Source organism: Lactuca saligna, chromosome 5 (genome assembly GCF_052625555.1).
Source record: "Lactuca saligna cultivar CGN05327 chromosome 5, ASM5262555v1, whole genome shotgun sequence".
Lineage (NCBI taxonomy): Eukaryota > Viridiplantae > Streptophyta > Magnoliopsida > Asterales > Asteraceae > Lactuca > Lactuca saligna.
In genome coordinates, this window is record NC_136421.1 from 99,664,373 (window position 1) to 99,736,461 (window position 72,089).

General features: G+C 38.1%; 1 protein-coding gene and 2 long non-coding RNA genes across 6 annotated transcripts; all 3 read left to right on the plus strand.

Moving 5' to 3' along the window:
* The first annotated feature begins 7,768 nt into the window (after window positions 1-7,768).
* LOC145048870 (ATP-dependent zinc metalloprotease FTSH 4, mitochondrial-like) lies at window positions 7,769-12,755 on the plus strand. The gene is made up of 7 exons (XM_078997495.1): window positions 7,769-8,007; window positions 8,936-9,023; window positions 9,335-9,604; window positions 10,443-10,670; window positions 10,802-10,926; window positions 11,088-11,564; window positions 11,636-12,755. Exons 1-7 carry the CDS (start codon window positions 7,981-7,983, stop codon window positions 12,527-12,529), a joined length of 2,109 nt encoding a protein of 702 aa, XP_078853621.1. The 5' UTR covers window positions 7,769-7,980; the 3' UTR covers window positions 12,530-12,755.
* Window positions 12,756-14,930: 2,175 nt separating this feature from the next.
* LOC145045802 (uncharacterized) lies at window positions 14,931-17,225 on the plus strand. The gene is made up of 3 exons (XR_013681886.1): window positions 14,931-15,967; window positions 16,080-16,118; window positions 16,860-17,225. It is a non-coding gene; the product is annotated as an uncharacterized LOC145045802 (long non-coding RNA).
* A 1,398-nt stretch (window positions 17,226-18,623) lies between these two features.
* Window positions 18,624-22,448, plus strand: LOC144997221 (uncharacterized). 4 transcript variants are annotated; one of them, XR_013659744.1, is made up of 5 exons: window positions 18,625-19,152; window positions 19,450-19,718; window positions 20,018-20,302; window positions 20,474-21,116; window positions 21,191-22,448. It is a non-coding gene; the product is annotated as an uncharacterized LOC144997221 (long non-coding RNA). The 4 variants fall into 4 exon arrangements; XR_013659742.1 differs by having other exon boundaries at window positions 18,624-19,227; window positions 20,018-21,116; XR_013659741.1 differs by having other exon boundaries at window positions 20,018-21,116.
* The last annotated feature ends 49,641 nt before the right edge of the window (window positions 22,449-72,089 follow it).

Genomic DNA, 72,089 nt, shown 5'->3' on the forward strand with positions numbered 1-72,089 from the left:
TTTGTAAATCAAAGGCTTGCAATCCCACACACTATTTAACTATAATAGGTATAGTTAAGATTATTGCTCGTTACCTCTATTACTATGATACTCACTATAATTACTACTATTACAAGTTAATGCACGTTAAAGAGATGACTCTATATACTACACTAAAAGGTTACTATGTGACATCCCCATTTTCACGGCCAGAAAAGACCGATTTTGTTTATGCTTTATAAAAATCAAAGTTCTTTTAATAAAAATGTTGCAGAATTCGTTCCCAGAAAAACACGATAAATACGTTATTAAAACATTTTCGAAGAAAAGTATTTTATTCATTTTAAAACGCTTGGGATGTCATCGTTAATACAGGAACATAAGCATAAACAGAACTTACATTTATTTACACTAGTGATCTACATCTCTTTAATCTCTCATTGTAATGTGACTTCATATCAACACCTGTGATATAAATAAACTGAGTAGGTCAGGTTGGGAAATTGGTGAGTACATAGGATTTTCAACCCACAATAATATAATTATTATGTTTAAACAATCAAACAATCAACCCAATTACCCATCCCCATTATCTTCTTTACTCTTAAGGATTTATCCTAGGAGTCATCTATTCTGCATTCGTTTATTCCGAAGTCCCTTACTTCCAGGGTTATAGGACTGGCACTAAGTCCATAGCTGCCAATGTTCGTTCATAAAGCACTAATTCCATAGCTGCTATAGTCTATTCATCGGGTACTAAATCCATAGCTACCAGTGTTTATCTAATAGGTACTAAGTCCATAGCTACCAATTCCTTAACATGTACTAAATCCATAGCTACCGGTGTTTATCCAATAGGCACTAAGTCCATAACTGCTGATGTTTATTAGTTAGGCACTAAGTCTATAGCTACCAATGTTTACTCACATCATCTTTTATCTCTCATCATTCATCTACCCATATCATACCCAACATATTCGTGTATATAAAATATGTATACAGTTTAAATCATCTAAAACATGTATAAAAACGTTCATCCAACATAGACAACAAGTATACAGATAATATGCACACATAGCATGTAGTTTATATAAAATACTTCATATCTATATGTAAGATGAAAGTAACTATGCACTCACCTGAGAAGGTGGTGACTCGGTACTCGGATAGCGCTTCGTTTACTTTAAAATAATTTCCTTCGACGAAACCTAGTATTATCACCACTAGATTTTAGTCTAATATTTACCGTGACTAATTATTAGTCTAGCTATTATTACTATTATATAAGCATTAAAAAAATACTTATATAACCCATAATAATAGCCCAAGTATTTATTATAAGTTCCTAATAACGTTACTATAATTAAATAAAAGCTATATTAAAAATAGCGTAGGCGTAGCTCACTTACAGCGGGTTTTATAGAAAACCAGGCTTTGCTTGGAGCAGCGTTTTCAAGCCGAAAAGCTCTTCTTCTCAGAGCCGTCGAGCACTCTGGGCTTCCGCCTCGTGCTAGGGAGGTTCCCTAGGCTTTTCGGGGGATTTCGGGGTTAGAGAGAGGTTCTAGAGAGAGAGTAAAGAGAAGAAAGAATGAGAAAGGTGTGAAGAAAATGAGGGTGAGAGAGGTTCTATTTATAGGGTGAAAATGGTTGAACTTGGTGCCACATGTCACCATCTAGTGGCAAGACTTGGGGAGAAAGCAATGGCCAAGATTGTGCCACATCACCCATTTTTGCATAGCACACTTCCGACTTCTAAAATCCATAAGTTTCACATACGACCTCCGTTTTTGACTTTATTTATATCCACACGTAGGTAAAAATAATATCTACAACTTTCATTTTGACTCCATCGGCTAATTCTCGACCGATCTTAAATTAAACAGTACGAGGCGTTTAAACTGTTAAATAACCGCGAAGAATTCGTAACTCCTTCATACGGACTCTGTTTTTGTCTGTCTTTTTACTGTTAAGTTCCTATTAATGAGATATTCAACTCTTATTTAAGTCACGTAAGCCAAAAACACGCTCGAACTAAAATTCGAGTTTCGGGCCGTGCACTGCTAAGCCGCATCTTAGAAAAATCATAACTTCTTCATACGAAGTCAGATTTGGGCGTTCTTTTTATGGATTTTCTCGGTTTAACATATTATATGACTTTCGTTTAGATCACTAAGGCTAAAAAGTCCTCCATCGTAAAATCACTATTTACGCTTCCCGGTGCCGTGCCGATTCCGTCGCGAAACTTCGACGAGTCATAACTTCTTCGTTATAACTCGGATATCGACGCTCTTTATATGTACGGAAACCTTGTGACATATTCTAAAACTTGGTTAAGATTATTTATTCTAAATAATCTTTTGTCGAAAAGTCGTTTTTGACCCCTATTACCTCTAAGTTGACTAGCCCGGCTATACGGGCGTTACATACTACAATATAATGCAAGAGAATACACTAATCCAAAATATAACACACTATCCCTCCATACGGACTCTACTGCGTAAATACAATGTAACCAAAGCTTCCCGGAAGGAAAGAAACACTACATGTATAGATCTATACAGGACAGAAGCTATTACATCCCGACTATTAACTACAGTTTAAGTCGACTAGGCCCACGGATGGCACTACATCGCTACACTATGTATGACCGGGAAGGTCATTGGACCCTCTATTATCACTCAGTTTGGTTACACGAGAAATCACATCCATATCCAAGTTAACATACTAAGACTTAAAGTCTAAGCTAACTTCCCGAAGTAAATAAAAATATATTGAAGTTTGCAACACTACTACAGCCAACCGACAATACTTTTCCTCATTTACGTTACTTGAATGAAACTTATTACCTTATTTTCATAACTGAAAGCTTCAATGTAAATACTTTTACACACTCGAAGGATTTAACTTACAAATGCTCAGTTTTGGAAAATATAGGATTTTCTAGGGATTTCTTCTATTCTCAAACAGTAAATACAACTTTTATATTACATGTTTGTAAACACTTTTATACAAACGACACTAAATTCTTATGAACTCACCAGCTTTATGCTAATACTCGTTTTCAAAATAACTTGTATCCTCAAGTCAAAGATAGACAGGTATTGGTGCAACTTTTGAGAAGATGGAGCGTATACAAGACTCATCTTTTATTTTTGTTATACTTTTGGTGTCTATTAACTGTACAGAACACGTTTCTATTTAAAATCACTATATTAATACAATGGTTGTTGTCGCTTGTTTTTACTATTATGCAATTATTATGATACTGTACATGACGTCCTCCACCCCAGAACGTATTCCGCCGTTCTCGATTTTGGGGTGTGACATACATGGTGATACTTGTGGTCATTAAATGTGACTAAGTCCATACATGACGATGTACTTGTGGTTACAAAAAGGCCCAAGACCATACAAGATGATAAAAGCGTTTGCACTAAAAAGAAACATGTATTGCATAATAATGAAATTGTTATAAAGTTAATGAAATTAATATACTTGTAGTCACGTAGAGTGACTGGGTTCATACGAGATGATGAAAGTGAATGAAGTAAAAGGAACATGTATTAAATAATGGAATTGCTTAAATGTTATGAAAGTAATACTTGTTATATGTTATAAATGTTTTGGGTCTAAAATCATATTACTCGTGAGACATTATTGTCTTACATATGTTTTTATTTAAATGTCAGGTATTCCAAGTTCAAGTATCAAGATCTAGAAGATTGTGATTGTAGTGATAACAATGATCCTTGAAGGATGGAAACTGAACATACTTTCTACATGCATGTATATTCACTAATTTACTATGATTTTGTTTGAATCATTTGTAATGACCACTTTATCTATTGTAAATTAATACAAACTATTTTGTAAAGAAAATTTTAGGACCTTATTTTTGATAAATGTGTTTTAATGGTAGAAAATGTTTAAAACCATGTGAGAGAGAGGGGGAGATAGAGATAGAGAGATAGATAGATAGATAGAGGATCGAAATAATATATTTTTTTGAACTATTATAATTTTTAAGGTTGTTTTTTGAACATAAATTGTTTATTACATATTTAAGGCATTGTCATGCCATATAATTACTACACAACTTTGTAACTTATAATAGTATTTCCTAAATGATATAATTAACATCCACATAATTACCACATCACAATTTAAGTGATAATAGTATTTTCTAAAATAGACACATGAGTAAGTTAATTGATAGAATGAACATCCGAAATAAAATGGAAATAAAATTAAATAACGTTTTAGGTAAATTACACGAATGGTCCTTGTGGTTTGGGATAATATGTATGATTGGTCCTTAAATATTTTTTAAACTTGGATGGTCCCAATTGTTTGGTTTTATTGCATCTTTGGTCCTTACCACTCTTAAAAAGACTATTTTACCTTTTATCGTATTTTTTTTATCATTTTATTTACATATTAACTTATTATTATTAAAATTGATAACTAGTGGTCCCACCTCTCCACCTCCCCAACCACTCCACCCAATCACCTTACCCATAACCCTCTTTTTCCAGTCAACCTCCGGTGAACGATCACCCATTCGTCTTCTATGGTAAGACTGCTAACAAACCACCACCACACCTTTCGTTTGAAGAAAATCGCAAGGAATCATTGGAAAAGCATACCAAGAACCATATTACCATATTTGAAGCAAATCTGAAGGAAAATCACACCGAAAATCAAAACCATATCAAATCAAAAAATAAACCGGCACTAGATATATAGCAAAGTTAAAGGAAATTAAGCCAGATGCCATCTATGAAGCAAATTGTCACACCCCAAACCAGAATGGCAGAAACATTCGGGGGTGGATGACTTCACGTAGTACCATAACAATTGAATATTGTAAAGAAAGTACACAACCATCATATATATATATAATAAAAACGTATATTGTTGTGTTATACATATTTCCAAAAGAATATTACAATATGATGATGTAAATGTTTAATAATAAACGTCCTTAGCGTTCCTTCTTCAAAAGCTGGTGGTTACCTGTATTACTGATTCCCTGAGAAATACAAGTGGTTTCGAAAAAGTGTCAACAATTAAGTTGGTGAGTTCATAAGTGTTTTGTATTGAAAAGTGTGTCCTTTTGGTAGTAAATCAATGAACGAGGTTTTCAGACAGTCCAATATTTTCTATAAATAGTTTGATAAGTTCTCAAAGTTGGAGTGCGTTAGTGTTTTTCGTACTTGAATGATAAAGATAAACTTTGTGCTCAAAATAATGTAGAAAACTGAATGCATATGTGAATCTCGTAAATGAAACTTGTTTTTATACTTTCATGTGAGTTTTATAACCATACTATTGACACTGACTGCCTGTAACAACATTCTTCAGGTGTTGTAGTGTTATGACATTTGTCACCCCAGACCTGCCGGTCTAACTATAGCTAACAATTTAGGTGCGGGGTTGTCAATCCCGTATAGATCTATACACAAGTATCACACTCTCCCTCCAATAGATTATGGTATATAATACAGGACTTGAAATGCATACATAAGAGTACGTTGAAGTTTGAATATCTCACATCGCTTAGTATAAATAGATTTACGATAAGAAAAACTTTACTTCATTTTGTTTGAAAGTATTTCGTTTTTCGAGATGTATACATAAGAATGTATGAATAACTTGCTAACTATACCCATTATAGTTTTTCTGAAAGTATGTTCTATTTGATGAAAATAACTTGATGATATACTAGCCCTTTATACGTAAAGTAATATGTTAGTATCGATAATCAATAAGATAGATGTTATATTTATGTTTATAAAATGATACTTTTACTTGTATTGTACTTGTATTTCCCCCCTAAAACATGAAAAGACTTGAAAGGTAGGGGTATGAACTCACCAACTTAATTGTTTGGTTTGAAGAGTGTGGGGCTAGAGTCGAGCAGAACTTCAACTGCGGAAAGTTGCATCTTCGAGCTCTTCGGGGATCTCGGTAGCGTAGAACCTTCGTCGGGGGCTCGGGTGCGGAAATCGATGGTGTCGGGGACGACCTCTGGTGCTTGAAAGTGTGTGGGAGTAAGTGAGATTTAGTGAGAGGTGTGCTAAAATCTGGAGCTTATGCCTTCTATTTATAGGGCTGGGCGTACCACCAGAGTACGCTGCACGTACTTCGGTTACGCTGGGCGTAACTTTGCGTCATGGCTTAAGACTCGAGTCTAGATAGGCGTAGAGCTGCAGCCGATGGGACTCGACCCTGCTCCTGAGTACGCTGGGCGTACCCCTACATTACGTTGGGTGTAATCCCGGCTCCCGTCTTCTAAATTCCGTAACTTTAGCGTACGGGCTCCGTTTTTCGCGTTCTTTATATCCACGCATAGGTGAGATTATGATCTACAACTTTCATTTAGACTCCGTCGGCTAGTTTTGACTTTATTTTTAATGATATGTTTTTAATAGGCCGGGACTGCTAAAGTTCGTTAAAAATTTATAGCTTCTTTATTCGACGTCGGTTTTCGTTTGTCGTTTTATCATTTTACTCCTATTGTGGAGGCCTTCAACTTTCGTTTAAGTTGCGATAGCTAAATAACGCTCGATCTTCAATTCGAGTTTTTAGCCCTCTACTACTGTTACGAAACTTAGAAAATTCGTAACTTTTTCATACGAGGTCCAATTTGGACGATCTTTTTATGTATGTTTACAGGTTAACGAACTCTACAACTTTTGTTTAGATACTTAAGGATAAAATGCATTTTATTGTAATTTCACTTTTTACGTTAAATAGTGTTTTAACGGTGTGTCGTAAATATTCGAGTGGTTATAATTTCTTCAATATAACCCGGTTTTGAATGTTCTTTATGTTTTTGGAAACCTTGGCACGATATCTAACATTTGATGCATCCCAATTTAGATATTTGAACACTTTATTTTTTTGAGGTTAATTTCATTGATTCCAAATAGTTTTCGTTGTATTTGACTCTTGAGTGTTACATCGCTTTCGGAAAAATATAGGGTTGTCACACAAATCGTCGGAGTAACCAAAGAGTCCGATGAGGAGACCTTTTACTTCAGCTTCATGGGAGAAACCATATCGTTGGGAGGTCATAGCTTTTCGCCGGAGATGGCAACAATAACAAGAGCTTTTTGTTGGGGAAGGCACATGTTCTAAGGACGAGCATTGTTCAGGTGGTGGTTTAAGTGGTTCAAGGAGGCCTAAATGGTGATAGAGAAAAAGGTTGATCGAAACAGTGGTGTTAGCTCCGACAAAAATAGCTAAGGGGTGGCACATGTCGATACATCATCAACTCTGGAATACCGCATGGGGTTTGACCTTTCTTTGCCGAACCTTCAAAATTACATCCACAAGGACTTTATAAACAATAAACACATAATCGTTTACGCAACCCCAAAAGTTGATTAACAAAAAACCCACTGCACCTTCAATGGCTTCAACGTATTCATGCTTTACATCCAGAAATTAACGAAAATAGAAAACCAGAAGGAGGAGAGAAAGAGAAATATAATGTAGATGTTGAGTGTAAAGGTGATTAGGTGAGAATATGCCCATAATTATTAACTTATTAAGTTTTATGAATAAATTAATAGATATAAATATAAAAAATAAAAACAGAAAATAGTAAGGGTAAATTTGGTTTTTCATTTTGATTAGGGACCATACTCGAAAAAATATAAAACTATAGGGATGATCCGAATTAAAAAAGTTGTTAGGAACCTAATACAGACAACCTCAAACCATAGGGACCATCCTGTAAATTACCCAAATGTTCTTTACGAAACCAATGACGTGTGCACTCATGGAATCAAGAACCAACACCGTCAATAGGAAATTACATAGATAGAAAATCCAAGAAATTTCCCCTTCTGGGCGGGCCATCTGTATCTTTCTCGCACTAATACCGATTACTTCCTCGCTGAACTCTCGGATTAACCTCAAATACAATTTAATTCGAGAAAGCATACAGAAGTATAGGATAATCTGATCTTTGATTCGAAGAGGAGTAGAAAGATGGGCCTAAAACGCCTTCTTGTTGAGGTCTGTCTTAAATTATTCAGTTTTCCATTCCAGGAATTATTGTTTGCGTATTCCCTGTTTAAATCATGTCAGATATGTATATTGAGAATAACGTTTTCATTATCAGTTCGCTATTGCTTATATTATGCTAGAAAACACCGGAAGCCCTAATCTTATTTAGCTTCTAGGGTTTTTGGATAACTCCCTGTTCTAATTGCCTGTAGTTTGGTTAGTAATTAAACCATGGTGAACTTTCATGGGAATTTGTCAGTGTATGGTGATTTGTGGCCAGGGCTGATAAATATGGCTGGAAAGAAAATGCTTTTGATCAAAGATGGTGAGAGAATGCTTGGTTAATTTGATAAGTTGTTGAATGTAAATAGACAAATAGTTATCTGAATGGAATGGGTCTTAATCACATTTTTTGTGATCCCCAAATAGGTCAAAAGCACTAACTAATGGATGAAAATACTTCCTCTAAATCAACAAGAACAAAGGGAATGCCAAGCTATCACGAAACCATTCCTAGGATACATTGAGTAATAGCATCCCTTTGTGCTATTAATAGTGGTTAAGGGTTGTTGCTAATCTGTATTACAACCAATTTGATTTTTATGTTTTAGAACAAGAAGCATCTGATTAATTATATTGTTTATACAACTCATGGAGAGATATAAGGTACATCAAATGATCTGTATCTGGTGTCCATAATCTATTCTAGAGAACACATATGAGGGTGAGGGTGCGTCCTCCTTGCTTATTGTTATTTTTTATTTGAAACATACAAGCTAAAGTTGTAATGGTGAACTATAAACTCTGTATACATTTCTGCTTTCTTGAGGTTTAATCCAAACTTTGTGCTATTATTTTTGGTGTTACCAAAGAAGTCATATTTTCATACGTTGGTCTCTTATTAATCACCTTATTATGTGCTTAATTACTTATATAGGTCTCAAAGCACCGAACAAACCTGGGGCTTACACAAAGTTTGTATACTAGATCCTATATCACTTCACAGAAGACCAAATTTGATGCAGGTAATATAAAACCTGAGTGCATGATTATGCCTAATGTTAGTTTTATATTTCCGTTTTGTCTACAAGTCAATGAAGCTTCCTCAACTTGATGTTACAAATTCTTTTAGGGCTAAATGCAAGAAGTAGCATCCTACTTTCATTCTCTCTATTACAGCATTATACTTTGAAAAATCTACCCTATATTGTGGGTAGATTATTTCAACCTATAATGCTGTAATTGGAAGAAACAAAAGTAGGATGCTATAATAAACAAATGAATGAAAGTAGATTAACATATGAGCTTTGTTTGACACTTAATTATGTATCTGTAGCATACAAGCTTCCAAGTGGTCAAAGAAGGTTCCAATCAGGTTACATGGGAAGTTTTTCACGAAGACTGCGTGAACCTGATGTAGATGTATCAAGCAATGCAGCTTATCTTAGGGAACTTAGTTATCGAAATGATTATGAGGCAGTGATAAGAGTTTTTGAAAGTCAACCTTCTATGCACACTAGTCCTTCAGCATTTAAAGAATATGTGAAGGCCCTGGTCAAAGTTGATAGATTAGATGAAAGTGAGCTGCTCAAGACATTGCAAAGAGGTCAGTCAACATGACTACTTTCATTTATAAGCTTTAAGTCTTTTAATCGTGTTATAAGTTGAACTTTCGTTTTTGTATACCCTTTTGAGCTTATGTTTATGTAGCTATGTCTCCAAGTTTCTCATGAACTTTTATTTTTTACTTATTTGTTTGCTTTATTGACTCCATCTGAATTCTGAGCCATGAACAGTTAATTGTTAGTCATTATGAATTGCTTACTATGAGGTTGAACACTGTATGCATTGAGTTTATTAATTGACGAGCAAGTAAATTTGATTCAGATTATCTCAAAAGACAAAAAGAGTTGCAATTTTTAGACAGTTCAAAATAGAAAATGTGGTATTTTAGACTCAAGGAGTAACAATTAGAGGTGCCAATTATGAACTATTTATTTACAAGGAAGTTGAGGTAATGGAACTGGTCATTAAATTGCATGATCATGTTTGGCTGCATTTAAGAATGTAATGCTTTTCCTATCATCTAAATATAGCCTATAGTTTTATTTCATTCATTAAAACTTATTGGCTTTGTATATAGAAATAAATATATTTTACAGTTAAAAAAACAAAAAAGCAATGTAAATAGAGTTTTAAAACATTGTAAAAAGGATTTACGTTATTGAAGATCACACAGATAAAAATTGGTTAGATTATAATTCTTCATTCCAAAAAAAAAAAAAAAACCCACAAGGCATGGAATGAAAATGAGTTGAATGGAGGGATCACATATTTTCAGGAAAAGTCCATTGTAAAAAACAAAATGGCACTGATTCCATTCTACCAAACTGAAGAGTAGATATTAGATAATAGTAATATTGAATATTGATTTCCCATTGCAGGAATGGCGAGCAACGAAGAGAGTATTGGTGGGGTTTCGGCTTTCAAGAATGTGGGGAAATCAACAAAAGATGGGGTATTGGGAACTGCTGCTGCTCCTATTCATATGGTGGCTAATGAAGGAGGAAACTTCAAAGAACAGTTATGGCGCACTGTTCGTGCTCTAGGCATGGGCTTTTTACTCATTTCGGGTATTGGAGCCCTCATAGAGGATAGAGGAATCACTAAAGGTCTTAACTTTTTTTTTTTTAATCTATCTTTTCCCTTAAATTGTCCATTTCAAAGTGTCTAGGTTAAGACTCATTTTTTAATAGATTTTTGTGAAAAAGAAGTAACAGCTTAATATCTTGTTATTGTGCAGGATTGGGTCTACATGATGAGGTGCAGCCGAGTATGGAATCTAGCACAAAATTTAGTGACGTTAAGGGAGTAGACGAGGCAAAAGCTGAGCTTGAAGAAATTGTTTACTATCTTCGCGACCCTAAGGTACAAATTACACTTCTAACCCTATAAAAATCTTGCTTTTTCAATGGCCCCACATTTGTATGGAAATTTCCGAGAACAAATGAAACTCTGAAACTAGGATATGCTATAAGATACAAATCACTGAAACTATGTTGTTATTATGTGTGTGTGTGTGTATATAGCGTTTCACTCGCCTAGGTGGCAAGCTTCCGAAAGGTGTTCTACTGGTGGGTCCCCCGGGGACCGGAAAAACCATGTTAGCCCGGGCAATCGCGGGAGAAGCGGGTGTCCCATTTTTCTCATGCAGTGGAAGCGAGTTTGAAGAAATGTTTGTTGGTGTTGGGGCCCGCAGGGTTCGGGATCTTTTTACTGCAGCTAAAAAGCGGTCGCCCTGTATTATTTTTATAGATGAAATTGATGCGATTGGTGGAAGCAGGAATCCAAAAGATCAGCAGTATATGAAGATGACTTTGAATCAATTGCTGGTTGAATTGGATGGATTTAAACAAAACGAAGGGATTATTGTGATTGCTGCAACTAATTTCCCCCAGTCCTTGGATAAGGCCTTGGTCAGACCCGGCCGCTTTGATAGGCGGGTCGTGGTCCCCAATCCTGATGTCCAAGGCAGGCGCCAGATAATGGAGTCTCACATGTCAAAGGTATTTTTTTATCATTGCTTTTATTTTGATTTTTGCATATACTAATACTATCCTTGAATTCTTTTCTACAGATCTTAAAAGCAGAAGACGTGGATTTACACGTCATTGCCCGAGGCACCCCTGGATTCTCGGGTGCTGACCTGGCAAACCTAGTGAACGTGGCGGCTCTCAAGGCGGCAATGGACGGCGCCAAGGCGGTGACAATGGAGGATCTCGAATACGCAAAAGACAAAATCATGATGGGCACCGAACGCAAATCCGCTGTGATCTCCCCCGATGTCCGAAAACTAACCGCATATCACGAATCAGGTCATGCCCTCGTAGCAATCCACACCCCCGGGGCCCACCCTGTCCACAAAGCCACAATTGTCCCACGTGGCATGGCCCTCGGTATGGTTGCCCAGCTGCCCGAAAAAGACGAAACAAGTGTTTCCCGCAAAGAAATGCTTGCCCGACTTGACGTCTGCATGGGCGGGCGGGTAGCTGAGGAGATCATTTTTGGAGAAAACGAGGTTACTTCCGGTGCTTCATCGGATCTTGAACAGGCGACTCATTTGGCTCGAGCTATGGTGACAAAATATGGAATGAGTAAAGAAATTGGAGTGGTGGCTCATGATTATGATGATAATGGGAAGAGTATGAGTACTGAAACCAGGCTGCTTATTGAGAAAGAAGTGAGGGAGTTGTTGGAAAATGCATATAATAATGCTAAAAACATTCTAACGCTTTATAAAGACGAGCATCATGCGATTGCTGAGGCCTTGTTGGAGCACGAAACGTTATCGGGAAAACAGCTTAACGAAATGTTGGAACGAATCAGGTCGCCACCTCAGCAACAGGAAGAGCGGTTTGAGTTGAAGACACCAAATGCTGCCACCAGTGCTGCTGCTGCGGCAGCGGCAGCTGCTGCTAGTGCCGCTTCGGCTGCCGCCAAGGCGAAAGGGATTGCTCCCGTGGGATCTTAGTATTTGATTTTTTTTTTCTGAACCGATGTGCATATTTATTAATTAATGGTCCAATTATCGTACCATGGTGATTTTGGACATAAAGGGAGGAAATAGAAGGCTGGATTTTGCGGGTTGGTGATAAATGTAGCATTAATATCAGAATTCTAAAATGGGCGTCTTTTCTGTTCAGTTTTTCATACACTCACAGTTGAGAAATAATGAAGTTTTGCTAGTTTCTTTCGTTTTTCAGAGAAGTATGAGCGACTTGGACAAGTTTTTTGGTCTTATCTTTATTGATGGGGTTTATGAGTATATTTACAAGGGGTGTGTAGGAGTGTTTATAATCAGATATCCGAAATTTCAGATAGTTGATTTTCGGTTTCCGATATACCTTTAAATTTCGAACAAAATTTCGGAAATCCGATTTTGGTTACCGAATTTGGATACGGATTCGGATACCAAAATCGGATATCTAAAAATTTGAAATTTTGTTCAAATTTTAAAGGCATGTGAGGTTTTTAAATTATAAAGACATTTTTTTAAAGGGTAAATGATACAAAAAACACTCTTTTTAAATAGAAATTCGATTTTGATACCGTGTTTTTTTTTGTGTCAATTTTGACACTGTATTTTCCAATTTGTTGTAATTCTGACCATTTGACTGGTTAACCAGGTTGCATGCTGATGTGACATGATGACGTGTCAGTTTTGATGACATGACATGCTGACATGATATGCTGACGTGTCAAAATTGAATTTTTTTCTCACAAAAAACACTAAGTTTTCATTTTTTTCGATTTTGACACTAAGTTTAATTTTTTCTTTCAACTTTGATACTATGTTTTTTTTTGTTTCAAATCGAACATCATTTTTTCTAATTTTGTTCAATGTTAACAATTTTTTATTTGAAACCGTATAAATATTTTTTCAATACATTTAAACCGTATAAATATGTTTTTTTTTTTTTTTTTTTTTTTCTTTTTTTTTCATTTAAAAACCATAGTTTTGTATAAACACATTTTTTTACACTCAAACCATATTTTTATGTATAAATATGTATTAGTTATATAAAAATTATATTTTAAATTAAATACGCAACTTTAAAATGTGTTTGGAGGTTTAGAGGCGTGTAGTCGATCAAAACTCGGATATCAAGTTTACAACCCATCAAATTTTTATATCTTATTAGAAGCTTATGGTTAGTTTGATTCTCATGAGTAATGCTTTGAATGTAAGGAAAAAACACATTGTATTTAAATAAAAATGTGGCTTTTAAAAGAAAAAAAAATGTTTATACGGTTTAAAATGTAATAGAAAAAATATATTTATACAGTATCAAATGGAAAATAGACAAAATTGAACAAAATTTGATAAATGATGTTCGATTGGAACAAAAAAAACATAGTGTCAAAATTGAAATAAAAAATTAAACTTAGTGTGAAAAAAAAGTGAAAACTTAGTGTTTTTTGTGGGAAAAAAATCAATTTTGACACGTCAGCATATCATGTCAGCATGCCACATCATCAAAACTGACACGTCATCATGCCACGTCAGCATGTAACATGGTTAACCGGTTAAGTGGTCAAAATTGTAACAATTTGGAAAACATAGTGTCAAAATTGACACAAAAAAAACACGGTGTCAAAATCGAATTTCTGTATAAAAAGAGTGTTTTTTGTGCAATTTACCCTTTTTTAAATTAGAAAGGCATATGAAGTAACATAGGTATTTAAATAAGGATATTATGAATATGTTTTAGTTACTAACATGCATATCATAAGACATTTGTGATTAAAATAACAAATAATGTATAAAACTAAGATAAAAATTTTTGGATATCGGATTCCAAATTATCTGAAAAATCTAAAAAACACTACCTACTTTTGATTCCGAAAATTCAGATATTTGATTTTTCGAATAATTTGGATTTGGAATTTCGGGTCGGAATTTCGGATACAGATAACTTAAACACCTCTAAGGGTGTGCATCAAACCACACAGACCGCCTGCACATCACCACACCACACCATATAATGTGGTTTTTAGCGGCTGCGGTGCAATTTATAGTTACAAAACCATGGTTAGAACCGTACTGCACCACATATATATATATATATATATATATATATATATATATATATATATATATCTTTATTATCTTATAAAAGAAATCATATTATTTCTAAAAATAAATCGAATATAATAATAATATTTTTTAAGACGTTCAAGTCTCCAAACATAAAGTACAACTAACCATTATTATAATAATATTATATTTTTAAACACAACTTTTTTAAGATAAATTCTATGTTTGAATACTAATGAATCCTAAAATGTAGGGAAATTTGACCCGACTTCCCTTATATATCGATACATAAATTTTGACCCACAGTTTAATTTATTCATTGGGTGAATTGATTCCTAATATATCTGCAAAATTTATTGGATTTTGGCCGGATTTCCCCTATATTGGATCTTTCAGCCAAGTGAAACTACAAACTATTTTTCTCCATCTAAACAAAATCTCCCTTAAGCCTCCAGTCGCAACCGTAGATGACCACCACCTCCACCATTTCCGTTGTCGTGCTACCATAGAAATCTTCTTTCCCTGCTAAGTGGTCGTATCCTCCTTCTAGCAAACTGCCTGCCTCCAGATGCCATAAAGATGCTGCGTCGTGACATCTCTAGCCACCTGCATCACCACGCTTCGGACGATTCCCTTTCTCTCCCTTCATAGAAACCCTAATCGTTTGAAACCCACATCCGGAGGTTAATGGCCGATGATTTTCTATACCAGCGCCACCTCAATTTGAAGGTTAAAGACCCAAAACCAAATCAATCTCTTAACACCACTATCCGTCGCCTCTATTACTATCAGAAGACAGCACCATCCACAACATCAACCATCATCAGAGACCGTTGCACGAACACCATTTTACCACCAACAATATCTCCATCTAAACAACCACACTACCATCACCACCAATACAACTCTTTCCATCTTTGTATCGCTTAAAAACCATGACCAGAACCACCACTACTCACCCTCCGTCTTCTTCTTTCGTCCTTATATAGTTCCCCCTAAATGTCATCACCTCCATCAACCACCAATCACACCACCTCTCTCTTCCTCTTTGTGATTTTTATTCATAGACACATTAACATCAAATTCTTTTCATGAATCTGGATCAGATAAAGTTGTTCTCGTCATTCCCTGATTTAGATCTCCCCATCTCACAACTACATGTTTCCCGTAAAAAAAGCGACACAGGTCAGTCCGCCAAACCAACCTTTCCTTCTACACATCTGAGACTCATGCCAAGTCATCTCCCATTGTGTTCTATAGGCTTACAGTAAGGTTTTAATGAAATATACCCTTCTATTAACTCAAGCGACGTATTAAGAGAGAACATAAAATTTGAAATAGAGGACACCAAGATAAAATTGCCATGTTGAGGTAAACATTTTCTAGCATGTCATTTTGTTCTGTTATGTTCTACATGATGTATAATCTTTGTTAGATAAATAACTGAAATTGTCTAATTTTTTGTTGGAATTGCCTATCACAGTTGGTCAAAGATATGCTTGATATCTAAGGCTCAAAAGAGGTAAACTTGGTATTCTCTAGACATTCGTTGTTCCAAGACATGCTTCGACTTTTTACTGAATTATTAAGATATAATTAGTTTAGTCTTTAGATTCAGGTAATAGTTGTACATTTCTAAACTTTTAAACTATGAAACTAACATGCACATGGCTTGCCGGGTGAAACAAGGTTTCCGGTTTTGGTTAAATAAACAACTAAAATATTTGGGTTTTTGGTTTGACTACGGTTTACATTTATTGTCATGAACAGCTTACCAAAAAACCTAATTTTATCTTATTTATTTATTTATTTTTATTTTATTTGGATGCTTAGATGTAGTCATGTAGACTATGGAGTTTATACTAGATTATTATATAGATGTAAAATAGTCTTCATATGATTCCACGGCAAAAATAAATTGCAACCCTAGCAGACAATGCCAATTAAAAAGGTAAAACTTTCTTATATTGACCTATTTACCCCTCTTTCGGTCTTTAGTGTTGTGGGCTTGTTATGTGTGTAAATGCCTGTTGTATGTGTCTGTGATGTTTGTGTGGTGCATGTGTAAGTGTATACGTTGTGGTTGTGTGGATGCGTATGTGTGTATGCACTCTTTTTGTGTGTGTCCAATGCGCATGTTGCGTGTGTCTATTGTGTGTATATAATAAACAAGAATTAGAAATGTACTTTCATTCAACTATTTATTATAACATGTTTGTAGATATTTTCTTCCCCGACTAATTGTAAAAAAATTACCTTTTAGGCTTAGTCACGTCTCCCCAGATAAGGAAGCAAAGCCATAGCACGAGCAGCGGCAGCAGTGTGGTTACAGATGCCGTCGCTAGATTGAGATCTGCAGGCTGGTGGGTACTTTGACTGAGGTGAAGAGAAGCCACCGGAGGTGAAAAGGCTGACTCGCCCCCGGCTACGTGTCCTTTGGACCCTTCGCCCGCCCGCCACCAGTGGAAGCAAGCACCTTGAAGCCGGCCAAGCAGTTGCTTTAAAAAGGCAAGCTGTAGGAGTAGGCAGTTCATAGAGGTAGTCAATGTACTTTTGATTTTAAAAGTAAAATTGTTGTAATCAAAAGAAATGAAAGTAAAATGCTAACATGACATCTTCTTCCTTGTGCTATTGGTGCTTACATTCATGCAAATTTAAAATTTATATATGATTGAATGGGAATCCTCAAAATGTTGGTGCAAAGTTTACTGTGATAAATATGCACCCTCTTAAAATTTGTTTCCATAATTAAGTAGCTTATCATTAAAGTTTTGTTGTGTTTGGGCGTCACAATCTGTTATACTTTCTATTGTACATATACTCTCAATTCAACTGACAATATATTGCTTCTATAAGTGTCTTACGATCATGGAGTTAGTGGTTAAACATAAACATCTAATCATAACATTTTACTCTGAAACATGTTTAGTCCAGTTTAATAAAATATAATTGTAATGCTCATGAAAGCGTTGTCAAGGTGGAACTCAAAGATGCTAGGTGATGTTGTTGTTTGTCCGGGTTTCTTCCCAGTGTGGTTGAACTTGATATAACATATTATTATTACTCATTGTATGATCACCAAATGTGTGAAAATTTCCATTTTGTCCTTTAACACAAGTGAAAATAATTTAAAATTTTAATGTTTGTGTTAAAGCCTTAAATTGCAGTCTTTAATGTTTATGATAATATTTCTTTTAATCTGATCTGAATATGTGTTTTATTCTGAACAATAATAATGGATGTATAAATGTTTAAAAACTAATCATATCATTCTTTGTCTAAAAACTAAATAACGAGTTTCTTTCGTCACAATGCATTCTAAAGAGGAACAAATATAACACCTATGGGAGTCCATTTTGTAAGATGGTCAATTTATTTTTGGACCACAATAGAAAATACAATATGCCATGGTAGTTCATTTTGTAATTTATTTATTATTTTTTTAAGTATGGCTGATAACATTTTATAATAACGAAAATTAATTTGGTCAATGTAAAAAATAACATGAGTAGAGAGTCCGATCTACAATTTAAGAAAAAATTAAGGAAACCGTATGAACCTTTTCTTTTATAAGGAAGATATGTAAAACCTGTTGAAATTTATAAACGTTGTGTTCAAATACAGTTTTTTTAACCAAACTTAAAACCTAAGTAAAAACTATGTTATTTCTCATTCCCGATTTACAATTTTACATCCGTTTTTGTATCTGTGAAAACCAACACAGCAAACAAATGATCTATACATGAATCGCAGAATGAAACTAATTGCCGAATGAAACTATTCATCACCGCCGCTTTGCGCGGGTAGACGACTAGTATATATATATTGGATGTTTCTTGAAAATTTTAAGAGATACTTCTTTTCTTTCTAGGAAAGAAGTGTCATGATTTGAATATCTATTTTCGTTTTTTATTCATTATTCGGGGTTGATGAAGAAAACTTACTACTACTAAAACAGCAAATACTATCATAAAATGCTTGAAAAAAAACGCCTAATAATTTAAATGGTAACTCCTATACTACCCACAAATCTCGGCCCTAATCATCCATTCTCTCGCTCCCATAACCTTACTTTCCCATTTCTGGATACAAATATTCAAAAAATCTCCTTTCTACATGGTTTCACCAGAGCATTCTCTGCCATCCATAGCCGCCCTTCTTTTTCACCCTTCTCCGAAACCCTAATCCGTCGCTTAGTTTTCTCCATCTTCTTCAAAGCAAATTTCAAACTGCCTTTCTCCATTCCATTTCACGAATTTTTCTACTCGTTTTCGCACTTTCTCAGAAACCAAGCCGCCTCCACCACTCTCAACACCCCCTCCTCGTTCCACCATCAAGAAACTCTCTTCTCTTGCTTCCGCTGCCGCTAACCGTCACCACATTCCCTCACCTCTATTACAACCCATACAGAAGTTTGCTTTTCTCTCTATCTCCCACTGTTTCTCCAAGAAAACCCTAGCCGTAAAAACAACCACCCAGTTTCACGAATTTTGTGTATGGTTTATATGACAGGCTTCGTGAAAAACAATATTACCAAATTTATGCAATGGTTGAAGGTTTGTCAACACATAACTAACCCGCCAGATGTTTAAGTTCATCATGGTTCACTTTGTTATGATAAATCTTTGTATGTGAGTATTTGACTATTGAAGAACAATCTATATATCGATTTTGGATAAAGAAGCTCATCTGTGTTTTTTCATAAAACTGTTAAAATAAAATTTTGGGTTTTTTGTTTGAACTTGAATTTGATTTAGTTTAGGTTGATTTTTAGGTTTTCGTTGACCTTGGTATCGTTTTATGGTTATTTACTTATTTATACTGAAAATTGATAGATAATTTTATGGTTTTAGGTGAAGAAGATGACAAAGATGAACTGAAATGGCCTGATGGACAGATATTGACCCAAATGTAGACTCTGGATCGATGTTAAAAGTTGAGTGTAGAGTATATATGCTACTGAGATTGTATGCTGCAAAATTCGTTTTTGCAAGTTAAAGCATTCATTAAACTATGCACTTGACAAATCCATCAGCAAGTTGGTTTATTTTTAACAGAAGCAAGCTTAGATTTTCATTGTTGCAGATATGTCAACAAAGCGTTTTCATTGCTCCACATCCAGGTAACATGTTTTTACCTAGACACACTTTGATTTCAAACTAAATTTATTTTTTTGGATCTTCTTATGGATGTGGTGGTTCTTGGAATGGTAGAAAACCATACTCTTAATCAATGAACCTAATCTTCTTCCTCTATTCAGAAAACTTCCCTTTCTATTTCCTCACTTCCTTACCCGCCTCTTCTACTCACTAAAAATTGACCATTAGCCCACCAGAAACTCTATACGGTTCTTCTTCCCTTGAAGTTTGACACCGGAAAATTGAATGGTAAATCTTATTCTTAATTTTATTATGTATGCAGAAGGCTTCTTGCTGACGCTTCCCTACGATGTCTAAAATCTTGAAAAGAAGGCTACAAAAACCATATTGTTGGTCATTGAAGATGAATGGATCGAATATTTGATATCAGAACTTGTGAAGGTGTTGGTTCTAACCATGTAAGGTTGCTAGAACTTCATGTGTATCTTGATCTACATACACCTTAGGTTTGGAAACCCCAGTTCCATGTTTTATCAGAGGCTTTATCAATGTGCAGATCAATATGCATAAAAAATGGATTAGGCAGACGATTTTTAGACAAAATAGGGTGAAGGCCTTATCTTAACATGTTTTTATTCTAATGTTTACTTGTAATTGATTTGATTGTTTTTAACTTTTTGTATTTTTATCTTATAAATATCTTGGATGAATGCTTTATTATATGAGGTTTGTCCTAAAAAGGTGTTTACCATGTTTCTCTATTGTGTTGGCTTTACAGGTTCAAAGAACTCAACCAAGAGATTTGTGTACAGGGATTGGATCCACAAACACCTAGATCTAAACAAAAAACAGATAGTTAGGAATTTTTCTTTTTCTAATTTCTGATTGATTTTGCCCAGGTTTATATAAACAGATTTAAACATAAAAATGGACGAGGTGTGTATTAAGGCCTTTGATTTAAAGTATGTTAACTATGTTTTTTTTGTTATTTTTGCATATTAATTTGTTGTTTGTTGCTATTTTTTTGTCAATTGCAGTTATGGTTGATATTTTGTTTTGCAGCCAAGATTCAGTTAAATCTTCTATTTCACAACCTCCTTTTTTAGTTTTTAAGTAATCAGATTTATGAGAATTCATTTGATTATCTAAAATGGTTAGCTTGGTAAATTATGTGTGTGTTGTTTGTGTAATTTATATGCTCTATATGTGTGAACTTTTGGAAAAGTATGTGTGTATGATGTTTGGGTAATGTTTATGCGAAATCAAGTTATGTTTTCTTTTTATTTCAACTTCATAACCATGAATCTCTGATGCTTTAAAAATAAAGGCAAGTTAATGGCAGTTGCAAGAAAGAATGAGAAATGGGTCAAGGGCAACACGGAAATCAGTCATCTTTTATAAGTGGTTGAGAGAATTGAAAGGTAATATGAAATCATTCTCTTTTTTTTTGTTTGTACTACGTAATTCTACCTTTGATAAATTTTTATATTTGAAGCCAAGGTCGCCTCAAGGTGTTGGGTGGGGGTGAACATCAACTTTACAATAAGGTTCTGGTACTGGTACTTATGTTACAGGCTTAATTTGGTCAAATTTTTTGCCGCCCTTTCTTTGAGCTTGACTGTTAAATGTATATAATGCTATAGATGAAAGATATCTTCAATGCTTATGTTAAAAGGTTATGTTGTTCAATCATGTGATTTAGGGCTTACAATGAAGCTTATGTTAGATAAACAAACCTATGGTACGTCTTTCAAGGTTTTTATTGCGTTTGACTATATTCTTCCATGGTTATCTTTTTGTATTTCAAGTGCTGACTTAGTTTGATATCAATAGTTGTAGATAATAGTTTAGCTGTCCAAATTTGATATTGACCATATTGCCCTTGTACAAAAACTTAAAATGAACAATATACCACAAGGACTAAATTTGTAATTTTCATTTATCATTGAATAAAAGTTTATACCATTGTTAAAAATGGTTTTCCTTTTTGAAAGTTTAAAGCAAAATCAAAGGATAATACATTATTACCAAATATGGTTCCTGTGGTGTACTTTCAACTTTACATGGGCAAAATTTTCATTTAAAAGTTTTAATAGCTATACTGTTAGATAGAAACTTTTTAAAAGCAACCTAAAAAACAAGGACTAATAGAAACTTTTTTGGCACTGAAATTGTAAAAATCTGTGAACTAAATGTATTTTAATTGGAAAAAAAACAGAAATTGCATTCTCATTTATGACACCTTACGTTCCTCTATATGTGTTTTGTGGCAATATACTTACATCTATATGCAAAAGTAAGAATGTATATTAATTAATTTCATTTATTATTGTAGTTTACTTTTTTTTTTTTTTTTTTTGTATAATGAGTTTGTGTCACTATTGTAGTTCATCTTTTAACCTTTTCCTTAGTACAAGATTTCAAAGTCCATGGTGGTTGTGATTTAGGATGGTTAGGGTATACCATAATACGTGTGTGGTGGCATCTATAGCCCTAGGGCTGGTTCAGGGCGAGACATGTAGCATTTCACAACCATGACTGAAGTACCTTTTGTTAGTTTCATCATGTATGTAAACGCACCAGCTTTTGCTGATGGATTATTTTACAATTTCTTCAAATATGTATCTTATATGCTCATTTGACGTTTAATGCATGGCTATCAGATTGGACATGTTATAAATGTAAAACACTACATGATTGCAGATTGTTGTAATTTATATATTGTAAAATCAAGTATGAACTATTAGATGAAATTCCAAATGTATACTCAACTTTTGTTGTGTTGTATGACTATGCACCCAGCTCACGTCTAACACATCACACAATCATCACATTAAAACTAATTTCCGAAAGAAACTTTTTGGCCCGACGCTTGGTGCGAGTAAACGGCTAGTATATATATATATATATATATATATATATATATATATATATATATATATATATATATATATATATATATTATTCTTGTAAAATGTTGAAGTATGTTTTCTTAGTTTTTATTTATACTTTGCTTGGTCCTTTGTTTATGTGTGGTGCACCTTTTGGATTGCATACAGTTGATCACATTTTTACGAAAATTGACATGCCTTGTGTTTTTGCATTTTTATGTTTCTCTTATTTTCTATACTAATTTCCAAAAATATTTTTAGTACTAATAAAATATTTTATTCAAGATTTGAATTTCAACTGTCATTCAAAGTTTTTTTTTTGTCTAGATTAAATCGAGTAACTATAGGAACTTCTGAATTATATATGTTTTGATGTATCCACACCATCTTTTGGTGTATTAACTTGAAATCATTAATCAAAAACCGATGTAAAATTTTGGGTTAATGACTTATTTACTGAAGTAAAACACTAGGTTAACATGTATATGATAAATCAAAATTTTATATCCCACGATTCTATCAGTGCATACAACAACTAATGTTTGATCGGTTCACTTTTTAAAGCATTAAATCGCACTAAAACCGTCTGCACCACGTAACGTGGTTTATAACATTCGCGATGTGGTTCGTGGTTTTCGAAAGTTTTAAACCGCACATGTGGCGCGGTTTGTAGTTTTGACTTAAAACCGCACCAAATCATATAGCGTACATCCCTATTTACATCTTTTGCATAGATGGCAGTGACAGCCTTGGTTGTGCGTTGGCACGGCCTCCAATCGTAAGGGCTCCTATCAAAATACTTTACAGGTTAAGGACTTTTCTGATTGTATTCATATTCTCTTTCAACCTCTTGTATTCAACTGATCAAGCAATAAACGTGCCAAACATATTATATTTAGATCTTTTGTTCTAAATCATTTTATACTCTGATTTTGTTTGATTACTCGAATCAATTGGAACTACATTTGGTATTATAGCAGGATTCATACAGATTAGATATGTTTTCTGAATTTTTGCAAAAGTTTTGAGTCTAGTTCTCGTTTTACATTTTAATTTTCCGCTCTTTTGCATCAAAAAATCTTCTTAGATCTGCTGTTGTGATTCGATTCTGCATTCCAATTGCTGATTCGAGTGTTCGATTGGTGATTTACAAGTGTTTTAGTCGTTTGATCTTATTCAAATTCAAGCTTTTCTCAAAATCTGTCTGTACATCAATGGTGAACCTCAACATGAACACAATGACGTCTTACTCTCATCTCCTTGGTTCATCTATGAAAATTCCGATGCTGATTCCTAAGTATTATGATCAGTGAGCAGATAGAATGGAGGATTACTTGAATGGAAATGATGAAGAGCTATGGAAATGTATTCTCGATGATGTTCGACCACCTCCTGCTATTCAGAATATTGGAACTTCTTCTAATAATCAAAATATCCAAGAGCTCGCTGAAAGATTGTTGAAGAATGAGAAAAAAATGCATGAGAGAACTCAGAGGTGCTCTACCTCTTGTTGTTTAAAATTAGGGTCGTAGTTGTAAATCTGCAAAAGAAATCTGGAATACTCTAAAGAAAAAGTTTCACGGGAATGAAAGACAAAAATCAAGTCAATGAAAAATTGTTTTGTTGAATTAAGAGAATTCATACAAAAAGATTTTGAATCTATCGAATTGTACTATGATCGTCTTAATGAACTAATTTACAAGTGCAACCAATATGGTATCACTAGGTTGTAACGCCCGTAGATCCAGGGTAGTCAAATTAGAGATAATAGGGGTCGAAAACGACTTTTCAACAAAAGATTATTTAGAATAAATAATCTTAACCAAGTTGTAGAATACGTCTCAAGGATTCCGTACATATAAAGAACGCCGAAATCCGAGTTATAACGAAAAATTATGGCCCGTCGAAGTTTTAAGGCAAAACCGACACGGCACCGGGAGACGTATGTCACACCCCAAAACCGATAACGGTGGAATATGTTTCGGGGTGAAGGACGTCATGTACAGTATCATCACAAATGTATAATAGTAAAAACAAGAAACATACAACCATTTCATTTCATAGTAAGTTTAATTACAAGTGTGTTCTGTAGAGTTCAACAAACACCAAAAGTAATACAAAAATAAGAGATGGATCTTGCATACTCCATCTTCTCCTAAATCCTACACTTGTACCTGTCTATCTTTGACCTGAAGATACAAGTTATTTTGAAAACGAGTATCAGCATAAAGCTGGTGAGTTCATAAGAGTTTAGTGTGAATTTTGGAATAAAATGCATTAGAACATATAGTGTGTAAAGCTGCAATTTACAGTTAAAAGTAGTAGAAAAAAAACCCTAGAAAATCCTATATTTTCCAGAAAATACTTCGTGAGTGAAAATCGTTAAGTTGCATGTAAGTTTCATTATCGAAAACCGTTTATTGTAAGAGTATATTAGTAATTTATCAATACGTAGTGTGAATAAGAAGAGGTTATGCCTGTCGTCCGTAATAGTGGTGCAAACTCCCATTAGTAATAGATACTTATTTACTTCGGGGTATTAGCTTAGACTTTAGTTTTAGTATTTTAGCGTGGATATAGTGTATTCTTTGTATGCGTAATAGAGGACCCCATGACCTTCCCGGTCATACACAGTGTAGTGAAGTAGTGTCATCCCTGGGCTTGATCGGCTCGGACTGAAATTAACAGTCGGGATGTAATAGTGTCTTCCCTGTATAGATCTATACATGTAGCGTCATCTTCCTATCGGAAAACTCTGGGAATAGTATGTAGCGAGTAGAGTATCTTGTAGAGAGTTAGTGTGTTATCTTACTGATTAGTGCTATTGTAACAGCCCGAATCCCCAGGTATCTTCATTTCATATATTTTTGTCATTCTGTGAGGGGACTCGGCGAGTTGGTGGTCGAACTTGCCGAGTCGGGTCGCGTTTTTGAGCGGGGGTTCGCATCCGGACTCAGCGAGTCCAAGGGATGGACTCAGCGAGTCCGCGCTGTTTAATGAAACCCTAATTTCCCGGTCCTAAGCCCTATTTAAAGAACCTTATGGCCCTCATATGCGGCCACCTTGAACCCTAAGAGCCTCCATACGTCTGTAAGCCCTTGTGAGTGTGTTTGAAGGCCTTTTGTTCATCATTTTGTGTGATATTGCAAGGAAAGGAGGGAGAGGAGCAAGCTTGAAGTGTTGGGGAGCTTAGATCTGTTGCTATTTCATCAAGGGGGTCTTCTTGAGGTAATTTTCTGAGCCAATCTTCGTGTTTTGTGTTGATGGGCCAAATCTAGGGTTTCTTCTTGCATTTCTTGGCTTGAATAAGAAGTATGAGAGGTCCCATGTAGACATGGAACCTAGATCTGGACTTAAGCAGGTCCAGGAGACCCCTCATGACAAGCTTTATGTCCATTCTTTTGAGTTAGAAGCTAAACTTGCCAAATAAGTGGTTGTTTCTTCAAAGTAAGCCTTGTATGCATTGCATGGCAACCAAGACTAAGACTTTACGTGACAAATAAGCTTGGGAAGGCCAGATCTATGTATGTATGGAACGGATCTGACCGCAAAATCCAGTTTTAGCTGGTGCATGGCATGGACTCGCCGAGTCTGAAGAACAGACTCGACGAGTCGCTTGAAGATTGTCCTTGAGACCATACTGTGTGTAGTCCGGACCTAGTTGTGGGCGACTCAGTGAGTCGCAGAGAGTTGGAAAGGTTTTGACAGGTGGACCGAGTTAGGTTGGGACTCGCCGAGTTGACCTTCGACTCGACGAGTTGAGTCGCGGTGGCCCTGTGATTCAGGCCCAGGTGGAACTCGTCGAGTCGGGGGAGTACTCGACGAGTCAAAGGGAAAATTCTTGAGAGTTGGTAAAAACGCGTAGACTCGCCGAGTCGCTATTGTGCACTCGCCGAGTCTGGTCCAAATTGTCTAAAGACTGCTGACCAAGTCAACCTGTGTTGACTTGATATGGATGGTCCACCTTAGTGGTACAAGTAATAATTATAGATTTATAATATCATAGGAGGATTGCAGCTCCAGGGTTCGAGCCCGAGTGATTCCAGGATTCACGATTAGCGACTTAGCGAGGCATACGAGGTGAGTCTTCTCACTATACTGTACCCGAAAGGGTTTTGACTGTGTGACCGGAAGGTCGAATATGATATGAAATATATGCCTTATGTGTGTTAAGTTATTTGCTATATGTGTGTCATGTATGATATGATATGGGCCGGAAGGCGTGGTCATATGGACTATAAGGGTTGACGTGGGTAGGACCGGAAGGTTTACCCAGTCGGGACGAAAGTCCCCTGAGACACATGGACCGGAAGGTCAAGGCCTGGAAAGGCGTATGTGCGTATGTTGTATTTTGGGAACTCACTAAGCTTTATGCTTACAGTTGTTGCATTATGTGTTTCAGGTACGAGTGAGGACCGTGGGAAGGCGCCAGCATGACCGTACACACACTCGGGGAAAACTATTTTATCTTTTGTTATGTAATCGGTTGTGACTACATTGTTACTTTGGAATCTAAACTTATTACTCATGTTTTGATGGTTGTAAAAATGAAAATTTTTGGTTGGAAATTTTATGACGTTACAAGTTGGTATCAGAGCCTTGGTTTGAGGGATTCGGGTACACCTTCGGGCGTAACTGAACTCAAACCGGGGATTTGAGAAAATTTAAAATTTTTGGCAAATGAGACGACCAAAGAAGAAAAAGTGTGTACGGTCAGCCAGCGCCCGAACGGTAAAAATCCCCAAAATACTCTTATTATATGTGTTACGATACATGATATGATATGATACGCATGCTAGTAGACTAGGTATACATATTAGGACTAGAGTGGCCTGATCTTGTGATGCCTTAGTCTAGGGAAACTTGCTTCTATGAGGTGCTCGAGAGTGAGTGAGTAACTAGAGTATGATAAGAATAGAGTGCTCAGGATTCGAGGTTTGGGGAGGAGGACTTGGGGTGAATACCGACGCGGTGTAATTGGTAGTATTGGGCCCGTACTACCAAGGACACCGGGTCAGTAGGCAGCCCAAGTAAGAACCCCTGAGTATCGGAGACTGAGTAGGACTGTGTTTTCGAGTGCGATTTTGCCCGATAGAGTCTCTGATATTTTTATGTTGTATTTCAGAGACATCATGGTTGGACCACGACACAGACCTGGCACGAGTAGAGTGACTGACGAGGAGCTTCGTCAGATGATTCATGAGGAGGTAGCTGCAGCGATCCGGGCCGAGATTCCGGAGATGTTTGGGTCTATTAAGACCACGCTGATGGAGACATTTGATGAGCGGTACGCCGCGTTGTTTGAGGCTGCCGCCGCTGCAGCTACTGCAGCTATGGCTGCTGCCAGACCACAGGGGGGTGACTCGTTGCTGTTCCGGGAGTTCAGCAACACGAAACCACCAGAGTTTGACGGGACGCAGGATCCGATTGCTGCGATGAGGTGGATTGCTGATATTGAGGGATGCTTCTATACTTGTTCATGTCCGGAGCATCTGAGGGTGCGGTTCGCCTTGAACCAGCTCCGCCTGGGAGCAAAGGATTGGTGGAAGTTCGTGACGGCGAACTTCACTCTTGCGGAGGTTTCAGCCATGACTTGGGAGAGATTTACTGCTATGTTCAGAGACGAGTATGTTCCCCCGGTAGAGAGGGAACGATTGGTTCAGGAGTTCTTGACCCTCAAGCAGGGTAACGATTCGGTTACAGTGATCACGCGGAAGTTTCACGAGAGGGCGATGTTCTGCCCCGAGCAGGTGTCCACGGAGCAGGCTCGGATGAGCCGGTATTTGGGAGTGCTGAGGAGAGACATCCGGGAGTTCGTATCGAACTCATCATATCAGACTTTTGCTGAGCTTCAGGCGAATGCCAGGAAGCGGGAGATCGAGTTGGAGACCCAGGCCAGGGAGGAGGTCGAGTCTCAACGGGTGGATCGGCGGCCGGCTCAGTCGCAGCCGGCAGCCAAGCAGACCAAGTCTGCTGATTTGAGATCCGGAGGACAGAAGAGCCGCACTTATGGGAAGTGCGGCAAGGGTCACGAGGGGGCATGTCGATCGGGTGCATGCTACAAGTGTGGCAAGGAGGGGCACATTGCGAGGGATTGCCCCAAGGGATTTATGGTTTGCTTCCATTGCAACCAGACTGGCCATCGGAAGGCCGAGTGCCCCCAGCTTCGCCAGGGATCTTTGCCTGCTGCCAGGGTTCCTGAGGTTCGGCCAGTGAAGACCGAGGCCCCGAAGGCTCGTGGGAGAGCTTTCCAGTTGACTGCGGAGGAGGTCCGCGCGGCGCCTGATGTAGTGGCCGGTATGTATTCTTTCATGTAATTACATTTATGCTGAGATATTATGCTTATATTACTATCTGCGTAGGTACTTTTCTTGTGAATCATGTGCCTGCTTTGGTATTATTCGACTCAGGTGCGAGTCGGTCCTTTGTTTCGTTGGCTTTTAGCCAGCACATCGATATCGATCGGGAGACGATGAGTCGTCCCCTGCGAGTTGCTATAGCAAACGAGAGAGCGGTATACGCCACCGAGGTGATTCGAGGATGCGTGCTCGAGATTTTTGGGGTCGAGTTTCCTATAGACTTGGTCCCTATAGCTATGGGGGATGTCTGCATTATTGTGGGCATGGATTGGTTGAGTAAGTTTGGAGCAGTCATTGACTGCGAGAGACAGCTGGTGATGATTCGAGACCCTAGTGGGGGAGTGCTCACGGTTTATGGCGAAGGGACCCGGTGTGGGTCGGCGTTTTGTTCAGCGGCCAGGGCAAGGCAGAGTCTGCAGCAGGGCTGTGATGGATTCATAGCCTATGTGATGGATACTCGTGTGACCGCGGAGAGGCCCAATTCGATTGATGACGTTCCGGTTGTATGCGAGTTTGCGGATGTGTTCCCCGAGGAGTTACCGGGTGTGCCTTCGGAGAGGCAAGTGGAGTTTCGTATCGATTTGGTTCCGGGAGCGGCGCCCATCGCCAAGGCGCCTTACCGTCTCGCTCCACCGGAAATGCAGGAATTATCCTCACAGCTTCAGGAGCTGTTGGGGAAGGGATTCATTCGACCGAGTAGTTCGCCTTGGGGAGCGCCGATTTTGTTCGTCAGGAAGAAGGATGGTTCACATCGGATGTGTATCGATTATCGAGAGTTAAACAAGTTGACGATTAAGAACCGATACCCGTTACCTAGGATCGACGATCTGTTCGATCAGTTGCAGGGGGCATCTTGGTTTTCCAAGATTGACTTAAGGTCGGGATATCATCAAATGAGGGTTCGCGAGGAGGATATCCAAAAGACTGCCTTCAGGACTCGTTATGGACATTATGTGTTTGTGGTGATGCCTTTTGGGCTCACCAATGCCCCGACCGCATTCATGGATCTCATGAACAGGGTGTGCCGACCGATGCTGGATCGGTCGGTGATCGTATTCATCGATGATATTTTGGTATATTCGAGGACTAGGGACCAGCATGAGGAACATTTGTGGGAGATTCTTCGGGTTTTGAGATCGGAGAGACTGTATGCCAAGTTCTCCAAGTGTGATTTCTGGTTACGAGAGGTCCAATTCCTCGGGCATCTTGTGAACCAGAAGGGGATATTGGTCGACCCAGCCAAGATTGAGGCGGTGTTGAGGTGGGAGGTGCCGAGATCGCCCACCGAGATCAGGATTTTTCTGGGTTTGGCTGGATATTACCGCAGATTTATCAAGGATTTCTCCAAGATCGCTGTGCCACTTACTAGGATGACCCGGAAGGGTGTTGCGTTTTCATGGGGACCGGAGCAGTAGTCCTCATTTGAGACGCTTCGTCAGAAATTGTGCGAGGCTCCGGTGCTTGCACTCCCGGAAGGGATGGAGGATTTTGTGGTATACTGTGATGCCTCTATATCGGGTTTGGGGGCAGTACTTATGCAGAGGGGTCATGTGATAGCGTACGCTTCGAGGCAGTTGAAGCCTCATGAGTCGAGATATCCCACGCACGACCTGGAATTGGGGGCGGTGGTGTTTGCCCTCAAGATCTGGCGACACTATTTGTACGGGGTTCGGTGTACGATTTACACGGACCATAAGAGCTTGAAATACTTGATGGATCAGCCAAATCTGAATATACGACAGAGGAGGTGGTTGGATGTGGTGAAGGATTACGATTGTGAGATCCTGTACCACCCGGGCAAGGCTAATGTGGTAGCCGACGCATTGAGCCGTAGGGCGAATAGCGCCCCTATCCGAGATATTTGTATGAGGTTGACGGTTTTGACCCCGATTCTGGACATTATTCGAGGGGCTCAGATGGAGGCTGCAAAGCCGGAACACCAGAAGAAGGAACGGGTGGTAGGTCAGGTATCAGGATTTGTTACGGATGGTCGAGGGCTTATGACTTGTCAGGGACGGATTTGGGTGCCGTTTGTGGGTGGTGCGCGCACTATTTTGATGGAGGAAGCACATCGATCGGAATTCTCGATTCATCCTGGTGCTACGAAAATGTATTTGGATCTCAAGAAGGAGTACTGGTGGCCATGTATGAAAAGGGATGTCGCTTGGTTCGTCGAGAGGTGCTTGACTTGTCGGCAGGTCAAGGCCGAACACCAGCGACCGCACGGTAAGCTGCAACCGCTAGAGATTCCCGAATGGAAGTGGGAACAAATCTCTATGGATTTCATCACCAAGTTACCGCGAACGGCGAGAGGAGTCGATGCGATTTGGGTAATTGTGGATCGGCTGACAAAGAGCGCTCATTTTCTAGCTATTAGTGAGAGCTCTTCTGCGGAGAAGTTGGCTGAGTTATATGTGAGGGAAGTAGTATCTCGGCACGGGGTGCCGATCTCGATTATTTCGGACCGCGATGTGCGTTTCACTTCCAGGTTCTGGAAGAAATTCCATGAAGAGTTGGGTACTAGGTTACATTTCAGTACAACATATCATCCTCAGACAGACGGCCAGAGTGAACGGACAATTCAGACACTCGAGGACATGCTTCGGGCATGTGTGTTGGACTTCGGAGGGAGCTGGGACACCTATCTACCTTTAGCAGAGTTCTCGTATAACAACAGCCATCATTCGAGCATTGGTATGTCGCCCTTTGAGCTGTTGTATGGGCGGAGGTGTCGCACCCCCATCTGTTGGGGTGAGGTGGGACAACAGGTTATGGGTAGCACGGAGATCGTGCTTCAGACGATGGAGCAAATTCAGATGGTGAGGCAAAGGTTGTTGACCGCTCAGAGCCGGCAGAAGAGTTATGCAGACAGGCGACGGTCCGAGCTTGAGTTCCAAGTTGGTGATCTCGTGCTCCTGAAGGTCTCTCCTTGGAAAGGAGTGATTCGGTTCAGGAAGAGGGGCAAGTTGGGGCCCCGGTATATTGGTCCTTTCCGTGTGGTCGCAAGGGTGGGTCGGGTAGCCTACCGTTTAGACTTGCCAGCAGAGTTGGGACAGATTCACGATACTTTCCATGTGTCGCAACTGCGGAAATGTATAGCCGACGAATCAGCGGTGGTTCCGTTAGGGGATATTCAGGTGGATGCAAGTCTGAATTATGCTGAAAGACCTGTGGCCATCAAAGATCGGAAGATCAAGGTTTTGAGAAACAAGGAGGTACCCCTGGTATTGGTTCAGTGGCAGCATCGGAAGGGATCAGAGATGACCTGGGAGCCGGAACATGAGATGCGGGAGCAGCATCCGGAGCTTTTTGCCTAAGCGGGACTTCGAGGGCGAAGTCTTATTCTAGTGGGGGAGATTTGTAACAACCCGAATCCCCAGGTATCTTCATTTCATATATTTTTGTCATTCTGTGAGGGGACTCGGCGAGTTGGTGGTCGAACTCGCCGAGTCGGGTCGCGTTTTTGAGCGGGGGTTCGCATCCGGACTCGGCGAGTCCAAGGGATGGACTCGGCGAGTCCGCGCTGTTTGATGAAACCCTAATTTCCCGGTCCTAAGCCCTATTTAAAGGACCTTATGGCCCTCATATGCGGCCACCTTGAACCCTAAGAGCCTCCATACGTCGGTAAGCCCTTGTGAGTGTGTTTGAAGGCCTTTTGTTCATCATTTTGTGTGATATTGCAAGGAAAGGAGGGAGAGGAGCAAGCTTGAAGTGTTGGGGAGCTCAGATATGTTGCTATTTCATCAAGGGGGTCTTCTTGAGGTAATTTTCTGAGCCAATCTTCGTGTTTTGTGTTGATGGGCCAAATCTAGGGTTTCTTCTTGCATTTCTTGGCTTGAATAAGAAGTATGAGAGGTCCCATGTAGACATGGAACCTAGATCTGGACTTAAGCAGGTCCAAGAGACCCCTCATGACAAGCTTTATGTCCATTCTTTTGAGTTAGAAGCTAAACTTGCCAAATAAGTGGTTGTTTCTTCAAAGTAAGCCTTGTATGCATTGCATGGCAACCAAGACTAAGACTTTACGTGACAAATAAGCTTGGGAAGGCCAGATCTATGTATGTATGGAATGGATCTGACCGCAAAAGCCAGTTTTAGCTGGTGCATGGCATGGACTCGCCGAGTCTGAAGAACCGACTCGACGAGTCGCTTGAAGATTGTCCTTGAGACCATCCTGTGTGTAGTCCGGACCGAGTTGTGGGCGACTCAGTGAGTCGCAGAGAGTTGGAAAGGTTTTGACAGGTGGACCGAGTCAGGTTGGGACTCGCCGAGTTGACCTTCGACTCGGCGAGTTGAGTCGCGGTGGCCCTGTGATTCAGGCCCAGGTGGAACTCGTCGAGTCGGGGGAGTACTCGACGAGTCAAAGGGAAAATTCTTGAGAGTTGGTAAAAACGCGTAGACTCGCCGAGTCGCTATTGTGCACTCGCCGAGTCTGGTCCAAATTGTCTAAAGACTGCTGACCAAGTCAACCTGTGTTGACTTGATATGGATGGTCCACCTTAGTGGTACAAGTAATAATTATAGATTTATAATATCATAGGAGGATTGCAGCTCGAGCGTTCGAGCCCGAGTGATTCCAGGATTCACGATTAGCGACTTAGCGAGGCATACGAGGTGAGTCTTCTCACTATACTGTACCCGGAAGGGTTTTGACTGTGTGACCGGAAGGTCGAATATGATATGAAATATATGCCTTATGTGTGTTAAGTTATTTGCTATATGTGTGTCATGTATGATATGATATGGGCCGGAAGGCGTGGTCATATGGACTATAAGGGTTGACGTGGGTAGGACCGGAAGGTTTACCCAGTCGGGACGAAAGTCCCCTGAGACACATGGACCGGAAGGTCAAGGCCTAGAAAGGCGTATGTGCGTATGTTGTATTTTGGGAACTCACTAAGCTTTATGCTTACAGTTGTTGCATTATGTGTTTCAGGTACGAGTGAGGACCGTGGGAAGGCGCCAGCATGACCGTACACACACTCGGGGAAAACTATTTTATCTTTTGTTATGTAATCGGTTGTGACTACATTGTTACTTTGGAATCTAAACTTATTACTCATGTTTTGATGGTTGTAAAAATGAAAATTTTTGGTTGGAAATTTTATGACGTTACAGCTATCCCTTGTATCATAGTGTAATAGTCTTTTATACATAGTTCGTAGTGTGTTCTCTTATTCGTGTATCGTCTAGTATTGATATGTATTATAGTATGTAAAATAGTAGCAGTAACGAATAGTAGCGGGCTTAACTATACCTATTATAGTTAACTTAGTGTATATGGTTCTTGGCAATTGTGTAGTATATGCATCGAATGGAATGAAAATACTCGTATCCAACACCAATATATATGATATATAACTAAGAAATCAACGACAGTCGGACGGATAACAACTACCCTAAGCCCACAATCAAACAAGAACAGGAAATAAGGCGAGCTATCAGTCCTAAGTCCTTCAAGTCTTACTTATATAAATATATTAGTGTGGTTAAATTTTATAAAAAAAATTTATTTAATGAAAATCTTGTCCAAATAAAATATGTAGAAAATAGTTTATTTATCCAAAGTAGTTTTGAAAACGCAAAGTTCTTTTATAAGGCATAGTGATAAATCACATGTGATTTGAACTACGGATAGTGAATCACATGTGATTATTTTTCATAACATGTATATTTGACTTGTATCTCCCCCTAAAACATATAAAAACATTTGAAAGGTTCATTAAAGGGGTATGAACTCACCTGAAGTCGGGTAAATTGGGTAAGAGTGTCGGTTGAGCGTTTGGTGTCAATTAAGGACTTGTACACTGCTTAGGACCCTATTAACATATGAGATATGTATTTTACAAGATATTAGTCATTTTATGCTTTTTATTAAAACATTTACATATCCTAACATTGATTCGGGGTCTTATGGATTGGAAGTGGTTCTCGGGGATTGTACAAGACCAAAAAGGGGTACTAAGGGGGCTCCAAGAGTTTACTCCCTTGGAGTTTACGGCCCAAAGGCCACTCCTTGGGAGTTTACCGCCGTAAGCCTCATGGCTTGGCCGTGAACTCTTGTTCACTCCCTAATTTTGATGTTAAAGCCCTTAAATCAATCCCTTTAATTTTCTAGTGAAGGTCTAGGGCTAATTAGGGGGTTTAAACCCTCATTTGGTGAGGTTTGGGGGAGTTTACGGTCTAAGCATATGCTTGGGCCGTAAACTCTAGTTTACCCCACAAACATTGATGTTTTACTTGTCCTAAACTCGAATTGGAAGCTCCTTAGGTCATATCTCAAGCCTAAACATGCTTTGGAAGGGTTTTTGGGGCATTTTTGCATGGATAAGGGGTGTTTGCGGCCTAAGCATGTTCTTGGGCAGTAAAACCTCTTTTATGCCTTAAAAACTTGTGTTTTGATGATTAAACACTCCTAGGTAAATTCCTTAACTAGTATCCAAGCTTAAAAGAAGGAAATTTTTTGACTTTTGGCACCTTTTTAGATGTTTACGGCCTAAGGAGGTTCTTAGGCCGTAAACTCCTTGTTCATGCCCCATTCATATGATTTTTTGGCTATAATGACAATGATGCATGTTTAGAAAAAGTTAGGGAGGAAAATCTTACGTTTGGGAGCCAGAAATTGCGGTTTTGGAGCAAAAAACGAGCTAGAGAGAGAAAGTAGTGAGAGAGAGAGTGTGTGTTTGAGTGGTAAAAGAGTTCAAAAAGGTGTTCACCTTCCTTATATATGCCTCGGGTATTGCACCCGATACACGACTACCCGATGCTAAAGTTTAACGGGGTTTAAACTTTTTACCCGGGTTAAGTGGTTGAAAAATAATATAACTTTATTTCGTTAAATGGAGCTAACATTAACGAGTTATATTTACTTTTACTAAATTGATAATCACATGAAATATAAATAAATAATTAAATATTCATTTATTTTACGACTCCAAAATTACGGAACCTTTATAAATGACATATTTCGTTAGCGGAAACAGAATTATATAACGGATTTAACGTTGAGTTGTCACAACGTAAATAGTGAATTTACGATGGAGGACTTTTTAGCCTTATAAATCGACAAAAAAGTTGTATTATACGTTAAACCGAGAACATACAAAAAAAGAACGCCCAAATCTGACTTCGTACGAGAAAGTTAGGAATTTTCTAAGATTTGACATAGCAGTGCACGACCCAAAACTCGAATTTTAGTTCGATCGGTTTTTGGCCTATGCAACATAAATGGGAGTTGAATATATCATTAATAGAAACTCAATGATAAAAAGATAGACGAAAATGGAGTCCGTATGTAGAAGTTATGAATTTTACCCAGACATTTAACAGTATAATCTCCTCATACTGTTAAATTTATGATCTGTCGAGAATTAGCCGATGGAGTCTAAATGAAAGTTGTAGATCTTGTTTTTACCTATGTGTGGATATAAGTAACATTGAAAACGGAGCTCGTATGCGAAAGTTACGGGGTTTAGAAGTCGACAGGGTGCTGTGCGAAATCGGGTGACGTGACTGAATATGGGCCAAGGCTTTTTTCCCAAGGCAAGCCACCGGAAGGTGACATGTGGCATGGAATCAACGCATAGGTCCTCCTACTTGATGAGTAGAGATGTTTTCCAGCCTGTAAATAGAGGTGACGGGTTCCCTCATTCTTCACACCATTCCATCCTCTTCTCTTTCTCTCTCTAAACTCTATCTCTAGCCCCCAAAACCCCCTTAAGCCTAGGTAAACCCCCTAGCACCCGAAGGAAGCCCCAAGGCTCCCGAAGTCTCGAGAAAAGAGCCTTTCGGCTCGGAAACGCTGCTCCAGCGAAGCTCGCTTTTGAGAAAAACCCGCTGTAAGTGAGCTACGTTTTAATATAGTAATGTTATTAGGACCTTATAATAAGTACTTGGGCTATTATTATGGGTGATGTAAGTATCTTTTAACGCTTATATAATAGTAATAGTAGCTAGACTATTAATTAGTCTTTTTGAATATTAGACTAAACTCTAGTGGTAATGATACTAGGTTTTGACCGAGGAAAAATGTGTTAAGAGTAACGAAGTGTTGTCCAAGTGCCGAGTCACCACTTTTTCAAGTGAGTGTATAGTTACTTTCATCTTACACATAGATATGAAGTATTTTATATAAACTACGTGCTATGTGTGCATATTACTTGAATACTTGTTGTTTATGCTGGATGAACGATTTTATATATGGTTTAAATGATTTAAACCGTATACATATTTTATATCTACAAAATGTTTTGGGTAGAACATGGGTAGATTAAAGATAAGATAAATGATGAGCGATGAGAGATGAGATGAATGATGAGAGATGATATATAAGTGGTAAAATATTTTGAGAAGCGATGAGCCAAAACGATGACCTAAGCGATGAGACAAAACGATGAGCCAAACGATGACCTAAGTGATGACTCCATCATCTAGCTGATTATGGATGATAACCATGGACTCTTCTAGATAGTCTAGTGGAACACTAGTAGGCTCGCAACCTATAGATGTTGTGAATGATGTGTTCACCGGTGTACTCTAAAAACCCATTGACATGTATTGCGAGTGGACTCTCTGTCAATAAACGAGATAAACCTCAGCGGAGTTAGCGCCCATTGAGTAAACCCCGGTGACTATGGAGTTAGCGCCTATTGAGCAAACCTTGGTAACTATGGATTTGGTGGCCGTTGAGAAAACCCTGGCAACAATGGATTTCGTGCGAGTTCCTTAGGATGATCCTTAGGAATGAATGAACAAGAAATAGCTGATTCTTAGGGTAGATCCTTAAGAGTAAATAAGATAATGGGAATGGGTAATTGGGTCAATTGTTTGTTGATTAAACATAATAATTATATTATTGTGGGTTGAAAACCCTATGTACTCACCAGGTTTTCCAACCTGACCCACTCAGTTTATTTATATCACATGTGTTGATATGAAGTAACATTACACTGAGAGATTAAGGAGATATAAATCACTAGTGATAATGAATGTAAGTTCTATTTATGCTTATGTTTCTGTATTGACGATGACATACCAAATGTTTTAAAATGAATAAAAGTACTTTTCTTCGGAAATGCTTTGAAACGTATTTATCATGTTTTACTAGGAACAAATTCCGCAACATTTTTATTAAAAGAGGTACTCTGATTTTTGTAAAGCATAAACAAAATCGATCTTTTCTGGCCGTGAAAATGGGGATGTCACAGTTGGTATCAGAGCATTAGTTTAAGCGAACTAGGAATAAAGATTTATTTCTAGACTTAAACTTGGAATGCTAAGCAATGATTGTGAGGAGTGTATATTATGTAATACACCCGAATAGACACAAGCACTAGCTTATTTAGGGAAAATGCCTAACATACTTTTATGTGCTAAATGATTTGTGATGCTTTATGATGCTAAATGTATCATCGTATCTATGGTCTGTTTCCTACCAGATCTGGAAACTTTATGTGTTCAGATTTCTAAACGTTTAATTACGGTATTAGAACTGGTATGTAACTTTTCGGAGTAATAGGGAGATTTACACGTCGATCGTAAATTAAATCTTTCCTATCTAAATTCTTGACACTGGACACCAAACGTTTGAATCGGTGTATAGATCGACATGGTGAGAACTTGAATCAGATTGGGAAGCGGCAACCCACAGCTTGAGCCATAAGTGATTGAGCGTGCGCCAAAAGTAGCAGCCGCACCCGAACCAATCACTATGGCTAGAGTACAAGCCATGATTTGGGCTATGTTAGCAGAACAAAGGGAGGAAATGAGGCAGATGTTTCACAAAAATAGGGACGAGCCTACAATGCCAGTTGAACAGCCCAAATTGAACGATGGGTAGTCAGAAGGAGGGAACTACAGTGGGACTGTTGGTCAAGCCAACCCACCAATAGTTTGACAAAACAACCAGGATGATGGAGGCGAGAGTAATGGAAGTACAAGGATTTTCTTACTTGCAAGCCATCGATTTTCACTGGAAAGGAAGATCCGATCAGATTCATGGATTGGATCTCGGAGATGGAGTTAGCTTTCCTGACGTTTGGTTGCAGAGGCAAGTTATAGACCACCTTTGCAGTACGTTAATTCCAAGGAGGTGCTGTGCTGGTGGAATACCCCGGGGAAGACTCTGAGCCCCAATGAGCCCCTGCAGCTGACATGGGCAGAGTTTTTGGTGCAGTTCAAACGCAAGTACTGCTCAACCCAAAACCTACTCGAACTAGAGAACCAATTCCAAACCTTGAAGAAAGGAAGCATGTCAATTGATGAATACACCAACAACTTCACCGAGAAGATGGAGTTCGCCTTGCGTCTTGTTCTAGATGAGCTGAAGAAAATTAACAAGTACGCAAAGGGGATTTCATGGGAGTACACATTGCCAGTACGCCAAGCACCTAATCTTAAGGCAGCTATCTGGGATGCTAAGTCTGTTGAAGAGATGATCAAGAGTAGAGCTACCAACAAGGTCGAAGTTGGCGAGAAGAGAAAGTTTGAAGGATCTTTAAAGTCCAACGAGAAGAGAAAATTCTCGAAGAAGTTCGAAGGAGGAGGAGGTAAAGCAAGATGATGCGATAAGTGGAAGAAGAAACACTTGGGAAAATGTGGTGAAGAGGTGATATGTTTCAAGTGTGGAAATTCTGGGCAGTACGCCAACAAGTGCACATTCAACACGAAGGTATGTTTCGGATGTAATGAAGAAGGGCATGTTGCTAAGGATTTCCCAAAGAAGAAAGAGGCGGAAAGGCCCAACATTCCACCAAAACCAAAGGCAAGAGCGTTCCATATGATCCTTGACGAAGCAAATGGCAATGAAAGGGATCAGAAATAAGGATCTATGAAGTAGTCGTGTAGATAGTACCATGTACTATAGCCTATTAAAGGCATAGTATAGGTTGAACTTGAATACCTATGTAATCATTTCAAGGAATAATATAAAACCTTCGTTTTGTTATCTGATGCATCAAGTTGTTATGTTATTTTCTTGTATGGTGACTTGGGTGAACTGCGAGATAGTACTCGGGACGAGTATGAGTAGGTGTGAAAGATAGTAGAGGCCTATACTACTGGAAGCACATGAATCACGCTTGGATCAGGGAAAGTCACAAGGTTAAAAGAATTCTAACAATCAAAGGTTTTCACAAAATAATTTTCAGAGAAGTGATTTTTGATCAAATGAACAAAAGAGTTATCATCGTGTTCCTTATCAAAAACAGTTTTCAAATTCACAAACTATTGTTCCAAAGCATAATGTTGGTTATCAAAGCTGATGTCCAAATTGTTATAATCCTCATGTTTCGACAAGAAAGCCAACAAGACATCTTGAGAAATTCAAAGTTCAAGGGAGGACAAATGAAGCTTTCAAGCTTGATCAACCTCATTTTCCAAACCCACCTTTGAAACAAATCGCAAAATCTTCATTTGTAAATGGAAAAACGAATGTGCACAATATCAATCATTGGTTGGAAGGAAAGGGGAAGTATTTTCAATCTGGGAAGTTTTCTCAATAACAGATTAAGGATGCATATGAGAAACATTTGAATGAATCGTTAAGTGGAACTTCTTCCTCAAAAGAATCACATCCTTCTGTTAAAAAATGGAGAGGAATTTCAAAAGAAAAATTCAGTAAGAAAGAACCTAAGAAGAATGAGGTGCACGTTGATGTTGACTTTAAATCTTCAAATGATTACATTTCAATACCCTTACTTGATGAAGTGGACTTAATTGATAGTGTCAAAGCAAAAGTTCAAAACTGGATAATTGGACCTTCGATACATCAAGCTTTTTATTCTAATAATCCAGGACCCAAATGGCCTTGGGGGCCTAAATTCTTTAATTGATTGCAACTTTTGTGTGTTGAGCAATGTGATGACAAATGGTATATCGACAGTGGTTGCTCTCGTCATATGACTAGGAAAAAGGAAAACTTGAGAGATTTTCGAAGTCTGGAAAATGATGGTGTTGTGAAATTTGGAAATAATAAAAAGTGTCAAGTCAAAGGTTATAGGAAGGTGACCAATGGGAAGTTCACAGTTAACATAGTTGCTTATATCGAAGGTCTTTAACACAATTTGATCAGTATTTTGCAACTTGTTGTGGGCACTGACAATCAAGCTGATTTTGATGAAGATGGAAGTGTCATATCCAACATCGAAACAAAAGAAGTTCTTCTTAAATCAAATCTCAAAGGAGATACGCTCACACTTGACATCAAACCTATTGTTGGTGTTCCTTCTGTTTGTCTTCTTTCGAAGGCTTCCTCTGATATAAGCTGGTTGTGGCATCGAAGATTGTCACATTTGAATTTTAAAAATCTAAACAAATTAGTGGTAAAAGATCTTGTTCAAGGTTTGCCTATGTTAAAATTTGATAATGACTCTCTTTGTGCAGCTTGCGAACAAGGAAAACAACATAGACAAGGTCATCCGATTGGGATAGATTCAAAGATCGTAGAACATTTGGAACTTCTTTATATTGACCTTTGTGGTCCTTCGACAGTTGAAACACTCAACAAAAAGAGGTACATTCTGGTTATTGTTGATGATTTTTCCAAGTTTACTTGGGTATACTTTCTTCATTTGAAATCAGAAACAACCCAAGTGATGATCAAATTTATCAAACATATCGCATTAAGTTTGAAGAAAAAAGTTCAAAAAATCAAGAGTGATAATGGATCTGAGTTCAAGAATAAGGTTCTTAATTCATTTTTGGCTGGCAAAGGAATTTTGTACAACTTCTCTTCTCCTTACACACCTCAACAAAATGGTGTTGTCGAACGGATAAATCGTTTATTCTGCGAAACAGCAAGAACAATGTTGATTTATACAAATCTTCCACAATATCTATGAGATGAAGCTGTTTCAACTGCTTGCTTTACTCAAAATCGGCCTTTTATTCATAGACGATTTGATATCACCCGTTATGAAATCATTAACAATAGGAAACCAAATGTAAATTTTTTCCATGTTTTTGGTTGCAGGTGCTTCATTATGAATCTTAAGGATAGTCTTTTAAAATTTCAGTATACGGCTGATGAAGGAATATTCTTAGGATATTCTTATAATTCTGTGGCATATAGGGTACTCAACAAGCGAACAAGGAGGATCGAAGAAACCTTTAATCTCACATTCGATGATCACTATGTCAAAAGTGCTGAAAAATATTTTAAGCAAAAACCAATCATTAATGAATCAAATTCCGAATCTGAAAGTGTTAATTTATTAGATTTTGATTATGATTTAATATTCGGTACTCATGATAGGGCAATTGATGCTAAAATCCATGCTAGGGATAATTAAGTTCCTGAAGCATCGAAACACTCTGACGATTTGACGGTAATCTAACAACTGGCTGATGATCATTCAACAAAAAATTCTATGAATAATAACGAAAGTTTTCCAGATTTCCAAACTAATCAAGTGGAGGGGGAGCACTTGACTTTGAATACTCATGTTGAGGGGGAACATACTTTCGAGGGGGAGAATGGGAGAATGAATGCTGATGTTGAGGGGGAGCATCAAGAAGATAATTTTGTTGAGAGGGAGCAAAATTATAATCAAATAGATATTTCAAATAATCAAAATAAAATTTTTCATGATACAACTAATAATGTGTCAATTGCAGGTTCAGAAAATGATTAAACATTCGAAGATGTACCATTAGATTTTGATCAAACATATCCTCTAATGGACAGATGGACTCGAAATCATCCACATGAACAAGTTATTGGTGATCCACAAGCTGGAGTGTTAACGAGAGCTCAAGTTCGTGAAAAGAATGAGGTACTAAACACTCATTAGGAATTTTGTATGTTCAATGTTTTTATTTCAAAAATAGAACCGAAAACAGTGAAGATTGCAATGGAAGATCCTAATTGGATTATTTCTATGCAATTTGAGTTGGCTGAATTTGAAAGAAATAAAGTTTGGCGTATTGTTCCTAGACCTAACGATATGTCAGTAATAGGATCAAAATGGATCTTTAAAAATAAAACTGATAAAGAAGGAAATAATGTGAGAAATAAGGCTAGACTAGTTGTTAAAGGATATTCGCAACAAGAATGCATTAACTATGAAGAAACCTTCGCCCTTATCGCAAGACTCGAGGCTAGTTGAATAATTTTAGCCTATGCAGCACACAAGGATTTCGATGTTTGTCAAATGGATGTCAAGTGTGCGTTTCTTGATGGTGAACTCGAAGAGACAATTTATGTTGAATAAACTCCAAGTTTTGTTAATGAAAAATACCCTAATCATTGTTATATCTTAGACAAAGCTGTTTATGGGTTAAAACAAGCACTAAGAGCCTGGTATGCAACTCTTACCAACTTTTTAAAGATTTTGAATCATCTCATGAGCAGACAACCAAATCACTGCAAACCACCCGAGGTTTCAACTCCTGAGCAGACAATGGTCATACCACCTGATGTTTCGCATACCTAATCATCTCATGAGGAGGTTCGAACCTCAGGCATCATTGCAAACGTATCTGATATGGATGCACATGTCAACAAGGGTGATGGAGTTTCAACACATCCAACCCAAGGTAACCCTTCTCTAATCGTCTCATCTATTTTCGAAACATCCCTTGTTGATACTTCTGTTTCGTTACCACCATTACTGTTACACCCCAAAACCACGAACGACGGAAACGTTCAGGGGTGGAGGATGTCATGTACTGTATCACAACAGTGTAATATAATAAACAAGCAACAACATCATCCATTGCATTATAAGTAAAGTTTTAATATATGTGTGTTTCTTTCATTGTAGTAAGACACCAAAAATATACAATCAAAATAAAAGACGAGACTTGTCTGCTCCGTCTTCTCAAAACCTGGCCTCCGTACCTGTCTACTGATGACCTGAGAATACAAGTTATTTTGAAAGCGAGTATCAACTTTAAAGCTGGTGAATTCATAAGTATATAAGTGTCATTTCCTTGTTTGTGAAAATCTGTTATGAAGGCCATGTAAATCATTAAATGAAAATGTTGATGTACGTATGAAAATCCCTAGAAAATCCCTTATTTTCTGTTAGTTTGAGATGTAGTCTTCTACCAAGACTAGAATGTTTTGTAAGTAAAATGATAGTTTTTCCTTTCTATTGAGTACTAAAAGTACTTAGCCTAACTCATCGTTTATGTGAAAGTATCACAAAATAAAGTAAACAGGAAAATGTACTACTGTAAGTGTTGTCACTGGGTACTAGGACTAACACAACATATGTAACTGTTATCCCAAGGTACTAGGGTTAACACGACCTATATAACTGTTAACCTGAGGTACTAGGGCTAACACGACATTTATAACCTAATGAACATCCGAAGATTTTCCAATTGTCGTCTGTAGCAGCAGCAGGGGGAAGGAAGGGTTAGTCCCTGTAAAGGTACTCCTAGTATAAGTAATAACCGTAGGCATCCGTAGATGTTCATCACCCACTGTTGCTAACAGATGAGTTCCGGAATGGTTACTCCCATCCATATATCCTGAGGTACTGGGGATAGGGTCCTGTTCTAGATATCCCAAGGTACTGGGGATAGGCAGGAAAATTTACACAGAAGGTACTAATAAATTATCCTTGCAATTCGTGATACAATTATTCAAATAAGTATACACAGGCAAAGGTATCAACGTAAAGGTACTTATGTAATTTGTTCACGTATCAGGTAAGCATATGTAAAGGTACTCATGTATCAGGTAAGGTACTAGTAAAGACTCATGAATGAACTGACTCTGTTGTGATTCCTTGTAATAGGAATAATGTTTTGTTATCCTCTAACTATCCCTTTGATAGTAAATTTAAAGGTAATTGGTTGTACAAGTAAGTTTATACACTCTTGAAACTCAAGAGTGGGGGAAACTAACTGAAATTTGTAAACTATAACATCAATACATATATAAGAATATAAGTGTACATGCATAGTTTAGTTCAAGAATGAAAAATGGTTTTGTAAGACATCTTATGGGTTTTGAACAATAATTAACAATGAATTGATGTCATTTTTAATATACATTTCAAAGGTAAAACATTTGATAACAATGTGTTTTTAAGATTTAAAAACCATTTCATGCATCACATTTGGTAGTATGTGAAATCTGTTAAATGACAAACACAGTTTTAAAATACATATCAATGATTTAATAACATGTTTGTTTCTACTTGTATCCCCCCCATTAAAGCATTTAAAATCATTTAAAACATTGATTAGGGTATGAACTCACCTGTAGTTGGTGATTGGGATGAACTGAATGGTATAGGATTGTTAGGTATTAAGCGAGGACTTGTACACACACTACGATCCTAATGAACATATAATCACACATATATGCACTCAATTAGTCTCAAATCACTAATTGATAATGTTAAGACATCCTAGACATAATAAACACTTTATATAAGTGTTTTAAGCCCTAAGGATTGCATATAAGCTATTGTGGGACAAGGCAATTGTGTTTAGGGTTCCAAAGGACCCTATACGTGAGCTTACTCCCCATAGAACATCACACATGGAGTTTACGGTTGTAAACTGTTGAGTTTACGGCCGTAAACTCCCAACCATGGGGGTATGGTGTGTTTTGAAGTCCCAAATGGTTCCTAGAATTGTTCCAACTTGGTGGTTAAGTCCTTGGAAGGGTTTAAGGTCTAGAAATACTCCAAATAGGAGTTTACGGCCCTAAGGCCATTCCCCTTAGAGTTTACGGCCGTAAACTCTAAGTATAGGGTGTTTTGGTTGTTTTCAAGCCTCTTGCTTTTGAAGGATGTGTTCTAGACAATTGTTTAAGGCAAATGAGGACCCTAGGCACACTTTGATGCCATTCTTTCATGTTTACGGCCCAAGAGCATTCTCTTGGCCGTAAACTCACTTTGATAAGTGATTTGGATGAGTTTTGGTCCTTCAATTAAGTGGAAACAATTCCTTGTAAAGGTCTAGGGCTTTAGGTGTCTTGAAAACACCCTTTTGTCCATTTCTATGGAGTTTACGGCCTAAGATACACTTGGGCCGTAAAATATCATTTGTTTGTGTTCTTTGATGTGCTTAAGGCCTTACACTAAATGGGAACTAGTCTAGATAAAAGTCTTAAAGCTTTAGAGGCCTTAAAACACCATTATGAGTTTGAAAAGGGAGTTTACGGCCTAAGCAACTCTTGGGCCATGAACTCCCAAAATTAGGTGATTTATGGTTGTTTTCTTGTCCCTAACACACATACATATGAGTCTAAGGCAGTTGTACAACACAAGGAACAAGCTAGGCTCGGTTTCGGGAGTTTACCGCCCAAGAACACCTTGGGGAGTAAACTCCTAGATCTAATGATTTAGCCGTCTAAATCATGTTATAAGCACAATATAAGCTTTCTAACACTACTAGAAAGAGTTACTCACATTTTGGTATAAAAACCCGAAGATCTGTGAGAGAGAAAATGGCTTTTCTCTAGTTGGAAATGTGAATAATGGGTGAATTTAGTTCAGAATTCTATTTATAGTCCTGAGATATTTTGGCAGAAAATATTTTTATTCCTTAAATGAACTCTAATGTAATAGAGTGTTGGAATAACAATGTTGCACAAAATCCTAGTGCACCCACTCTCCTGATATTTCCTGAAGTGTAAACCCTGAATTACTCAAACTTACACGAAAAGTCGGAAAATCAACTGTGAATGCTATAACTTCTATTGAAGTGATATAGTTTTTACATAATGGAAATTTCGGGTTGTCACATCATCCCCCCGTTAGAAGGAATTTCGTCCCAAAATTAGAATTTAAGCAAATAAGAAATTACAAATAACTAAGCGAAAAGGTGAGGGTATTTCAGTTTCATCTGATCCTCACGTTCCCAAGTGAATTCCGGTCCACGCTTTGCGTTCCAGCGCACCTTCACTATCGGGATATGGCTCTGCTTTGTTTGCTTGACCTCTTGGTCCATGATCTCTACTGGTACCTCCACGAAGTTGAGGCTCTCGTTGATCTTGATCTCGTCGAGTGGAATAACAAGAGTCTCGTTGGATAGAAACTTTTTCAAGTTCGAGACGTGGAAGGTAGGATGTACGTTACTGAGTTTGTGTGGTAGATTGAGTTTGTAAGCTACAGGGCTGATTCTCGCAAGAATCTCGAAAGGCCCTATGTATCGTGGATTGAGCTTCCCACGCTTTCCAAAGCGTATCAAGCCCTTCCAGGGTGAGACCTTCAGTAGGACTTGGTCGCCCACCTGGAACTCCAATGGTTTTCTATGCCTGTCAGCGTAGCTTTTCTGTCGGTCTCTAGAGGCTTTCAATCGTTCACGAATTTGAACGATCTTCTCTGTCGTTTCCCGAATGATCTCCGGACCCGTGAGAGTGCTTTCGGGAACTCATCCCTTAGCTAACTAGGTATCACCCACTTCAGCCCAGCACAGAGGCGATCTGCACTTTCGACCATAGAGGGCCTCGAATGGGGCTGCCTTTATGCTCGTGTGATAACTGTTGTTGTAGGAAAATTCGACAAGGGGTAAATGAGTGTCCCAAGCTTTTCCAAAGTCAATAACACATGCACACAACATATCTTCTAAGATTTGGATAGTTCTCTCACTTTTCCTGTCGGTCTGTGGATGGTAGGCTGTACTCATGTCCAGCCTAGTTCCTAGGGAATTTTGTAATGATTGCCAGAACCTCGAAGTGAATCTACTATCTCGGTCTGAGATGATAGATAAAGGAACACCGTGCAACCTTACAATCTCCCTAATGTATGTTCGGGTAAGTTTCTCCATCTTGTCTATTTCGATCGGTAGGAAGTGTGCAGACTTGGTCAGTCTATCGACGATGACCCATATGGAATCAAGTCCACCCGTCGTCTTGGGCAACTTGGTTATGAAGTCCATAGTGATCCGCCCCCACTTCCATTCTGTTATCTCTGGTTGTTGTAGAAGACCGGAGGGTTTCTGGTATTTGACCTTGACCTTTGCGCATGTAAGGCACTTACTCACGAAGGTAGCAATATCTGCTTTCATGTTAGGCCACCAGTATAGCTTTTTAAGATCCAGATACATCTTATCTGAACCTGGGTGGACGGAATAACGAGTGTTGTGAGCTTCGGTCATGACCAAGTCTCTGAAGCCACCGTGTTTCGGTGTCCAGATCCGATCCATGAGGTATAAGGCTCCGCCACCCTTGACTTCCAAGTTCTTATCCATCCCTCTAAGGGATTCACTAGCCACGTTTTCAGGTTTCAAAACGTCGAGCTGAGCCTCCTTAATTTGCGTGGACAAGTGTGAATGGATAGTTAGAGTCAAAGATTTGACTCTATGACCAGTATATTCTTTCCGACTCAGGGCGTCGGCTACTACATTGGCTTTACCCGAATGATAACGAATTTCACATTCGTAATCGCTGAGTAGCTAAACCCACCGTCGTTGTCTCATGTTGAGCTCTTTCTGGGCGAAAATGTGTTGTAGACTCTTATGGTCCGTAAAGATCGTGCTTTTTGTACCATATAGGTAATGTCGCCAGATCTTCAGAGCAAACACAACTGCTCCTAGTTCAAGATCGTGGGTTGTGTAGTTAACCTCATGTGTCTTCAGCTGTCTCGAGGCATAGGCGATGACTTTACCTCGCTGCATAAGAACACATCCGAGTCCTTGATTGGATGCATCGCAATAGAAAATGAAGTCTTCTATCCCTTGGGGGAGGGATAGTATCGGGGCGGTGCACAAGGCTCATTTGAGTGTTTGGAACGCTCTTTTCTGTTGCTCTTCCCATTCAAAGGCCATGCCTTTCTGGGTTAGGGTTGTAAGACGTTTCGCTATGCTGGAGAAGTTCTGAATGAACCTGCGATAGTAGCCAGCTAGACCTAGAAATTGACGAATTTCAGTAGGTGTCTTTGGTGCTGATCAATTCTTGATGGCCTTAATTTTGGAAGGGTCCACGTGTATTCCCTCTTCGCTAACAACATGGCCCAAGAATTCGACTCGCCGAATCCAAAATTCACACTTTGAGAACTTCACGTAGAGCTTCTCCGATCGCAATGTTTCTAAGATTTTTCGGAGATGTTGACTATGTTCCTCCTTACTTCGAGAGTAGATGAGTATGTCATCAATGAAGACTATGACGAACTGATCCAAGTAAGGACGACACACCCTATTCATCAGATCCATGAATACCGCGGGCGCGTTAGTTAATCCGAACGGCATCACTACAAATTCGTAGTGCCCATAACGAGTTCAGAAGGCTGTCTTGGGAACATCCTCCTCTAACACTCGTAGTTGGTGATATCCGGATCGCAGATTTATCTTCGAGAAGTAGTTGGCTCCTTGAAGTTGATCAAACAAATCGTCAATGCGGGGCAAGGGATAACGATTTTTAATGGTAAGTTTGTTGAGTTATCTATAGTTGATGCACATGCGAAACGATCCATCTTTCTTCTTGACGAACAAGACTGGTGCTCCCCATGGTGAGAAGCTTGGTCGAATGAATCCCTTCTTTAGAAGTTCGTTAAGTTGACTGGAAAGTTCTTGCATCTCAGCCGGTGCCAAACGATAAGGAGATTTGGCTACTGGGGTAGCTCTTGGCACTAAGTCGATTCTGAACTCGACTTGGCGTTGCGGTGGTAAACCGGGAAGTTCTTCTAGGAATATGTCGGGAAAGTCGCGTACTTCTGGGATTTTCTGGATGTCCTTCAGTTCTTGACTGGTATCGACGATGTGTGCTAGGAATGCATGATATTCCTTTCGAAAGCACTTCTGGGCTTGAATGCACGAAATGATACGAAGGCTCGTACTAGGTTTGTCGCCGTAGATAATTAAGGTTTCGTTGTTAGGAAGGTTAAGACGAACTTCTTTTTCAAAGCACAAGATGTGGGCTTGAAGAAGACTCAACCAATCCATACCAATGATAACGTCGAAACATTTAATTGTGACTGGCATGAGATCTATCTTGAAAGTATGGCCATCTAAAGTTAAGGTACAACCTACGTATATCCAGTTTGTACTCTCTGTTTTCCTGTTAGCCATTTCTACCGTGAATGAATTATCTAATGCACATGGTTTTTTTTTAAGCAGGTGTGCAAATTTGTGACTTACAAAACTTTTGTCGGCTCCACTATCAAAAAGTATGCAAGCATATGAGTTATCGAGGAGGAACGTACCAGTAACTATCGTAGGATCAGCTACTGCTTCCTCGTGGCCTAGGGACATAACTCTTCCTACTCCTCCAACCATCCCCGCTTTAGGGCAGTTCCTCTTGTAATGGCCCACTTCGCCACAACCGTAGCAGGCTTGGCCCATACCGGCATTAGGAACCTGGGCGGCTTGAGCTGTTGGAGCCTTGCAGTAACGGGCAGTGTACCCCTTCCTGTTGCAGTTAGAGCAGAACATCTCCTTGCAAGGTTCGTGGTGGTGGAAGCTGCATTTGTTGCACTTCAGAAGGGTTCCAACATAGGTTTTTGCTGGTAAGGGGTTCGCAGGGACAACAGGAGTCACTGTGGCTGCATTGATCGCCACAAGTTGTTTTTTATTGGAGGATCCTTGTGAAGCCCCTCTTTTCCTCTTATTCCACCCCTTCTTGTTGTAGTCGGGGTTGGACTTTTGTGGTGCAGGTGTAGGGTTTGTTGGGTTCTGAGGTTTCCGGTGATCTATGAGAGATTGTGCCAGTTCCTTGGCACTATCAAAAGTAATAGGCCTGGAAGCTATAACACTTGACTGGATCTGGGGCGACAGCCTCCAGATATATCTCTCTATCTTTTTGCTCAAGGGAGCAACCATGTCAGGGCATAAGTTTGCCTATTCGTGTAGGTTCCTATGTCAGATCCAACCATTTGCAGGCTCCAGAGTTCCTGCTCGAGTTTTTGTATTTCTCCCCGAGGACAGTACTCTCTCATCAGCATGTCCTTCAAGTGTTCCCAGTTGATGGAATACGCCACCACCAGAGTCAGGTACTTAACATGGCCATTCCACCATGTTAGTGCCCTATCAGAGAAGGTACAAGCTGCGAACTTGACCTTGTTGCTTTCTTGGAAAGCGCAGATTTCAAAGACAGATTGTAATGTCCGAAAAATACAACCAATTTAAATTTTTGAAAACAACCTGATTTTCACTAAATTGTTTACAAAAAGGTTTTCAATACAAATCATTTAGAGTATTCCCAGAATCATATTGCTACAAAATCATGAGGAGCGGTACGATTGCGCCTTCGCCTTGCCACGGTCTCCTGAAGAACTTGAAAAACATTAAACCACAACTGTAAGCCCGAAAGCTTAGTGAGATACCCCCAAAATACCAACCATGTATACGCCCTTCCAGGCTGCGACCTTCCGGTCCAAAACATATAAAACATACATAACATAACAGAACATAGAACAACCATGCATATCGGGTCTACTGTGTGACTGGTCCGCCGTATCGGGCCTTCAGTCCACCGGATCCATCCTCCAGGTCTAGTCATGTCCTTCGAGTCTACAGTGGGGTTGGTCCGCCTGCATCAGGCCTTCAACCCACCTGGTCTACTCTCTGATTCTACAGTGTGACTGGTCCGCCCGCATCGGGCCTTCAGTCGGCCTGGTCCACTCTCCGAGCCTCGGCACGTCTGGTCCGCCCTCGTGGGGCCTACAGCCTATCCGGACTGCTCGCTGGGCCTTCGGAATAACCGGTCCGCCCTGGGTATCTTGGCCTACAGCACAAAGCAGGACCCGCCTCAACCTATCTCCAGTCCAAACAACCATGTGCACAAAACATACAATCATATAACAGTCATAGTCAACAAACCGAACAAACAGATCACATAGCGTATCATTACCCTACCCAGGTTACCGACCTAAACTGTCACTAGCATATCATCACTTTATATATATATATATCGGGAAACTGACCTTACAAGGTCTCCTAGCATGTACCATCCTAGCTACCAGGATGCAGACACATCAAACAATAACATAATAACCATATCCAAATCTCAATCCAATAAAGGGCCGGCCTTGGTGCCTTAGACCCTGTTGATATAGTGAGGATAACTCACCTCGAAACTGCCGGCTGAAAGGATAAGATCCCGCTGCTCCGAACTCTGACACGAACTCCTCCACTGAACATCAAAACATACAACTCAATAAATACCCTTAATTACCAAAATACCCCTGGAAGACAACTGGTTAACCTTGGACAAGTCAAATTCAACCCCTGACTGACCCTACTCGCCGATTCCTTATGCTCAGAACTTCCCTCAATTAGCGACCCAACTCGCCGAGTCACCCCAAGACTCGTCGAGTCCAACAACTCTGAGTCCACTCGCACCCAACTTACGGAGTCATCCCTTGACTCACCGATTCATCGACTCAACCAGAAATATTGGGACTTCCTCGACAAGACTCGCCGAGTCCAAATGGACTCGTCGAGTCCAAGGCTATCTTCAACCTACTCGCCGAGTTGTTCTTCCAACTCGTCGAGTTCCAGGCCATCTTCAAGCAACTCGTCGAGTCCACCCATGTGACTCGTCGAGTACCACCGGTCTGAATCCATACAGAAGCATCTCAGGCCATGCAATTGATCCAAAACATAGATCCACCCTCCTACAATCCATCCATCACGTAAAGTGGCAAACTTTACGTGAATCTAAAGAGATCTAGGCCTTATTCACCTTAGAACCAAGGTTTAGGACATGGTAGCTCCATTAATAACACAAGAACAGGGGCTTTAATGCTCTTAAGATCTTCTCCACTCCAGATTTGAGGTAGCAACCTCAGATCCATCCTCCAAACATCAAGATGCCACACAACCAAGCACCCCACACAACCCCAAAATGAGAAACTAGGAAAACACAGCCCAAGAACGAAAGTATTACCTCCAAAAGATGCCTCAATAGCAATGAAACTCGAATCCAAGCAAAGCCCTTTGATCCAAGCCACTTCTCCTTCAAGATTTCTTCAACCAACACCTCTCCAAGCTCTAATTTGCTCAATAATGGGACTCTCCACGAATTTATGGTTTCTGGGACTCAAGGGGGGAATAGGGGAGGCTGTGGAGGGGCATGATGCTCTTTATATAGGGCTCAACCCCAAATATTAGGGTTTTCTCCATACAGCACCTACTCGCCGAGTAGGCCACTTGATACGCGACCATAGTCGCGACCTGACTCGCCGAGTCTATCCATGGACTCGCTGAGTCACCCTCTGAAACTTACACTTTTAGCCCTTCAACTCTACTCTTGTGATTCCAGGATGTTACAATTCTCCCCCACTTAAATTAGGCTTCATCCTCGAAGCCTACGACATCTCATCTTCAAATTACTTCCCACGACGCACTACCTGACCTTGACCGAACCAAGTCCCTCAAGGTACAGCCATAGAGACCAGAAGCTTTCTTTCTCCTTCCATACGGTGTCCCCACCACCTACTCAAATCGTGCACCAGCTGTACCCTCCGATAACCACACTTAACAACCGAGTCAGAACTATCAGAAAAAAACCCTTAGCATGGTGATCATCCAAAGGGATTGGGTGATCATCTTATGGTTCTGCCTCTAGCCAACCAGCATTGCCTTGGTTTGGGAAGTACGGATCGCCATGGTGAAATCCAACCATTTTAATCTACGCGAGAAAAGGGATATAAGAAATAGCTAAAATAGACGAACTAACTAAGATAATTTCAGTAAGATCAAATACCCATATGGTATTTCTTTATGGTTGTGTTGGTAAGTTTTTAGACTTGTTGCCATACCACAACCATTCTTGGGCATATGCTAATCACTCCTCGGACCAGCATAGTTGATCAAGCTATGCCATTCCCAAGACTGACCATATATCCCTAGGCTTACTTGTGATATTCAACAATCGTAATACTTTTGTTCTTGTCATTGTGACACTGATTTTAGTATGAATGCAGGCACGTATACTTACTTAAATATTTTATTATTTATAAGTATAACTCTTAGACAGAGTGTTTTAATCCCACGTATTTATAGTTAGTATATCTTTTATGGGTTGATATACTTAATTCACTATAAACAATGCTCTGATACCAATCTGTCACACCCCAAAACCACGAACGGCGGAAACGTTCAGGGGTGGAGGACATCATGTACAGTATCCCAACAGTGTAATATAATAAACAAGCAACAACATCATCCATTGCATTATAAGTAAAGTTTTAATACATGTGTGTTTCTTTCATTGTAGTAAGACACCAAAAATATACAATCAAAATAAAAGACGAGACTTGTCTGCTCTGTCTTCTCAAAACCTGGCCTCCGTACCTGTCTACTGATGAACTGAGAATACAAGTTATTTTGAAAGCGAGTATCAGCTTTAAAGCTGGTGAATTCATAAGTATATAAGTGTCATTTCCTTGTTTGTGAAAATCTGTTATGAAGGCGATGTAAATCATTAAATGAAAATGTTGATGTACGTATGAAAATCCCTAGAAAATCCCTTATTTTCTATTAGTTTGAGATGTAGTCTTCTACCAAGACTCGAATGTTTTGTAAGTAAAATGATAGTTTTTCCTTTCTATTGACTAGTACTAAAAGTACTTAGCCTAACTCATCGTTTATGTGAAAGTATCACAAAATAAAGTAAACAGGAAAATGTACTACTGTAAGTGTTGTCATTGGGTACTAGGACTAACACAACATATGTAACTGTTATCCCAAGGTACTAGGGTTAACACGACCTATATAACTGTTAACCTGAGGTACTAGGGCTAACACGACATTTATAACCTAATGAACATCCGAAGATTGTCCAATTGTCGTCTGTAGCAGCAGCAGGGGGAAGGAAGGGTTAGTCCCTGTAAAGGTACTCCTAGTATAAGTAATAACCATAGGCATCTGTAGATGTTCATCACCCACTGCTGCTAACAGATGAGTTCCGGAATGGTTAGTTGTGACAACTGCCAATTCAGGTCATTCTTGGACTCATGCATCTTTATAATAACCATTCATGCACAACATGCCATGACCTAGTAGTATAAATTAGGTCAAAAATCTTGCATAAACTAGGATCCAACTAAGGTCTAGGACTAATATACTTGATACTTACAATTCTAGTAAGTTGCTTAGCTACAATAGGAAATGCCAATACTATAATTAGAATAAAGCTTCAAGCTTTGTTATAATTGAAATAGGGTATAAAACTCTAAAAATAAATTAAAACATTCTAATTATACTTCAACATGTTGTTGAATATCAAACAATATTCCAAAAACCCTAAAGAGCCAAAAATCCAAAGTTATAAATTATAAAGCTTAAAAACTTTATAAAATTTGGCTATAAACTTCCTAATATCAAATTTTATTAATCAAATAATGGATTATACCAATGAACTAGAAATATAAATTACAAGTATTAATCATAAATTATTTGTTGAAAACAAGATTTTTAAATAAATCAAATTGCTTAATAAACATTTTATAAAAATGAATGTTTTTATATAAAATATAGGAGGGAAGTTTATAAAGTTTAAAATTTAGGAGAGAGGAGGCCAAAATTCATGCAAAAACCAGCCATCACCTCTCCCCATGCCCTCTCTCTTCCCCAAAACACAATCATTAAGCTTAAACCCTTACTCCACCTCTTCCCTCTTCACTCTCTCACTTCACTCTCTGCACACACTTCACTCTCTTCTTCCCTCTCTCTAAAGTCACGAAAATCCTCTCATTTCTCTGCAAAATTTCGAGATTGTGAAGCCCTTGAAGTGTTCTTACTTCTCTCAAGGTCAAAACCAAGGTAAACAACAACATCTTCTTCCATAGTTTCATGGTTAAACCTCTTTTTCTTCTTAGTCTTCTCTACTTTTCGGATTCTATGCCTTTCCATGGCTAGAAATCTTTATTCTCCCCTTGTGGTTTGTAGATTCTCACCATAAAACAATGCATGTGTTAGAGATGGTGAAAATCCGGGATCAAACCCATGCAAGGAGTGGAAAAGATGCACATATGATCATGTCACATCAAAACCTAATATTTCATGTTCTTTTCCATTTCTTTTGTGTTCATGCATGAACAAAAGCATTTAAAACATTTCTAGTACATCTTGGATGCTCATTCATTCCATGCATGTGTTAGAAATCGGGCCTTACCAAAGACATGCATGATGTTCTTGTTGAAATACCCTAATAATGCACACAAGCAAACATGCAATCTGCCAGATTACTTTGTTCGACTTTGAACAGTCATAACTCAGTCATTTCTTAACCAAATCATGATATTCTTTTTGTATTGGTTAGTTCCACGAGTTAAATTTCAAACCCAACTAGTCTCACTGTAAAATATTAAATATCCGATTTTTAGCAGATTTTACAAAAAGGTTGCGCATACAGGTCTTTTTCTGTGATCACTATTTTTATCTTGCTTAAAAAATGGCCTTAAACCCAACCATAAATCTGAGGAAAAATACCTCAGAAACTTAACATATCTAGTGAATTATGGTTGAAATTTCGTGGCTTAAAATCTCACTGAATGGACTACACAAATTCATGAACTTCAGCCACATTTACACTTCATGCATTATTGCATGCAACTTTTCTTAAATTGTTTGGAATCATTACCCTCATTTCTCTTCTGAATACATTTTTTTACATTTTTCCTTTTGAAAGCCCTTGCATGCATGAGATAATCTGGAAAATTTCAAGAGCTTTTGTTATTTCTTTGATTTATTAGAATTATTGCTAAAACCAAGGGTATAAATCATATAAAACACTTCCAGAGGTCAATAAATCCTAAATAAATTCATGGATGATCCTTATGAGGAATAATGACCCCTCACCAAATTTCAGCAATTTTTGTTACTGTTTCATATGATTTCTAATTTTCTTTTATTTAGGACATGATAAATTACAAAACCACTTTATAGGATGTGAAAATTGTATCTAACAATTTTCGCATACCTTACCTGTGATGGGTGACTCCAGAAAATAATTTCAAGATTTTCCATCATGTTTTACTATTTTTCCCAATTTTTGGTAATTATAATGGTCTAAAAATGGGAGAAATAGTTCTGATTATCCAAAATTCATGAAAATTTACCAGGATATAATATTATAGAGTAGGAGGTTACATAAAAATTTTGAATATTTTTCTCTACTGTAAACTATTTTTCTCTTATTTTCTAAAGTTAATTGCACTAAAATACACTTATACATAAATACCCAAAACCAGTTTATACATTATGAAAACCACTTTTGATACTTTTCCCAGGATATTTATACTGTAAATGATGTTACAAAAATTTATGGTGATTTATTTTAACTGTTTAATATTATTTCTTTAATTAATGACTATTTAAAGGAGTAAAGCAAGGAAAAATAAAAATACCCACTGAAAAATATCTTTTATATTTTTCCCAGCCTATTTATGTATAATAACAATTAAATAAAAAGTTTGGGTAATTTTGGAAACTGTTTTCTATTTATTTCAATTTTTATTGAAATAAATGCTCAAAAATCATAAAATATAATTAAACATCTTGGAAATCCATTTTTATAATTTTCCCAGCTTAGTATTGTGTAATAACAGTTAAATAAAAAGTTTGAGAATTTTTATCCCTCGAATGCTATTTTCGTGAATTTATGTTGTAATAAGGACTTAAAAATTTGGAAAGTTTATATTCCAAGGTTGTAATTAATCGCCCGATATATAGAATTTCATTACTTCAGAAAAAGTGTAACTAATTGATATAAAATCCAATACTAAAACATAAATTGGCATTTCCCTATATGTAGAGTTTAGTATATTAGCATTAGATATCGACATGGAAACTCACTAGTGCGTGTGTTTGATGTCGTAGGATCCCGGTAGTAAGACGTTGGTGCATCCCGAAGTACCGCTTGTGTCTACACAAAACATCGTGAGTATTCACGCACTCCCCTATTTTTAGTTTTTATGTTTTGGGGTGGAAAAGCATGTCCAGAAAATCTACTGTTTGCATGTTGTATTTAAATTGAATTGTATCAAACATGATTGCTATTGTATTGCTATGTTTCTTTATGTATGTCTATGCAACACGGAACATGAGAACTTATCGTACTAAGGCCCTTCCCTTATCTCTAACCATTAACTCTTTGAGGAAATGGTCGTTATGGATAGCGCTATTAGGAATTGACAACTCCTCACTCGCCCGAATCGCTGGAGTGCATGATACCATATTCATCTATGGAACGATAAGCATAGATCTCGATAGGGCTTCAGTCATAGGTTTGGTTGAGACTCATTGTTTGCTCATACACATACAAACTTGTTTCTCGTTATAGCAATAAACTTGTATTCATTAATAGCAATCAACTTGTTTATCATTGAAGCAATGTACTTGTATTTACGAAAAACCTTATTGTACGCTCGATTTTTATAAACTTGTGATACTCACCAACTATTTTCATAGTTGACGCTCGTTTTACATGCTTTTTCAGGAATAATTAGTAAGTGGATGTAAAGATTCATCATCATAGAGCATGCTGCATCGTGTTGAAGCGATTATGAAGCTATATTTTGAACAATGTTATTTTGAAAAACTTGTATTTTGTTTCTTTTGAAGCTATGGGTTGTAAACTTTTAAATACTGCTATGGTGATGTATCTTTATCTTTTGCATTGAAACCGTTATCGCTGTCATACCTTGCATTTCTGCTTTAGCGGGGTGTGACAGAAGTGGTATCAGAGCTAAAGTTATAGAGAACATCGGTTTTTCTTTAAGAAAACACAACCTATAACTAAAACTTACAAAGAAATTCTTTTTACATCAAACATATTACTAGTATAATTAGGTCGGGAGTTGTATTATTGGACCTTGATTAAACATAGCCTGATCACCTATGTTTAATTAAGAAAAGATTTATACAAAGCTTGAGCTAATTATAATGGGAATATGTTCAACAAAAATATTTGAGAAAACTTTATTTCAAAATTTCAAAAGGTTAATTTTGGTGTGTGTAAGCATTGCATATTATAGGCATGCATTGTCATTTATTTCATATCTCATTGAAACTATGTCACAGTCCACTATGTCAACATCGTCATCTTCCCGCGCTACCGCCTCAGCCGATGAATCCGGCTACGTCACTGTTATCCCTCGACGTAATCCCCCCGCCTCGGTAGAAGAAGACCCATCAGAGGATACGGAATATACTGGGAACTCGGTGGAGATCAGCAATGACAATGCCCCGAGTCAACGACGCGAGGCATCACCGACATCGGTGTTGCCACAGCCACCGCTCTATGGACTTCGCATTTGGAGGACAGTGAGGAAGAGTGTTCCCATTCCAGGAAGGATACCCGCCAGCACAGCAGGACATGGCACGGCAGGACCTAGCGGAGCAGAACCCAGCGATGCAGGACTGAGAGCACCCTCACCTCAGCAAGTCATAGGGATACCTGTCAGACAGCTAGGTATGACCCCGGAGGAGTCCCGGAGATTGCAGTCGATAGCAGCGGGCCTACATCACAGTCTCGCTGTGATAGCTGGGCATCGAGAAGTTTTGGATGAAGTCTTGGTAGGAATGGAAATCCTGTATCAGCATTCGATGGAGACTGCTGACACTGCTAGTGCTGCTAGACGAGAGGCAGGTCATGCGATGACAGCATATTATGTGTTTGGTGGGCTGTTCCTGATTGTGGTGTTGATGCTTCTTGTTGGGATAGCGATTGGCTTTTGGTTCTGATTTCAGTATTTTCTTTTATTTTGTTTTGAAATGAAAACCCATGTTGGGTGTCTTTTGGGAAAAATATTTAAAACTTTATTTTGGGATTGATGGGTTTGGTTTTAAGACTATTTCAAATGGTAATGAAAAAATTTTATTTTATGTTTGAAAACTTTTACTATGAGGTCAAACCCTAAAATTTATTTGGTAAATGGTTGAATAAAAGAGATTTTTCTTTTCTTTCCTTTCTCAAATCTATATGCATAGCATTAATGCAACCCATTAATTTGACAACACTTACGGTTTTCAAAATGGTAGTGAAATACATATTATACATTATTTTATGTATTTATATGTATTTCTTCTCCTGTGTCATAGAACCATGTCAGGAAGGCCTAATTGCGGGCGCCCACAGAACGAAACGCCCGATGTTGCTCAAATGGTAGCACAACAACTCATGCAAGCAATCCCAAACATTGTTACTCAAGTAACCGCAGGACTTAATGCTAACCAAGGAAGTAGTGGAGGAAACCGGGGAAACAATGAAAGAGAATGCAACTACAAGTCCTTTATGGCCTGTAAACCTAAGGAGTTCCATGGAAAGGAAGGTGCGGTCGGGTTACTGAAATGGATTGACAACATGGAGTCGGTCCTTCATATTAGCAAATGCCTCGAGCGCAACAAAGTTGAGTATGCATCTTGCCTATTCCAAGATAGGGCATTAACCTGGTGGAATACTCTAGTGCAAACCCGAGGCCGTACAGCAGCATATCAGCTAACTTGGGAAGACCTAAAGAAGCTGCTGATAGAGGAGTATTGTCCCAAGGATGAACTTCAGAAACTTGAATATGAATTCTGGAACCATTCTATGGTTGGAACACAAATAGAGAAGTACACAGTCCGATTTCATGAACTAGCAAAACTAGTACCTCACATGGTTACTCCTGAGGAGAAACGGATAGATCGTTACATCTGGGTTCTGGCACCAGAGATTCGGGGAATGGTTACCTCAGCAAACCCAACTACCATTCAAAGTGCAGTAAGCCTAGCAAATCGACTAACCAATGATGTGATAAGGATGGGAGCATCAGCAAAGGAAAGCTCTAGTAGCAAGAGGAAGCCAACAAATCAGGGAGAGAAGAAGTATGGAGGCAAGTCAGGGAGGAAGCAGATAGTCTCAAGAAACTTTATGGTAAGAGCCCATGAGCAAGAACCAGTGAAAACTCAAGGACAAGAAGTGCAGGAGCGAAAGCAGTACTTTGGGCCGCTTCTGAAGTGCAATAAGTGTAACTTCCATCACAAGGGAGCTTGCCCGGTGTGCCAAAACTGTAAGCAAACAGGCCATTACTCGAATTATTGTAAGGTGAATAAGGAGGGAAAAAGGATATGTTACGAGTGCGGGAGTAATGATCATCTCCGTAGAGCATGTCCTAAACTGAACAATGGATCTGGTAACAATGGACAAGGCCAAGCCAGGCAAAACTTTCAAGGAAATCAAGTTGGACAGCCAAGAGGTGTAGCCTTTGTGATTGGTGCAGAAGAAGCTCGTCAGAACCGTGAAGTGATAACAGGTACGTTCCTCCTGAACAACCATTTTGCATCAGTAATATTCGATGCGGGAGCAGATAGGAGTTTTGTTTCTTTAGCATTTAGACCGTTAATTGGCTTGAAATCGGTAAAGATGAGGAATGCTTATGCTATTGAACTTGCTGATGAGTATGAAATTAGGGCTAGTGATATAATTCCTGGTTGTACTTTGAATTTAGCTGATAAACTCTTTAGCATTGACCTAATTCCTATAGAGCTAGGTAGTTTTGATGTGATAGTAGGGATGGATTGGTTATCCAAAAATAGAGCGGACATTGGTTGTTATGAGAAAGTCATCAGAGTGCCTCTCCCTAATGGAGAAACCCTTATCATACACGGTGAGAAGCCAGGAAGAAGTTTAAACATAGTATCAAGCGTGAAGGTTCACAAGTACCTGAAGAAGAATTGTATTGCATTCATGGCCCACGTGCTAGAAAGAGAACCTGAAGCTAAGCAACTCAAGGAGATTCCAGTGGTTCAAAACTATCCTGAAGTATTTCCGGAGGAATTGCCCGGTCTACCCCCTTATAGACAGGTCGAATTTCGGATAGAATTAATTCCCGGAGCAGCACCGGTAGCAAAAGCACCATATCTCCTTGCACCATCCGAGATGCAAGAACTATCCGGACAACTTCAAGAACTTCTAGACAAAGGGTTTATTCGACCAAGTTCTTCACCTTGGGGAGCCCCAGTGTTACTCGTCAAAAAGAAAGATGGTTCGTTCCGAATGTGCATTGATTACAGAGAATTGAACAAGTTGACAATCAAGAATCGATATCCCCTCCCTAGAATAGATGACTTGTTCGATCAGTTGCAGGGCGCTTCCTACTTCTCAAAAGTCGACCTTCGGTCAGGGTATCATCAACTAAGAATTCACGAAGAGGACATTCACAAAACAACATTTAGAACCCGTTATGGACATTATGAGTTCTTAGTCATGCCTTTTGGACTAACGAACGCACCCGCTGTATTCATGGATTTGATGAATAGGGTCTGTAGACCATACCTAGACAGGTTTGTAATTGTATTTATCGATGACATACTTGTTTACTCGCGGACCAAAGAAGATCACAATAGACATCTAAAGCTAGTGTTGGAGCTGTTGAAGGAACAGAAATTGTATGCCAAGTTCACTAAGTGTGAATTTTGGATTCGGGAAGTACATTTTCTTGGTCATGTGATCGGTGAAAGAGGAATCCATGTAGATCCAGCTAAGATAGAGGCAATCAAGAAATGGGAGGCCCCCAAAACCCCGATAGAAATACGACGACTCCTAGGATTAGCTGGGTACTACAGACGCTTCATTGAGAATTTCTCTAGGATTGCTCAACCATTAACATCTTTGACCCAAAAGGATAGAAAATTTCTCTGGGAAGAGAAACACGAAGAGGCGTTTCAAATACTGAAAAACAAGCTGTGCAATGCACCAATTCTGGCTTTACCAGAAGGATTAGAGAACTTTGTGGTGTATTGTGATGCGTCTTATCAAGGATTAGGATGTGTGCTAATGCAAAAAGATAAGGTCATTGCATATGCTTCCAGACAACTCAAACCGCACGAGAAGAATTATACCACCCATGATCTAGAACTAGGAGCAATAGTTTTCGCCCTTAAGATATGGAGGCATTATTTGTACGGAACCAAGTGCACCATTTATACCGATCACAAAAGCCTTCAGCATATCCTGGATCAGAAAATGTTAAACATGCGGCAGAGAAGATGGGTAGAGTTGTTTAGTGATTATGATTGTGAGGTACGATATCACCCAGGGAAGGCTAACGTAGTAGCCGACGCTCTTAGTAGGAAAGAAAGACTGAAACCTTCCCATGTGAGAGCTTTGGGAATGGTAATTCAGACAAGCTTGAAATCTCAAATCATTAATGCCCAGGAGAAAGCGTTATGCAAGGAAAATCTTCCAGGCGAAACTTTACATGGTTTGGAAGAAAGATTTGAAACCAAACCTGATGGAGTTCGTTATTTTAAAGACAGGGTTTGGATTCCAAGGGTCAACAACCTGAAATTCCCCAATGGAAATGGGAGCAAATATCTATGGACTTTGTTACCAAACTTCCTAGAACTGCTAAAGGTCATGACTCAATTTGGGTCATAGTGGATCGACTGAAGAAATCTGCACACCTTCTCCCCATTCGAGAAGATTTCAAGATGGAAAAATTGGCCCAAATCTACATCGACAAAATTGTTTCTCTACATGGTGTACCCTTATCTATCATTTCTGATAGAGATAGTCGTTTTACATCTCGATTTTGGTGGATGTTACAGAGGGCACTAGGAACCAAGATAGATTTGAGCACAGCTTACCACCCTCAGACAGATGGGCAAACAGAGAGAACAATACAAACATTGGAAGACATGCTACGAGCGTGTGTCATTGAGTTCAAAGGAAATTGGGATACTCATTTACCCCTAATTGAGTTTTCCTACAATAACAGTTACCACACGAGTATCCAATGTGCTCCATATGAAGCATTGTATGGACGCAAGTGTCGTTCGCCCTTATGCTGGACAGAAATCGGAGACAGACAGTTGACTAGAGTCGAACTTATCCAGGAAACATCCGACAAGATTGCTATCATCAAGGATAAGCTTAAAGCTGCTAGAGATAGTCAGAAAAGTTATGCGGATAATCGTCGAAAACCATTAGAATTCCAAGTAGGAGACAAGGTACTTTTAAAAGTGTCGCCTTGGAAAGGGCTTGTGCGTTTTGGTAAGAAAGGAAAACTAAGCCCGAGATATGTTGGACCCTTTGAAATCCTTGAAAGGATTGGTCCAGTAGCGTATAAACTCCAGTTGCCCCAAGAGTTAAGTGCCATTCACGACACATTCCACGTCTGCAACCTTAAGAAATGTCTAGCCGACGAAACATTGATAGTACCCCTGGAGGAAATTAAGATCAATGATAAGCTGAGCTTCGTTGAGGAACCGATAGAAATCCTTGACAGGGAGGTAAAACAACTTAAGCGGAGTAAGATCCCGATTGTGAAAGTTCGATGGAACTCAAAACGCGGGCCGGAGTACACCTGGGAGTGCGAGGACTACATAAAGGAAAAGTATCCGCAACTATTCCCTTGCGATGACAAGCGATGACATAGAATGAATTTCGGGACGAAATTCTTTTTAAGTGGGGGATACTGTGACAACTGCCAATTCAGGTCATTCTTGGACTCATGCATCTTTATAATAACCATTCATGCACAACATGCCATGACCTAGTAGTATAAATTAGGTAAAAAATCTTGCATAAACTAGGATCCAACTAAGGTCTAGGACTAATATACTTGATACTTACAATTCTAGTAAGTTGCTTAGCTACAATAGGAAATGCCAATACTATAATTAGAATAAAGCTTCAAGCTTTGTTATAATTGAAATAGGGTATAAAACTCTAAAAATAAATTAAAACATTCTAATTATACTTCAACATATTGTTGAATATCAAACAATATTCCAAAAACCCTAAAGAGCCAAAAATCCAAAGTTATAAATTATAAAGCTTAAAAACTTTATAAAATTTGGCTATAAACTTCCTAATATCAAATTTTATTAATCAAATTATGGATTATACCAATGAACTAGAAATATAAATTACAAGTATTAATCATAAATTATTTGTTGAAAACAAGATTTTTAAATAAATCAAATTGCTTAATAAACATTTTATAAAAATGAATGTTTTTATATAAAATATAGGAGGGAAGTTTATAAAGTTTAAAATTTAGGAGAGAGGAGGCCAAAATGCATGCAAAAACCAGCCATCACCTCTCCCCATGCCCTCTCTCTTCCCCAAAACACAATCATTAAGCTTAAACCCTTACTCCACCTCTTCCCTTTTCACTCTCTCACTTCACTCTCTTCACACACTTCACTCTCTTCTTCCCTCTCTCTAAACTCACGAAAATCCTCTCATTTCTCTGCAAAATTTCGAGATTGTGAAGCCCTTGAAGTGTTCTTACTTCTCTCAAGGTCAAAACCAAGGTAAACAACAACATCTTCTTCCATAGTTTCATGGTTAAACCTCTTTTTCTTCTTAGTCTTCTCTACTTTTCGGATTCTATGCCTTTCAATGGCTAGAAATCTTTATTCTCCCCTTGTGGTTTGTAGATTCTCACCATAACACAATGCATGTGTTAGAGATGGTAAAAATCCGGGATCAAACCCATGCAAGGAGTGGAAAAGATGCACATATGATCATGTGACATCAAAACCTAATATTTCATGTTCTTCTCCATTTCTTTTGTGTTCATGCATGAACAAAAGCATTTAAAACATTTCTAGTACATCTTGGATGCTCATTCATTCCATGCATGTGTTAGAAATCGGGCCTTACCAAAGACATGCATGATGTTCTTGTTGAAATACCCTAATAATGCACACAAGCAAACATGCAATCTGCCAGATTACTTTGTTCGACTTTGAAAAGTCATAACTCAGTCATTTCTTAACCAAATCATGATATTCTTTTTGTATTGGTTAGTTCCACGAGTTAAATTTCAAACCCAACTAGTCTCACTGTAAAATATTAAATATCCGATTTTTAGCAGATTTTACAAAAAGGTTGCGCATACAGGTCTTTTTCTGTGATCACTATTTTTATCTTGCTTAAAAAATGGCCTTAAACCCAACCATAAATCTGAGGAAAAATACCGTAGAAACTTAACATATCTAGTGAATTATGGTTGAAATTTCGTGGCTTAAAATCTCACTGAATGGGCTACACAAATTCATGAACTTCAGCCACATTTACACTTCATGCATTATTGCATGCAACTTTTCTTAAATTGTTTGGAATCATTACCCTCATTTCTCTTCTGAATACATTTTTTTTACATTTTTCCTTTTGAAAGCCCTTGCATGCATGAGATAATCTGGAAAATTTCAAGAGCTTTTGTTATTTCTTTGATTTATTAGAATTATTGCTAAAACCAAGGGTATAAATCATATAAAACACTTCCAGAGGTCAATAAATCCTAAATAAATTCATGGATGATCCTTATGAGGAATAATGACCCCTCACCAAATTTCAGCAATTTTTGTTACTGTTTCATATGATTTCTAATTTTCTTTTATTTAGGACATGATAAATTACAAAACCACTTTATAGGATGTGAAAATTGTATCTAACAATTTTCGCATACCTTACCTGTGATGGGTGACTCCAGAAAATAATTTCAAGATTTTCCATCATGTTTTACTATTTTTCCCAATTTTTGGTAATTATAATGGTCTAAAAATGGGAGAAATAGTTCTGATTATCCAAAATTCATGAAAATTTACCAGGATATAATATTATAGAGTAGGAGGTTACATAAAAATTTTGAATATTTTTCTCTACTGTAAACTATTTTTCGCTTATTTTCTAAAGTTAATTGCACTAAAATACACTTATACATAAATACCCAAAACCAGTTTATACATTATGAAAACCACTTTTGATACTTTTCCCAGGATATTTATACTGTAAATGATGTTACAAAAATTTATGGTGATTTATTTTAACTGTTTAATATTATTTCTTTAATTAATGACTATTTAAAGGAGTAAAGCAAGGAAAAATAAAAATACCCACTGAAAAATATCTTTTATATTTTTCCCAGCCTATTTATGTATAATAACAATTAAATAAAAAGTTTGGGTAATTTTGGAAACTGTTTTCTATTTATTTCAATTTTTATTGAAATAAATGCTCAAAAATCATAAAATATAATTAAACATCTTGGAAATCCATTTTTATAATTTTCCCAGCTTAGAATTGTGTAATAACAGTTAAATAAAAAGTTTGAGAATTTTTATCCCTCGAATGCTATTTTCGTGAATTTATGTTGTAATAAGGACTTAAAAATTTGGAAAGTTTATATTCCAAGGTTGTAACTAATCGCCCGATATATAGAATTTCATTACTTTAGAAAAAGTGTAACTAATTGATATAAAATCCAATACTAAAACATAAATGGGCATTTCCCTATATGTAGAGTTTAGTATATTAGCATTAGATATCGACATGGAAACTCACTAGTGCGTGTGTTTGATGTCGTAGGATCCCGGTAGTAAGACGTTGATGCATCCTGAAGTACCGCTTGTGTCTACACAAAACATCGTGAGTATTCATGCACTCCCCTATTTTCGGTTTTTATGTTTTGGGGTGGAAAAGCATGTCCAGAAAAACTACTATTTGCATGTTGTATTTAAATTGAATTGTATCAAACATGATTGCTATTGTATTGCTATGTTTCTTTATGTATGTCTATGCAACACAGAACATGAGAACTTATCGTACTAAGGCCCTTCCCTTATCTCTAACCATTAACTCTTTGAGCCAATGGTCGTTATGGATAGCGCTATTAGGAATTGACAACTCCTCACTCGCCCGAATCGCTGGAGTGCATGATACCATATTCATCTATGGAACGATAAGCATAGATCTCGATAGGGCTTCAGTCATAGGTTTGGTTGAGACTCATTGTTTGCTCATACACATACAAACTCATTTCTCGTTATAGCAATAAACTTGTATTCATTAATAGCAATCAACTTGTTTATCATTGAAGCAATGTACTTGTATTTACGAAAAGCCTTATTGTACGCTCGATTTTTATAAACTTGTGATACTCACCAACTATTTTCATAGTTGACGCTCGTTTTACATGCTTTTTCAGGAAGTAATTAGTAAGTGGATGTAAAGATTCATCATCATAGAGCATGCTGCATCGTGTTGAAGCTATTATGAAGCTATATTTTGAACAATGTTATTTTGAAAAACTTGTATTTTGTTTCTTTTGAAGCTATGGGTTGTAAACTTTTAAATACTGCGATGGTGATGTATCTTTATCTTTTGCATTGAAACCGTTATCGCTGTCATACCTTGCGTTTCCGCTTTAGCGGGGTGTGACATTAGTCCCGTCCATATATCCCGAGGTACTGGGGATAGGGTCCTGTTCTAGATATCCCAAGGTACTGGGGATAGGCAGGAAAATTTACACAAAAGGTACTAATAAGTTATCCTCACAATTCGTGATAAAATTATTCAAATAAGTATACACAGGTAAAGGTATCAATGTAAAGGTACTTATGTAATGTGTTCACGTATCAGGTAAGCATATGTAAAGGTACTCATGTATCAGGTAGGGTACTAGTAAAGACTCATGAATGAACTGACTCTTGTGTGATTCCTTGTAATAGGAATAATGTTTTGTTATCCTCTAACTATCCCTTTGATAGTAAATTTAAAGGTAATTGATTGTACAAGTAAGTTTATACACTCTTGAAACTCAAGAGTGGGGGAAACTAACTGAAAGTTGTAAACTATCACATGAATACATATATAAGAAGATAAGGGTACATGCATAGTTTTGTTCAAGAATGAAAAATGGTTTTGTAAGACATCTTATGGGTTTTGAAAAATAACTAACAATGACTTGATGTCATTTTTAATATACATTTCAAAGGTAAAACATTTGATAACAGTGTGTTTTTAAGATTTAAAAACCATTTCATGCATCACATTTGGTAGTATGTGAAATCTGTTAAATGACAAACACAGTTATAAAATACATATAAATGATTTAATAACATGTTTGTTTCTACTTGTATTCCCCCCATTAAAGCATTTAAAATCATTTAAAACATTTATTAGGGTATGAACTCACCTGTAGTTGGTGATTGGGATGAACTGAACGGTATAGGATTGTTAGGTGTCAAGCGAGGACTTGCACACACACTACGATCCTAATGAACATATAATCCACACATATATGCACTCAATTAGTCTCAAATCACTAATTGATAATGTTAAGACATCCTAGACATAATAAACACTTTATATAAGTGTTTTAAGCCCTAAGGATTGCATATAAGCTATTGTGGGACAAGGCAATTGTGTTTAGGGTTCCAAAGGACCCTATACGTGAGTTTACTCCCCATAGAACATCACACATGGAGTTTACGGTTGTAAACTATTGAGTTTACGGCCGTGAACTCCCAACCATGGGGGTATGGTGTGTTTTGAAGTCCCAAATGGTTCCTAGAATTATTGCAACTTGGTGGTTAAGTCCTTGGAAGGGTTTAAGGTCTAGAAATACTCCAAATAGGAGTTTACGGCCCTAAGGCCATTCCCATTAGAGTTTACGGCCGTAAACTCTAAGTATAGGGTGTTTTTGTTGTTTTCAAGCCTATTGCTTTTGAAGGATGTGTTCTAGACAATTGTTTAAGGAAAATGAGGACCCTAGGCACACTTTGGTGCCATTCTTTCATGTTTACGGCCCAAGAGCATTCTCTTGGCCGTAAACTCACTTTGATAAGTGATTTGGATGAGTTTTGGTGCTTCAATTAAGTGGAAACAATTCCTTGTAAAGGTTTAGGGCTTTAGGTGTCTTGAAAACACCCTTTTGTCCATTTCTATGGAGTTTACGGCCTAAGATACACTTGGGCCGTAAACTCTCATTTGTTTGTGTTCATTGATGTGCTTAAGGCCTTACACTAAATGGGAACTAGTCTAGATAAAAGTCTTAAAGCTTTAGAGGCCTTAAAACACCATTATGAGTTTGAAAAGGGAGTTTAAGGCCTAAGCAACTCTTGGGCCGTGAACTCCCAAACTTGGGTGATTTATGGTTGTTTTCTTGTCCCTAACACACATACATATGAGTCTAAGGTAGTTGTACAACACAAGGAACAAGCTAGGCTCGGTTTCGGGAGTTTACCGCCCAAGAACACCTTCGGGAGTAAACTCCTAGATCTAATGAATTAGCCATCTAAATCATGTTATAAGCACAATATAAGCTTTCTAACACTACTAGAAAGAGTTACTCACGTTTTGGTATAAAAACCCGAATATCCGTGAGAGAGAAAATGGCTTTTCTCTAGTTGGAAATGTGAATAATGGATGAATTTAGTTCAGAATTCTATTTATAGTCCTGAGATATTTTGGCAGAAAATATTTTTATTCTTGAAATGAACTCTAATGTAATAGAGTGTTGGAATAACAGTGTTGCACAAAACCCTAGTGCACCCACTCTCCTGATATTTCCTGAAGTGTAAACCCTGAATTACTCAAACTTACACGAAAAGTTTGAAAATCAACTGTGACTGCTATAACTTCTATTGAAGTGATATAGTTTGTACAGAATGGAAATTTCGGGTTGTCACAATTCCTCGTTCCAAACACATCTCATATTCATTCTTCTACTCGTTCTCCTACTTTCGATACAATTATGAAACAACCCATTACTTCCATATTCCCATCACAATCTTCTGAAGAACCCGAAACAATTTTTGATGATGGTGGGTTTGTTGGTTCTTTTGATGACATCGAGTTTGATCTGGAGGAAGAGAATATTCCCGACAACATGCTCATGTATAGGAAGCCATTCAAGATTTTAAATCTTAAGCTCAATTCTCTACTACAAATTCAAGCTGATGTAGGAGACAACCATTCAGTTTCTGGTATTGAAATGGATGTTATGTTGAAAGCTCAAGAGCTTCGTCTTCTCAACATGATTGACCAGTCTGACGAAATTAGCGAATTAAGGGTCAAAAATCAATATGAGACATTCAATGATGCACTTAAGGAATTGAAAACAATTTCCAAACAACGACATGTTTTTTTTGTTCGGGATGTCAAACCTGTTCGAGAAGATGTTAATCAAGAGCTTGAAGAGTTAAGACCAGACATGGAAAAGGAATTGAAGGAAGTGACCAATAGCTATTCTTTAATTCTCGAAAAGGTGGATATATTGCTGGGGCTGTAACCAAAATAGCTCAATCTTATAATTATATGCTTCCTAAGATGGATGCACAAGCTGAGTTGGAAATGATTTTTGTTTTGGAATTATTGATGTGTTGCTAGGTGAATTAAAGACCATGGTGTCGACCTAAAGTTCTTCTTCTTTATTCACTCTTGAGTTTTGAACTCAAAAGATTCGTCTTCTTGAGTCCACAATTCATTATGAATTGGCTCTGCTTTCAAAATTGATGAACTTACTTCCAACAGATGCCCCACTTGTTGTTACAGGGGTGTAAGGGGGAGAAAGAAAGGTGGATGGAGTAAGTAAAGGCGAAGGAGCATCTAGGAAGATAAGTGGTGATGGAACGAAAATTGTGGGAACAGTCTTGACAACTCTGTGACAATTGTCAATTCAGGTCATTCTCGGACTCATGCATCTTTGTAAAAACCATTCATGCACAACAGGCCATGGCCTAGTAGTATAAATTAGGTCAAAATCTTGCATAAACTAGGATCCAACTAAGATCTAGGACTAATATACTTGACTCTTACGATTCTAGTAAGTTGCTTAACTACAATAGGAAATGCCAATACCATGATTAGAATGAAACTTCAAACTTTGTTACAATTGAAAAAGGGTATAAAACCCTAAAAATAAATTAAAATATTCTAATTACATTCCATTATGATGGTGAATATCAAACAATGTTCCAAAAACCCTAAAGAGCCAAAAATCCAAATTTATAAACCTTAAAGCTTAAAAACTTTATATAATTGGCTATAAGCTTCCTAATATCAAATTTTTATTAATCAAATTATGGATTATAATCAATGAAATAAAAATTTAAATTATCAAACATTAAGCATAATTTATTAATTAAAAACAAGATTTTTAAATAAATCAAGAATTGCTTAATAAACACTTTTATAAAAATAAGGGTTTTATAAAAATTAAGGAGGGAATTGTATAAAATTTGAATTGAGGAGAGAGAAGGCTTTAAGGGACTCAAAAATCCAGCCATCCCCTCTCCCCATGCCATCTCTCTTCCTAAAACATCAATCATTAAAAACAATCTCCACTCTTCCACTTCTCTCTTCATTCTCTGTTACACTCCACCCTTTCAACTCTCAAACTCTCTTCCTCTCTCTCTAAACCCATGAAAATATTCAGTCAAGAACACCTCTCCACACTCAAATCTTCATCTTCTAAGGTTAATCTTCAAGGTATACACGAAAATCCTTCACCTTTCCGTA

Excerpts from the sequence above, each read along its gene's own strand:
- LOC145048870 (XM_078997495.1), top strand. The coding sequence starts at position 7,981 with ATGGGCCTAAAACGCCTTCTTGTTGAG. Across the intron at positions 9,605-10,442 it reads GCTCAAGACATTGCAAAGAG|GAATGGCGAGCAACGAAGAG; the intron begins GTCAGTCAACAT and ends TTCCCATTGCAG. Across the intron at positions 10,671-10,801 it reads GGATAGAGGAATCACTAAAG|GATTGGGTCTACATGATGAG; the intron begins GTCTTAACTTTT and ends GTTATTGTGCAG.